The sequence below is a fragment of the Cupressus sempervirens genome, chromosome 10 (assembly GCF_028749045.1).
Source record: "Cupressus sempervirens isolate cs-2001-9-10 chromosome 10, ASM2874904v1, whole genome shotgun sequence".
Lineage (NCBI taxonomy): Eukaryota > Viridiplantae > Streptophyta > Pinopsida > Cupressales > Cupressaceae > Cupressus > Cupressus sempervirens.
In genome coordinates this window covers 371,208,875-371,280,963 of record NC_143127.1, presented here as the reverse complement: position 1 = coordinate 371,280,963, position 72,089 = coordinate 371,208,875, and the positions used below count along the sequence as shown (strand labels likewise).

Genomic DNA, 72,089 nt, shown 5'->3' with positions numbered 1-72,089 from the left:
TCTTTGATTCTAAAAAAATTTGATGATCTAGGAATAAAACCATGAGTGACTCATTTTCAATTTGCTAAGTTGGCAGTCAACCCAATCAAGTTTCTCCATGTAAGTTTTTCCATCCACTATTGGCAACTTATTCTAGACCCACTGGCGGTCATATACATGTGTCACACTCTAGCTATGTCACTATTTATAAATGTTTAGCAACTTTCGCATGTGACATAGCAACCATTGTTGATTCATCTTAATCTGATGTTGCATATTTTACAAGTGTTTTAATGAAATTATGGTGGGTCCTTAATTTCCTTTGGTCACCATGTCATGTGCATTAAAGATTAGGAAAGTTTCCATAGCGACATGGTGCCCACCGCCGATTTGAGAAAATCTGATGGCTCTAATCAACATGTATCCTTTTTAGAATGTAGACCTACATAGTATGTGACATCAAACCACCTTGACACACTAGCATAAAACTTATAACTATTAATCCTTTTTGAACTACCTTTTGAAAATAGGTCTCATCAAAATTTTAATTCACAAGAAGTCACCATGTCGCTACTTGCGAAAACCTTGCATTTTTGAGTGGTGACATAGTGACCACCATAGAATTCAAAATAATCCAGCCCCATGAAATCAGCACATTCTCATTATGTAACTTTATTTACTACACCTTTGACTCTCCATAATGATGACACAACTTATTAATGACAAACAAATTTTTGGCGCCTATCTTCATTGTTGGCCCTATCGTATTTTCATTTTTGTGGGAGGTCGCCATGTCGCATTTGAGGAAGTCCTTACAATTCTTGGTGGTGACATAGTCACCACCATGACTCCATGAAAATCTAGTGTCGTAAAACACAACACATTCTAACTAGTATCTTTTTATTGCACTTGAAATTTATGACATCCCATCATGCTACCAAAAATCACAAATAGTAAAAAAAATCCTGATGTCTGTCTTTTGGAATTGGGTCTGACCATGTTTTTATTTTGAATTGGTTGCCATGTCGCAAAGGGTAAAAACCTTACAATTTTTGGTGGCAACATAGCGACCACCATTAATTTGGGAAGATCTGATGGTGTGGGAAAAATACATTAAAGTTATGCTTACTTGGCTGGGTCCCAGTTGTAATATATGCTTGGTCAGTATGTTACATATGATAAAGTGAATGCAAGTTTCAATAGCGAGAAGACGACCACCATAGATCTTAGAAAGATCTAATGGTAAGAAACATTTTGGGGAAAATACAAAGCCAAATGAAAAAAACTTTAAAAGGTTCCTGAAATATATTTATTTTTTAAACATGACTTTTCCCACTTGTTTATCAAAAATGAAACATATGACCTAAAGGGCTCGCTTAAGGCATGAAAAGGGTTTAATTCAAGTTTTTTTTAGGGCTAATCATTTGAAAAGGAACCAAACCCTAATTTTCTCATAAAAACTAGGAAAAATCATAGAATGACAAATTCATAAAATATGAGGCAAAAACATAACCTAAAAGATCTTCATGCCCCTATTCTATTCTTGAGAGATTTGGCATTGGTTTTTAGATCTAAGTTTTCTCTTTCAGAGGGTTTCGATTTTCAAAAGTATTTTGTATTGGATCCAAGGCCCTAGTTTTGCAACACTTTGAGCCCAAATGGACATCATTGTTGAGCTCAAAGTGCTTGAAAATCCCCATTTCCATATAAAATACATCTAGTTTGGACATTGTTGAAATCTAAGACAAATTTTTTTGCACCTAGGTCATTTTGACCTAGGCACGCATCACAAGGAAACTTTATTTGGTGAGAGGATTTATGGTCATGTCAATTATTTGTGGCCTTTCTTTCCTCATGCCTTATTGGACTACTATCTTGGATTGCCCCAAGTTTTTTAAGGACATGTGGCTTGTTTGGAGCAAATTTGGAGGACCTCTTTTTTGGTGGTCAAATCTTGAGTTCCACCTATAGCATGTCTTGGTCCTCACACTAGTCTTTTTGAGGAGGTGCATAAAAAATCTAAGGAGGTGCTTCAATAACATTTGGAGTGCTATATTTATTGTTTGGAACTAATAATTTTTCCAAACACTTCACTTTTTCATGCATGATTTTTCTCCTTCATGCTCATTTTTTTGGCTCGCTTTGGATTTTGCATGATCCTCCACTCCCTTTATGTTGTCATCAAAGGTGTTATTTTACATTGGAGGTTGAGAGGCATGACTTCACTAACTTGAAAGTTGAGAGGCCACTTCAGCTTTGGCATTGATCACCCTTAAGAAGCCCAATTTTTTGTTGTCTGGGCTCCATCACCATGCCCCACGATCATCGTTGACCATACCAACTAGCTTTGCCCACCTTGGAGTTTGAAGCATGAATGAATAGATTTACTCTACTCATCCTTCCATCAGGTCTACTCTAGCTTGTTTCCATCCTACATGATTCACTGCTTTCAATGTATAGTGTTTGGTAGATTTATTGGCTATCGAAGACCCTACATGATGCAATGCATTCAATGGATTTTATTTTGGGAGCCTTCTTGTTTTCTCAACCCCTATGTAGGGTCTATAATTTTTTGGAGGCTTGTAGATTCTTTGGTGGCATCGGTGGTTAATGCACTAACATTATTATGAAAATATCTATGTTGGGCCAATTTTTATGGCTTGAGACCTTGTCCCAACTCCACCTTTGTGCATGCACTTCGGCCCTATATGGGTTTGGATAGTGGTTTGACAAAAGAATTTTGCATGCCACATCCATGAATTCACCACAATATTCATGGTCTTTTTCCTTCTCTTCAACACCTTTATGGGCTACGAGTTTGGTCTTGGCACCTTTGACTGCTCTCCCACCATTGCTCATGAGAGTTATTTGAAGTTGGATAGTGGTTTTGTGTTGTCTAATTACTACTCTCTCTTCTATGACAAGGAAGAATAATTAATGTATTTCTTATGAGAAGAGTATCTTCAAGTGGAAGCAAGTTTAATGTGTAGATGTCTTATTGTAATTTGCGGGCCATTTCTTGAGCCCATGAAACACTCCTCTAACACATGCAATTAATGCCATGGCATTTGGCATTTGAATAGTGGTTTGCCATTTCTTTTTGGCAATATTTTTTCCATCAAAGATATTATTTTTTTCAAATAGATGCCTTGTAATTTGGCCACTAGACTTTGTTTTCTAGCACCAACCTTATTGTTTCTAGTGTTCTGATATCTTTTTGGCATTTTTTTCCAACAAAGAGGACTTGTTTTAGGCATTTTTTTTCCCTCGATGATCATTTGACTATCAAATTTGCGCTCATCACTTGCTGACATTATTTCCATGTTAGCATTGCATTGAAACTTTTGTCACCTCTTTTGGCTTTTTTTGGACCTACCTTTACATTTTTTCTCATATCTTGAGCATACAGACTTCATTTTTCAAAAAGAAGATATTACCAAAAAGTTGGTTATGAGCCTATCATAGTGGTACAATTAGTTTTTAGTTTTGATGCTTTTTTGTGGCTTTTTCTATTGTCAAAGCCAAGGGTACATTTTTTCACTCTAAGAGACACATCTTGAGCATCTGATCTCTGATATGGGAATTCTTTATATCATTCAAAGGTCTTTCTAAGATCTTTCCAGTGATGTTGGTTGGTTTTCTAGATTTTTCTCTAAGAACCTTCTATTCAAACATTTGCAGTTTTGCATTCTAGTAGAGATCTTGGTTGTTTCAGGTCCCAAGATCGATTTCATTACTTCAGATGATTCTTTGTGACTTGTACTATCTATTGTATTACTCTTCTTTCTCTCCTAATCCATTTAGACATCATTTGTATGCATTCTTACAAACACACTAGGATAAAGTGTCATACTACATCTATATATTTTTTTGAATTATTTTACCTTGTTTTGCCTTCTAATTTGAGTAGTGTCATCTAAGGAAACTCATGTAGATTATTGTATTCTTGGGATTCATTATGTCTTGTGCCTTATTGTACATGCACTACTCTAATAAAGTGTCATGGGGGGTTAATGTTTTATCTTTTGTTTGTCATCTTCCTTTTTCCATTGACTGTTGCTTCCATGACATTAGCCTCATGATGTGTTTGAGATTGATAACCTCAATACACACATATGAACTCTTTTGTGCATCTTGATCATGGTTCCTTGACATGAAATTATTTTGGGTGACTTTTCTAGTTGCCTCTCATCTCACCCTTGTCTACATTAGGGGGGTTCTTTTGTTATTTCTCATGCTTCCTTGGTTTGGTTGATTAGCTCTTCAGACTTTAGTGTTTCATGCCATCTGTATCTTCGAGTTTAGTTGTTTGACTTTGTGTACCTCCTAATTTGATGCATATTAGAGTTTTCTCTACTTGGTTAGGTTCTATTTCATTGGAGGTTCTTCAGATCAACAATTACTTTTAATAGAGCTTTGTAGCTTCTACATATTTCAATGGTGTTCTTCTTGATCATCTTTTGTTCCTATCTTCTAGAACATTCCCTAGTTTCTTTTCAACATTATTTCCATCTCTTTTTGGAGTAGGGTTTTTTCCATATGGTTTTCTCTATTTCTCCTATTTGTAGATATTTGGTTGTGCTTGGGTTCCTCATTAGGCTTTATTGCTAGGACCTAGTTCTACTTTTAGTAGTAGTTTCTAGATTTTTAGCTACTCCTTATGTTTATCTTAAGGGGGAAAGGGTGTTAGAGTAATTAGATATTTCCTAATTAACTCTTGTTTTTATTAAGACAAACTTTAGGCATCTAATAATTTATTATAATTTTCTCAATATAATCCTTATAAGAAATTACTTAAATAAGTGTAGGACTCTTATTGTATATGGGAAAGTTTTAATCAATAAAGTATAGTGATGTCTAGTTTAATATACTAGAACTAATTTTAAGTTATTGAATTTGTCTCTTGATTTTGATTAAGGAAAGTTAGGATCAAACTCACATTAGAAATAAATATGTTGTCAAATGAAGAAAGTACAACTACTAATTTGGTTTAATTTATGCACCAATGTCCTACATGGATATCCTGAGTATATCAGCAATATCCTATTAATATTTCAAGATGTCAATTTTTTCTAGCTAATAGATCTAATGTTTTCTCTATGTTATATTTTTTGATTAGTAGTGTAGTAAGGAGATAACATCTCAGGCAAAATATCTTGGATGATGCATCTACTATGAGTTAAATCTCGGTTCGAACCATTCACCTTGATTAGAGGATTATGATTCATTGATAGAGGAGTGATCAAGGCTATATATTCAGAAGAGGACTCATGTCCTTCTCCTTGAAATAATATTACATTTTTTAAATGACAATTGGGGTAATGCCCCTTTTAATAATGTATTTATAAAGGACTACGGTCCTGGGCAAGACTAGAGGTTTTCTTCTCCATTCTTTCCTACTAGTGTCTATTTGAATGAAAATACTTTGTTGTCCTATTATTATTTATTAATATAATCAAGGCTTAGGCCATTTACTAATAAATAATAATAAATTATTTTATTAATTATTATGAAGCAACCTTGGTTAGACCTTTTTAGGGTTTCAATCTCCTTTTTAAGGACAGTTTCTCTTTGTAATTATTAATTAATTCACTTTTGATAATAGCAATATCATTTTTGCTCATAAGGAATGTCTCATCTATGGATCTAGAAATTCCATCCTCTATAGCTTTTGTTTCTCTCTTTTTGTGATAGGTGTTTGCATGCAGGTGACTCCTGGGATCTATGGAGTTGATTTTTCATCAATTTCAACAATCTTGTTTACAAAAATTGGAGTTTGAATGAGCAAGTTACGACCAAAAAACCATAGGTGGGTCAAAAAAGAGTCAAACAGGACAAAATAAAAATTATCACCTTGAGAAGCGTGTCTAATAGTACTAGAAATTACCTTGGAAAGTGTGCCAATTTAGAGAAGACACTATCTTGATATGTGTGCCAAAAAGTCTTGATTTTTACCATAAACCTCAATTTGCATGCCAAAAGTCTCAATTTTCATGCCAAAAAACCTCAATTTTCGTTCAAAAATCTTGATTGTTGAACTAAAAATCTCAATTTTTGTACCAAAAAATATGAATTTTTAAGTTGACAAATCTTAAAATCATCACCTCAAGAAATGTGCCCAATTTGAGAGCAATTATTTTTTAGCTCAAATTTCAGCTATGTCCAAATTGGAGAAATTTTAAATGAAAATAGGGGTTTTTGGGCACTATGAGCTCAAAGGTGAGGTTTGTTTTGGCTCCAAGTGCACCAAACAATGGTGACTCCCAAGATCCAATACAAAAATCTTTGAAAAATAAAACCCTCTAAAAGAAAAAAGCATAGATCTAAAAATCACGACAAGCTTCTCATAAATAGAATAGTGGCATGAAGATCGGGAGCTCTGATACCATGTTAAAGTTGATAAAATATCAACCCCACATCTCCCAAGAATCATGTGCATGCAAATACTTGTAACATAAAGAGAGCAAAAAAAGCTATGGAGGCTAGAATTTCTCGATCTACAGATGAGACATTCTTGATGAGTAAAAAAGAGATTGCTATTTTCAAAAGTAAATTACAAAGAGAGAACAATCCTTATAAAGGAGATCGAAACCCTACTAGGAATCTGGCCTAGGTTGCATGATAATAATTAATAAAAAATAAATTATTATATGCTTAAATTTTAACTTAAATAAAATAGAGATAATAAGTGACTTAGTAATTAAATTAATATGATTAAATTAATAAGAAAATACTTTATTACTCTAATAGTTAGTTGACCTAGGAAGCATGCTATTTATAAAAATTGCAATGTTCCTGTTTCTTTTGGCCTTCCATCAATGTACACAACAAGTCTTTTAATTTGATCATTTTCTTTTTCATTTTAGATAATTTGTTAACAATGCATACCTACACATACTTTTTTTATATTGAACTATCATCATCCAATTATTGTAATTGTAACAATGTCCTACATACTCCATCAATTCAATAACTTTTTTATAACTGACCTTTATCTCATCTATAGAAAATAGGCCCAAACCATGTAATCATGATGGAGCTATGTGATATATCCTCTTGTTAACATAAAAATCAGTGTTAATTGGAGGTAATTCCTTAGGTACCCATTCTTTCTGAAAATGTGTGTACCTTAAGGGAATCTTGATGTTGCCTTTTGTCTTATCATCATAAGAACATGACCCCCTTGAGCAAGGAAAAATTGCATGTGTTTGTTGAATTTTCTTTGAATTGTTTGACCTCTATTTTATCTCTCTTTTGTATACCTACTACATATCTCACTATCCTCTTCTATTCTCACATTTCCCTCACTCGAGGAAGACAAATCTGACAAATACATATTTGGTGGTACCTCCAGCCCATTAAATGAGAGATATAGTTGAAGGAGCAAAATATTTTGCTATAAAATGAGGCTAATATTGATGAAGTTAGTTTAAAGTTAATGTTAGAGTAATAAAGTATATTTTTATTACTTAAATCATATTGATTTAACTATTAAGTCACTTATTATCTCTAGTTTACTTAAGCTAAACTTTGGGCATTTAATAATTAATTCTTTAATTAATTATTATCATGCAACCTTGATTAGTTACCTATTAAGGTTTTAATCTCCTTTTATAAGGCTTTATTTCTTTGTAATTTATTCATTCACTTTTGACTATAGCAATATATTTTTTGTCATCAAGAATGTCTCATCTATGGATTTGGAAATTCTATCCTTCGTAGTTTTTGCTTCCCTCTTTTTGTGATAGGTATTTATATGTAAGCAATTCTTAGGAGCTGTAGGGTGGATCTTTCATCAACTTCAACATGGTATCAGAGCTCCAAATCTTCATGCCCCTATTCTATTTATGAGAGGTTTGGTTTGGCTTTCATATCTATACTTTTTCTTTTATAGGGTTTCATTTTACAAAGAATTTTTGTATTGGATCTAGGGCTCACTAATTTTTGGTGCACTTTGAGAAAAAAATAGGACATCATCATTCAACATAGAGTGACAAAAAAATCTTATTTTCATATAAAATTTGTCCAATTTAGACACAGTTGGAATTTGAGGCAAAATAATTGCTACCAAATTTGGCACATTTCTTGAGGTAGTGATTTTATAATTTTTGGATACAAAAATCAAGATTTTTTTGCAATAGAAATCAAGACAATTTCTGGTAAGGAACTTACATGTTTCCTGAGATAATTTTGTACAGATCGACACACATCCTAAGGCTATTTTGGCATGGAATTTGCATGCTTCCCAAGGTAGTTTAATGTATGAACTAACATGTTTCCTGAGGTATTTTCTAGTACTGGTAGGCACACTTCCCAAGGTAGTGATCTTTTATTTTGTCCTGCTAGCTATTTTTTGACCTACCTATGGTTTTGTGGTTGTATCTTGCTCATCCAAACTTTTTTTTTCACAAACGAGATATCATCAGAAAGCTTATCCCAAGCCCATCGTGATGGTGTAGGTTATTTGGATTTTTGATGCATTTTGGTTTCCATTTTATGCATTTAAAGTCAAAGGTTCTATTTTGCATTCCAAGAGACATATATTGAGACATTCTATTTTCTAGATTCTACTCCAGGCACATTCCATTCATTTTTTTCTTTTTTGCATTATGGTGGATATCTTGGTTGTTTCAGGTCTGGGGATCAATATATTTTCTTTAAATGATATGTAATGGGCTATCCTATCTCTTGTATCAGCCTTATGTCTCTTTTGATCTTTGTTGACATCTTTTTGTAGTATTTTTGCAAACATGCTGAGATAAAGTGCACTTTATTGCAATTCAGGAACTTGCACATCTTTGTATTTCATTTTAATAGTACTACATTATAAAGTTCCTTGGGGAGTTTCATTTTGGCCATATTCGCCTTCTTTCTTTGTTAAGTGAGTGTTCCTTCCATGACATTAGCCTCATGATGTGTCGATGACACATGCCATTATAGGTGTTTGTACTTCTTTTTCACTCTTGATGTTCTTGGTTCTTCTTTTTGCAAGGGATATTGCATTCAATTTTAGTGTTCATGTGTTACCTCTGACCATTATAGGGGGGTTATGTTGGTTCTATTATTTTCTTGGTTCAATAGAGTGAGCTATTTATTCAATATTTGATCCTATACACTAGGCAATTGCAGTGGTTGGATACCTATGCATTTCAATGAGATGGATCATTTACTGTATAGAAATTATTTCATTCATATTTTTGGAGACCATGAAGATACCTTCCATATTCGATTGATCATCTCTTCAGACTTAGTCTTCTCTACTTGGTCATGTTCTATGTAGTGGAGGTTCTTCAGATCAACAGTTTGATAGTGTTTGCAGCTTCATGCTTCAGTGGTGTTCTTCATGGTTATCTTTTTTTCCTACCTTATGGGGCATTCCATATTTTGGAGGCTTTTTTGGTCCTTCACTAGTTATTTTTAGCATTATTTCCATCTCTTTTTGGAGTAGGGTTTTTCCCATGTGGTTTTCTTTATTTCTCCTCTTTTTAGAGATTTGGTTGTGCTGGGGTACCTCATCAGGCCTTGTTGCCATGACCCAAATTCTGCTTTCAGTAGTAGTTTTTAAGTTTTTAGCTACTTTCTAAGTTTATCTTAAGTGGGGGTGTTAGAGTAATAAAGTATTTTCTTATTAATTAAATCATATTGATTTAAATATTGTGTCCCTTATTATCTCTAGTTTACTTAAGATAAACTTTGGGCATATAATAATTAATTTTTTATTAATTATTATCATGAAGCATAGGTTAGTTACCTATTAGGGTTTTAATCTCCTTTTATAAGGATTGATTTCTTTGTAATTTATTCATTCACTTTTGATTATAGCAATATCTTTTTTTCTCATCAAGAATGTCTCATCTATGGATCTCAAAATTTCAGCCTCTATAGCTTTTGCTTCTCTCTTTCTGTGATAGGTGTTTGCATGTAGGTGATTCTTGGAAGTTGTGGGGTTATCTTTTATCAACTTAAATAGTTAATGTTGAAGATAAAGAGAAAGAAAGCATGTAATAAACTTTACCTCTTAATCCATGTCACTATGTAGGATCCTCATCAAAGGGGTATAGCTTCATATATATGTAAATCATTTATCTTAAGTTAGTAAAAAAATTACATGATACTTATGCTACAAATTACATAGAACATAACATGAACAATATGCTTACATCATAATCATTGTATATTTTTAATATGTTACCTCTACAAAAAATATATTATAAGTAATCAGCACCAAGAATTGAGCATCATAACAGATATTTGCAACATGTGTATCATAAGTCATGTTATCATTAATCATGATAGTATGTTAATCATGATAATTTATAACAACTTAAACAAAATTTCAATGAATATATCAATACCTCTTATATTTTATTGATCATACCTAATACATTTCTGTTGATCATGTCATTGATAATATTCTTCATCCATTTCCTCATCATGAATATCATCATCATCATCATCATTATCACTATAACGATCATCATCATCAGTGTTATCATCATCATCATAACCATCACCATCACTATTAGCTTCACCACCATCATCATTATCATCATGATGATCTTCATCATCAATATCATCACCATCATCACCACCACCATCAACATCAATGCCATCACCATCATCATGAACATCTTCACCATCATCATCATCTACTTTTTCTTCCACTTCTTTTGTATATTCTTCTTCAATCACATTATACTTTACCGGTCTTCCTCTTGGATCGTGTCTAGTGGAAAATGACCAACCCATTTTATGTGGAATGCCAAATTAAAACACTTTTTCAGTGACAGTTCTATTAGGATTATTTTAATTTAGTTGTAGCCTGTAATATTTGACAACGAATAAAACTAGTTTGAAGGAATTAAAGTCACACTCAATTATATCATCCAAAATACCATAGTATTTGTTCTTAGATTGTTGAGGATGCATGTCATTTCTAGACAAAATATTGGTGACCTCAAAGACTGCAGTTATTCTAGAATCACAAGTTCTCTTTGTATTGTCCAACTTTTTTAATGCAAAATTTATAACCATTGCAGAACACTCCTTGTGGTGCTTGACCTATTATTTTTGAAACATGTCAAAACTATGCATCCATCTATGAGTTGATATTAAACATATGGGTCATGATAAATTAACTTATATGTACTTTTCTACCTCTTAAACCATTTTTTGATCAATCACCATTGGCATAACATTGGAATCTCCATTACGATGAGCATCTTTAACCAATGAAGCAACACCTTCCAATGTTAATGAGCGACCATTTTGTTGATATCATTCAATCCATGTCATCATCCAATCAATATTATTTACAATATACAAATAAAGTGCATCCCACTCATGAGCAACTGTATAAAATAAATAGACCAATTATAAACAACTTATATTGATGATGGATAAGAATTAATTAACTACAATAACATATTATAATTACCTCTCACTTTTCTCAATCTATCTTTCCCCATCAAGTACTCCCCTTTGAATCTGTTAATGGATTTGGGGTCCCAAATGAGATCTACAAGGATCTTTGTTACAAACTTGGGAAGATATTCACTAATGTACACTATGGTCTGGTATACCATATACCCCTCCACCAAACCTTTCAAAAATTTCAAGTGTCTCTCAACCATCTACATTCACCTAGTTGGTATCGGTCCACACAATTCAATCTCATCAAATAGATGTATGAGGTAGTGTTTTTATGCATTGAAAAAAGTTGAAGGTAGACACTTTTGCATCTCACACAAAAGCCGAGGAATTTTTACCTTCAAATATTTTATGTATTTTTATCAATTTCTATAGATGACAATCACCTAGAATATATTCATCACACAAAAACATATTAATGAGGCTCTAAAACAAAGTATAAAATAAATTATAGAAAAAGAAAAACAAGACACAAAAATAATATCTATACAACAAATCTAATGTAAATAACACTTCTAACTTCATGTATTTCCCAAGATCATACATAACTTGTTTGAAACTCATGTTGTCGAAGTTGTGTGCAAGAGATAGAGATAGAATGTATTGCAATAATAATAAAATGATTTTTTCAATATATTATAAAATAATACAATGAAAAATACATGATGTTTTATAAATTTATTGTAAATAGAGAAGAACATGACTTACCTTCATGAAGGTATGCCAATCATGTGTTTTCAACCCTAACCCAAAATTACCTTTCTTTGATATGAGAATGCTTATGTTTGCAACAAATCCTATGCAAAATTTAATTTTTTTATGGTTTTAAATATGGCATTAGTCTTTTAATACGTTAATAACCAAGGAATGTCACTTGTATTAATCTTGTTTCCATTCCTATGTAATTCAATAGAAAACTTCAATAAATGATTGGATTCATGAATGTCATTACAAATTTTGACTAGTTTTTTTGTACCATGCCTTCCATCTAATATTTTCCATAGTGTTTCTGCTACATTCTTTTCAATATGCATAGCATAAAATAAATGCATAATTGAGAGGTGCTTATAGTACGAAAACCTACTAAATTGTCTAGGATAACTTTTTAGTTCTTTTGGAAGTTGCTCATCAATGCTTTGACAACCTTCATGAACATCGATTATATCATTACTAAACAAAAGACAATATCTAAATTTAAATTTCATACAAAAACCTACATTAGATGGAATGACATTACCTCAACAATTCATTCTATTGTATTCCAACTTCCGTATGTGAGGTATCATTCTTCATGGCTTTGATGTTGTCTCTTCTTTCCCATTGAAAAGATGCATTTTGGTTATTCAATACTTATGATTTTTTTGGAGAAAGTGTCTACTGTCATTGAACACATACTATATTAAACTTTTTGAATGACAAGATTTCATCTTTGGACCACAAATTGGACATGCAAATGTTCCCTTTGTCCAAAGACCTAAAAGATTATGTATAATTGGATGACATGTGTAGAAGATTCATAGTTAAATTTATCATGCACAACTTAAACATACAACAAAAATGTGTTAGCACTATTACATACCAAAAATATGCATTAACAATTTTACATACCACAAAAATGTGTTAGCCCAAGGGCATCATGTATTGTCTGTACAAGCATTGCACAAAATTGAAATCATCTTTCACCTATTGGTTTAGAGATGTCATACATAGTGACTCCATTCTATAACTCCAACAACTCATCAATAAGGAGCTCAATGTATACATTCATATCTTTCACTTGGTACTTACCTAGTTGAATGGACATAAACAAAACATAATTATTATGGCCATTTTGATACGGTGCTTATAAATTAATTTAGATAATGATCAAATGGAAAAATAACTTGTATAATCATTTCAAAAATTATGTTCTCTCTCTTTATAGACATCCAAAGAGGAATTTTATTGTTAATAATAAAAATAGGCCAAACTGAGTAAACAAACCTCATCTCTCCAAATGGATAATTGACATCATCTACTGCCAATGAAAGCTTCACATTATGAAGTTCTTCTTTAAATAGTAGCCACCTATCTTCTATGTCCTTAAATGCATAACCATCTATAGGAATTCACATGATGTCATTTTGACTTCTATTGCATGCATGGTAATCCATAAATTGTGCCAAAGCTAGTGCACTTGAATTATTGTTGTAGACGTGGAATAATGAGAATGTGTCTAAGAACCTTGTGAGGCACCTTTTTTGTTATTTGATCTAATTGATATATAATAATGTGACAATTAAGGCACTTTTTTGCAAATTCATGTTGTTTATGAAATATAATATGATCATTGGGACATACATGTATTGTTTGATACTCCATTCCAATATCTTTAATAATGACTGATAATTCTTAATAAGAGAGAGATAGAATGTTTAATGGTGGTAAAAAATCCTCATCTATCAACCTATGGAAAAAAAATGATTAATATAAAGAATATTAATGGTACATGCTAACATAGAAGATGGCAAAAATGATACTATACCTTAGCATACGTGAGATTGCTACATTGGATATACCATTCATAACCTTGAAGTTCACCAACAACAATATAGTAGAGAGAAGTGTTGTTTGGGAGCCATAGTATAGGGGATTGTATGAATTTTAAATTACATTTATATCAATGTTCTCTTCATCATGATCATTGGATGTGATACTATCATTATCTTCATCATCTTGATCAATTGCCCCAGTAACATCTTCTTCAATCTTGTTCTTTGCACATGATCAATTGTGCCAATACCAACATATTTAATTGTGTTATCTACCTTAGGATCATCTTCTTCCATGGAAGCATTACCTTCTTCTTTGATATTCACACCTACATTTTCCCCCAGTTGGAAATCCACATTCACCAAAGGACAAAAGTCATTTCCCCCTTCAATGTGATGATGTTGCCTACAATGTCTTTGAGTTGTTGTGATTAGAATTCTTTGATTCTTTAAGCCCTTTCATTTTTTGCAAAGACAATAACATCTGGCATCACCTTTTCTTTTAAAATGAGACCATAATCTAGAACTTGTCTCCTTATTTTTTTTTGGGTTCATATTGTTAGGCATAGACTTTTTTTGCAGGCAAATAATTAGTCTATAAAATTATATCAAATATAAACATATAAGTATTAGTAGTATCCTGTATATAATAAAAAATAATAAAATAATAAAATATTACTATCTCTTCAGTAAGGATGGCATCTAAAAAACTTAAATGAATTATACAATTTAAATATATGTAACAATAAGAAAAGCTTTCATGTAAAAAATATTAATGTAGCGAGTTTAACAAGCCAACCTGGTTGCAATCTTATGTGCATGTCACTCTTCTAAGGTGCCTATGGTGCTTCCATTGATAAATAGAGAAGAAAGATAATATTTAGTGTTATTTTGTATGCTTTCCATGGGCTGCATTTGGCAAGATATGTCTAAGAGACACTTGTAAACTTGTTGGGAGATGGGGAGATAGTGAAGTAAAGTTGTGCAAAAAAATTAAGCAATTTGGTGGCACAAAAAGATGATGAGCCTCTAAAAGGCCATTATTTTGAGATCATTTTTATCTTGTTTTAAGAAAATTATCCCACAGAAACATTTATGACTCTATGGTTTAAGTTAATGAACTTATGTTTTTATGAATATGTTATCTATATGTTAAGACATGTAGATTGAAGTATAGATAGTTTAGATTTGTAAAGAGTGATATTTTGAATATTATACCTTTTCTAGCATTGATGATGAAATGAATATATGTATGTGGAAGTTGTATGAGTTCAATGTTTTGTAGGTACTTGTCACATGTATTCAAAGTTAGCAGTTCAACACTAAGTCAAAGCCAACCAAATTACTAAATCACCACAACAAGTAGATTATTGTGTAATTTCTGTTATGGTAGTGCATGAATATAACTCCCTTAACCTTCTACATTCTTGGAGGAGTTAATTCACATTTAATGATATTTTTTTTGTAAACTTTATGAATCTGTAATTGATCCTCCTTGATGGAGTGATCATAGAATTAGGAGGTTGTTGTAGTTTTTCTTTAAATAACACCCACTGTATCCTTGAAATAAGTTTTTCCAGAAGAAAGATAGAATAAATTTATTTTCATAATAGTGGTGTGTGATCTTTTTTTTAATCAAATATAATCTCTTACCATGAATGAATAGAATACACAGTTCAAGTCTACATCTTCTATCTTGATTGTCTTTTCTATTCACTCATTCAAGGGAGCCCACTTGGGGAGTGAACTTCTCTATTAGAATAGATTTCATTTCCTTGTTTGTTTCTTTGCAAGGTAGAATTAGGTTGTTCCTACAACCATTGATAAAAAAATTAGTGAATTGTTCTTACATCATAGGTGTATAGATAGATTTACTATTTGCAACATTACTTCAAGCTCTAAGATAGATGTCATTTTAGTTCCTAGTTTAAGTCTCCTTTAGCATTCCCTTTTGTTTTAGTTGTAATGACTTAAAGAGGAATTAGAGCATATACTTTGTAGCCACCCTCTCAAGCTTACGCTCCTGGGATGACAAAATAAAATGAACTCAATATATTATTCTTAGGAAAGCACATGATTTTGTCTAATCATGGAGTCACTATGAAAGGATGTCCAATCCTTTGTTACTGAGGTATTATGTTAACCGACCATTTTTTGCATCATTGTCAAGGAAGGTGTCAATATAATTTAACCTTGAAGTCATTATGTTAGTTTAGATTTTGCATTATTTTGCATGCATAGAAGAAGAGACCTCCTTGGGATATTTCTTCCTCGTAATATTTAGGAAGACATTTTTAATCCTAAACCTGAAGTACCTCATAGTGAGAATGAAGAAGAACCTTTTGAAAATCCATTCGCTATTGCTCAAAAATGAGTACCCTCATCTTATGATGAATACTTGCATTTGAATGATCTCTTTGTTGAACCTAACTACCAAGATAATCCACTTGCCATTGTTATATATCAATCACTGCCACTACTACCTCCTCCAGGAATGGCTCAACCTCAAGCTCAACCTACATTTCCTTTTCCTCTCCCTCCTTAACAGAGTAACCAAAATTTGAAGAACATACCTGTTGCTACACTTACCAAGTTTTATGGCCTAATCACTAAAGACCCTCAAACCTTTCTCTTTGAGTTCAACATACTTTGTAGAAGTTATGGCTATATAACTAATACCCACAAACTAAAGTCATTTCCTTCTACCCTCAAAGAAATTTCTTTTAGATGGTTCATGGGGTTGGGTGCCAACACTGTAGCAGATTGGCCTGCAATGAGCAACTTGTTTCTCACAAAGTATAAGTAATATTGTAGGGGTCGAGATTTGAAAAGGGATGACATTTTTAAAATATCCCAAAAGGATGATGAAACCTTGGAAGATTATGTTTCTTAGTTCATGTTCAACCTGTAGTGTAATACATGACATCGATTGAATGAGGAATCAAAGAAACATCTTTTCCTGAGAGGTGTAAATGATGGAAGAATTGAAGCTCTAGGTCTTATGGTAGGAGGAGATATCACTCAAAGAACTTGGACTGATATAAAAAATATATTTCTAAATTATTCTAGAGACACTATGAAGAAAGGTAGGGGGCTTAGAGATCTACCACATAAGTCTAGTGGCAGTTCAGGAGCGTCAAAGATGGAATTATCCAATTTGCTATTAGATTTCAAGCAAGACATCATTAATGATGTAACCACTCAGCTAGACACCATGAAAGTTAGAAGGAAGAAAGATGAAGATGATGCAATGTTGACTGAATATTGTCCACATTACAGGGAAAAGAAAAGGCACTGTAGATGTAAGTCTGTTGCAAGTGTGGAGACACAACTAGTGCCTATTGACTTCAAAGCCATTGATGAAAATGGAGAAGTATTTTATGTCACTCAATGAAGGCCATGTGATCAAAGATAAGGCATGCCACAAGATCATCTTCAAAGTTAAAATAATAATAATCAATGGAAATTTTTTTAGAATACTAATTTTAGTGGAAATAACAGTTCACAACAACCTCAGCAAGGTTGGCAAAAAACTCAGAATTTCAATACCCAACCTAGTTAGAAAACCCTATTGCCACCACCTCAGTAGCAAGCTTTAATGCCTCCTCCTATAGTCACTAATACTCCTCCCAAGAAGACCCAACTACTAGTTCAGCCTGATCTTAATTTGAACAATACTAAACAACAAGCTCAACAATAAAGCTATGCCATCTCATTGAATGATATTCACTTATGGTTAGGCACTGCTCTTCTTACACCCCAAAAGCCTATAATAACTAAAGTTGAAGATCTTCTGATTGAGCATACATATGAGTCAAATTAGTAGACCTCTCCTATAGCCAAAGAACCTCCATTTTCCCATAGGTTGATAAAACAAAGCTAGCCCATAAAGAACCACACAGTCATTTCTTTTCTTAATCAACTAAACAAAATGATAGTAAAAATACCATTATTGAATGCTATTAAGGAAGTCCCTACCTATACTAAAGCTATTAAGAAAGCATGCATTAAGTAACCAAGAAGGAAGAAGAAAGATCTACAAACCATTCATGTCCTAGGACAATTGTCTGACTTCATGTTGGAGAAATTAACTATACCTAAATACTTTGACCCTAGGAGTCTTGTAGTTCCAATCACTATCCATGGGATTAAATTACAAAATTCTTTAGTTGGTGTAGGAGCATCTATAAATGTCATGAAAAAGGAGGTATTGTCTTGACTACATATCAATGGCCTCAAAGAGACACCCACCATACTTCAGCTTGCTAACAACTCTACCATTAAGCCATATGAGATGATAGAAGATGTCATAGTCACCTTAAAATCTTGGGAGTATCCAGTTGATTTTGTTGTTCTCTCCCCAAAGGCTAATATGGGAGGATATCTTTTAATTTTAGGAAGACCATGGTTGGCCACTGCAGATGCCTATATAGTTCGTTGATATGGAAAGATGACAATATCCAATGGTATTCATACCAAGAACTTAACTTTATACTCCCTTTCTAAACCTTTGTTACTAGATGACGAAGTAATCTAGCCAAACTTGGGTGATGATGAACTAGAAGTCAATTCCACCCATTAGTTGATGATGATAGGTAGAGAATCATTTATAGCTTGTTGAAAAGAAGATGAAATAATTTTATCCATTATTCTAAATAAATATGGAATAGAATCTCAAGTAGGTCCTCAAGTTGAATGTATCTTAAAGACCATATTACCATCCTTGAATTCGCCACATCATTCTGAAGCTTCATAGTTTCTACACTCATTATTACCTCATGAGATGAATTCTTCTCCTATTTCCCAATTATTCATGCAAGATAAGGTTATTAAGATGGAAGTTGGTCTAAGCAAAGAGTTGAATGTAAATAATTCCTTATCACCCTCCCAATAGAAGATTATGTTGTAACTACTACAAGAGAATTAAAGAGCATTTTCTTTGGATTACATGGACACAAAAGGATTAGATCCTATGCTATGCACTAACAAGATTTACATCAGCCCTAACTTGAAACCTATTCGATAGCCTCATAGGAGAGTTAACCCTATTTTGAAATATATAGTTATGAATGAATTACAACAACTACTAAGTGATTGTTTTATATACCCTATCTCTAATAGCCAATGGGTGTCACCCCTGGTTATAGTACTTAAGAAGGGAGGAAAATGGCGAGCTTGTGTAGATTATAGGGAGTTCAATTCAACCACTAAGAAAGACCATTTCTGCTTGCCATTCATAGACCAAGTCCTTAACAACCTAGCTGGCAAAAAATATTTTTCTTTTCTAGATGGTTTTAGTAGTTACAATAAGATACAAATAGCCCCAGAGGATCAAGAAGAAACAACTTTTTCCTACCCATGGGGAACATTTACTTACTCAATTTTTCCTTTTAGATTGTGAAATGCCCTAGCCACATTTCAATGATCTGTCATTAATATCTTTTCACATATTTCTATTAACTATATGGAGATCTACATTGATGATTTTACTGTTTATGGTGCTACTTTTGAGGAAGAAAAATAAAATTTAGAAATGTTACTCAAAAGCTATTAGGACTATAACCTTTCCTTAAAAAGTGATAAATGTTTTATGATGATGGAGGAAGGGGTAGTACTAGGCCATTTCATCTCATCTAAGGGCATCCAAGTAGATCTAAAATAGATTGAAGTCATTAGAACCTTGCTTATGCCAGAGAAGCAGAAGGATGTACATAGTTTTTTGGGACATATTGGATATTATAGAAGATTCATTAAAAACTTTGGTCAATTTGCAACACCCCTTTACAACCTGCTCAAAAATGATTTTGAATTTGCTTCAAATTCTGATTGTGCTACATCTTCCCTGTAGCTTAAGGAAGTCTTACCACAATGCCTATTCTAAGAGGACCTGATTGGGAACTACCTTTTCATATTCATACAGATGCCTTAGACTATGCTATTGGTGTCATGCTAGGAAAAAAAGTAGACTTAGTTAAACATCCCATTTATTTCATTAGTAAGAATTTACAAGGTGTAGAATTTTATCATATAGTCATTGAAAAGGAATTACTTGCAGTCATCTATGTCCTCAATAAATTTAGACACTACATTACTGGATATGAAATATTTGTTCACACTGACCAGGGATTTTTTTAGTGGCTATTATTTGCCAATTGGCTAATATGTCCCGATTGGGCTATAGAAATTGGCTAAAAAAAACACCGTATACTAGTTGATCGGTTCGCCCAAATTTTATAAAATACTCATATAGTGGTCGGAACGTTCGCCACTATTATTACGTAATTTTAGTTTGGTAGTCAAGTTCTTCACCCATATTTCTCTTTAATGTTTACTCTTATTTTCCATGGAATTAATTGAGTGTCTCTTTCGATGATCATCATTCACCAAATTCCCATTTTCCTATGTGAATTTTTTTTTAATGAGTGACACTATACTCCATGGGCAACTTACCTTGATATGTGTCAACATTCTGGTGACTAGCTCAACAATTCTTCTTCCTTCAAGAAATGTTGGCCGAAATTAAACCTCAGCCATTGATCTTGGATCATCAAATAGTCCGAGTTCTCAAATAATACATTTAACATAATTACATTTCAAAACATAATTTGCCATCAATATTAATAATTTTATTAAAAACAAAAATGATAATCACCATTATTTTATAAAAATTGTCTAAACTATTAAAAAATTCACCACCAAATGTCCATCAATTGACACATAATTTGCCAACACTATTAATTTTTTTTAACCCAAATGACATGTGATTCGCCACAATTTTATAAATTTATGGAGGGAGGGGGGGGGGGGGGGGGGGGGGGGGGGGTGGGGGTTCCTTAAAGTTATCCCTGACACTGACCATTTTGCTATAAAATATTTGCTGAAAAAGCCTAGAATATCAGGATGATTGGTTCGCTAGTTGTTACTCATGCAAGAATTTGATATTACTATAGTTGATAAACCTAGCAAGGTCAATGTGGTAGCTGAATGTCTTTCTTAGCTACATGTCCCTAATGATCCTATAGCCATTGACGATAGATTTTAGATGAGCACCTTTTTCTATTATTAGCAGAGAATCCATGTTATGTAGACATTGCTAACTACCTCACTACAGGAAAAATACCACTTCCCGTCTCTATCAACAAAAGAAAGCTACTAGTAGAAAAGAGCTTTACCTATTCATGGATTGCTAGATTTATGTTTTATACTAGACTTGATCAAGTCATGCATCGGTGTCTAAGACAGGATGAAACATATGATGTCTTAAAGGCATGTCATGATGAGTCCTGTGGAGGTCACTTTGCAGCTAAAAGAACCATTTTCAAAATCTTGACAACTAGGTATTATTGGCCAAGTTTGCACAAGGATGTAGCTAGATATACAAAGAATTATGACAAGTGTCAATGAAGGGGAAGACCCACTAAATCAGATGAAATGCTCTTGTAACCTCAAGTAGTTTTTGCACCCTTTGGCAAATTGGGGTTTAACTTTGTAGGACCTATCGAACCTTCTTTGCAAGGAAAAACCTACATTTTGGTTTGCACTGACTATGTAACTAAATGGACAAAGGCTAAACCCATGAAACACCCAAGGGATGTAAATGTGACTAGGTTCTTGTATGAATCCATTTTTACATGGTTTGGAGTCCCTAGGGAATTGACATCTAATCAAGGGGCTCAGTTTACATCAAATTTGATAACTACTCTTATGAATGAGTATACTATCAGGCATGATAAATCATAACCTTATCATCCCCAAGCTAATGTTCAAGTAGAAGTCACAAATAGGGAGCTAGAATCCATCCTCACCAAGACAATAACACTCTATAGGAAGGATTGGGCAACATGCTAACTTGAAGCTCTTTGGGCTTATAAAACCACCTGGAAATCCTCAACTATTTTTCTCCCTTTGAGGTTGTGTATGGTAAGTAAAAAATAATTCTTATAGAATTTTAATATAAAACATTGAGGACTACCTTGAAGCTTGCTATGGAACTCACTATTTGACAACAAGACCACACCCTGAGTTTAAATGATCTTTGATGAATGGAAAAAATCTAAATTGAACAATATTGAACTCATTCAACACTAGAGAAAATAGTGGCATGATAGGTTTATCAAATGAAAAATATCCATTGTAGGAGATTGGGCACTCCTTTATGACTCAAATTTCTAGCATAATCTAGGAAAGTTTCAAACATGCTAGTTGGGACCATACGAGATTGTTGTCATATTTCTAAATGGTGCAGTTCAATTATCTACCCTTGATCCTATCCGCTTCAAGTTACTTGTCAATAGGAATCACCTCAAGCTTTATAAAAAACCAATTAGCCATGAGGAGTTCCTACAGTAATTCTAGCACAATGAGGATATTATCATTCTTGTAGCCAAAGAGTTTGGGTCTCCTACCTTAACTCTTGATACTTCTTGAGTCTATTCAAGGAATTCATAATAAGCACTTTCTTCACCATCCACTCTTCACCTTCTCTCTTTCCCATCTTACCATTCCATCCCATCACTCTGTCAAATCTGATGATCTTTTTTGGAACATCTTTCTTGCAATAGTTGACAAGTACATACTGCATAACTTAGCATGCATTTTATTTTATTTTACTAATTCTTTGTTAAGATTTGGTATTGTTTATGATTATTTACTCTTGCATATCCTATCCTAGTGGGACCCATACCTTTTCATAGTTGGGGGTAGGGAAAAATTTAAATATTTTTTTTTAAATCACACGTAACTTTAAAATTTCATTGAGATGAGTGAAAATAATTGAATGCTTAATGTCGCATGTTGATGACTTGTCCTTCTATGATTATGTCATTATGAAATTAAGGAAATTAAAAGAAGATACTTAAGTTTAATGATAATTTGCAATGTGTTTAGGTGACAGACCTGTACATGAGCAGAAATTATGAAACTTGATGCAAGAAGGATATTATTAGATATTGTACATTAAACTCTCCAAGTACACATCATTTTTTTGAATTAACTAGTGCCATAATATTGCACACTTTGATTCACCAAGCTCTAAAACATTACAATTTTTACCAAAATTTTGTTGAAACCAACAATGGGTGGAGGACTCTAGAGGAACAAGCTAGTTGATCATCGAGTTCTTTTGGGTGATACAGTCAATTGTGAAATGTTTGGAAGAAGGGGATGGTTGTATTATTGTCTTAGTTTAAAAGGATTTGATGAAGAGGTCTCTCTTCAATTCATGAGCACCTTAAAGGATGGCATTGCAGTAGTTATGGGCCTGAGAATTGAGTTCATAGAAGAGATGGTAGCCAAGGTCACTGGGTTACCCCAGAAAGGAAAAAATTGGGAAAAAGAGTTTGACCTACAGACAACTAGGGCACAATTTAGTGTACACTAGGACCCTCCATTGGACATTGATAAGAAACAAGGTACTTCTAGATTATCCTTGCCAATGGATTTTATTCAACCAATAATGTTTATCATCCAATACTTCACGTGTGAAGGATGTTACACATACTTGCATGCCCTACATTTCAATATTTTGGCTCACCTATGGCATGAATGAAAATAGGTAAACCTTTCAAATTTCTTTTATAACATTGTTAAGAAGTAAGCTTCGTTAGTGCAATTAGGAAATGATTGGTTTGTCTCTCACCATTGCTTGATAAATTAATCATAGAAAGGGAATTCAATAAGCAAGCAATTGTGTCATGTGAGGATTTTTTGTAATTAAAAGAGGTAGAGCCTAGGTTGGTTGGCCCTAGAGGCCAGGGCATTGAACATAGGGAAAGAACATCCACTAGTTTTTGTAAAGTTGTTCCTAGAGCTAAAAATATTCTTGAAGCCTCTCCCTTTAGTGCTGGATCAATTAAGAAGAGGATTTACAAAGTTAAACCCTCCATTTCTAGCAAAAAGAGAAGAAAAAATGTAGGAGTTTCTAGTGCCCATGAAACCCCATCATTTGCTAAGAATAGGTCTACCATTGAGAAAGGTAAAGATAAACCCAAGGTAGAAAGATTAGAACAACAACTAGATGAGGAGAGTAACATTAATGAAACCTTGCACTCGCAAGAGGAGGAAGATTCATAAAAACATCCTAAAGCATATGTGGTGGAAATACTTGTAAGCAAGAGGAAATGAAAGAATCATCCATGCTTGTCAACACCACCCACGAGGAAAAGTGTGAGACTTTTTGAGGCATGGGTCCTAAAACCTCTGTTCTAGTAGTTACCCTTGAGTTTTCTGAATGTGAAAATGAGTCCTATCTAGAGGAAAAATTGTAGAAAAATGAAGCTAGTAAAAAGGATTGCAAATTCTAGAACCTGCAACTTGGAATAGAAATAAATGAAACCCTAATCTCTTCCACATGGTAGATTCACACACCCTAACATCTTCTATATGGTGGATTTGCATGCCCTAACATCTTCTACATTATAAGATTGGGATCAAATATTCCTTTGCAACTATGAAAGTGCATAATATTTAACTAGAGCATAGAAAGACCATAGAAAAATCACTTTCTTACCTCTACAACTAATTAGCACACACAATTTTAGCCCAATCTCCCACCCACAATCTGCCCAAATAAAAATGAAGTGAGTTTCTTTTCTTTTTCTAGTTTATGTTCTCATGTTCATTGAAATTTTGTCAAGAAACTTAAGTTTGGTCAAAATTTATACCAGCAAGGGATCATAAAAAATAAAAATGGATTTACACAAGCTAATTGATTTAAACAAAAAAAATTGATTTAAGAATTGATCAAAAGGTTGACAATAGAAAATGGATTTAAATAAGTGCATTCATCAAAATTTCAACAATAACTCTAATTGATGTTAAAATTTTGACAAAAAACTTATATAAGGTCAAAATTTTGACCTTTTCCTGACATATAACAAAAAAATGAAAAACACAAGAAAAAATAACCTTTGGTCAAAAATGTTGGTAAAAAATCAAGGGCAAATGTACTAGTGAGGATTTGGAAGGATTGGAAAGATAAGAGAGAGTTGAAACAATCTCTAAAGAAAATGATAGAGTATATTCATGCCATACAACATCCATATTCCTTGTCCTTGACAAAAGTCCTACAAGTGTAGATGTCAAGTCCCATATGAACTAGAAACTTTTGGACCAAATCCAAAGAGATAGAGATGTATCTAATATATTTAGGGATTAGATAGACTTTTTTGCCAATAAAGGGGTAAGTTATATTGTTAACCTCATTGAGACTCACCACAGTGTTGATCCAGTTACTAATTAACTATAAATAGAGCTTAGTGGTTAGGATCTAGGGAGGAAAAAAAATTGGGAAAATGAATTTGTATGTATATAATAGGTTCAAGCCTAAGGCATAATGAATTTTTTGATAGAGAGACTAGTGCCAAGACCTAATGATAATATGTTGTATGTCTCCAGAACCAATTATGATAAGAGAAAAACTATCATAGAATAGGAGATGAAAGAATCAACATAACTCCTTAAGGAGTTGGATTGTATCAAAGGTATCATGAGTAATGACATTAGGTGTATTGGAATCAAGTTAATGGAAAATGAAGAAAGGCTCGACTGGAAAATAGAGCACATTATGTAAGAGGATAAATACATCTCAATAATAAAATTTTCAAGGGTATCTAGAGTGGATTCAATGTTAATTATTTGTAGGGATCACCTTAAAATGCATGAAAAGAAAGTGGAGAAGATTTGAAAAGAAAATGAAATATGGAGGCAGCATATAGAGCATATTGGAGTGCCAAATCAATAGGTATTGATAGAATTTGTGATAGCTTACAAGGAATGGAGAGAGGCACATAGAACCAAAACTATTTAAGGACAACCTACAGAATCCTTTGCTCTAGATATCAACTAAATCATAGCCCCAACTATTAGTTTGTGGTGACTGATCATAGAATTATTGTATATGCTCCATAATTCCTTAGAGGGGTTTAGGGCTATTTCATTGACATTTTCAAGCTAACATGTTGTAACTAATTTTAACCCTAAAGTGGTAAATATACTTGTATTAAATGGCTTCAGGTTAGGGATTTCATAAGTATGATGCAATATTTTTTTTCTTGCAATGGTATTGAGCTATAAGAGATTACAAATTGTAATTAGGTTGTAATCACTAGATAATCATAATATTGGACTTGTTGTTTGGTGGATATAGCCCAAGGATTGGGTGAACCACGCTAAATATTTGTGTCTTGCATTCTCTTCTGTGTGATTTATTATTTTTTGATATTGGTTATATTTGCATGTAATTGTTATTTATGTCCATGGTTAATCCTAACAAGTGGTATCAAAGAAAGGGTTTTTTTTTTAGTTATCCTCTCTAGGAAAGTCTCATGGTTGAGTGAGAGTCTCATAGTTGAGTGGGAGGAATGGCAGACAAGCGTAAGTTGAAGGATGAGAAGTTTAATGGGTGGAAATCTCAATTATTGTAAATGCAAATGGAGGCCTATCTATATCAAAAGGATTTATGGAAGCCATTGGAAGGAAAAACCAAGAAATAGGGAACTATGACAGATGAGGATTGAGCAATTTTGGATAGAAAGGCACTTGGAAGCATTTGATTATGCCTAGCACCATCGGTGACATTTAACATTACAAATGAGAAGATGACAAAAGAGTAGATGCAAACCCTAGAAAAATTGTATGAAAAGCCCTTTGCTTCAAATAAGGTATTTCTTATGAAGCATTTATTTAATATGAAGATGGCAGAAGGTGGATCTTTGGCAAATCATTTGAATGAGTTTAACACAATTACTACTTAGTTATTGTTGTGGTCTCCACAACACATGCCCCATTCCTAGTGAAGAATGGGGACCCCCTACTTTTTTCGACTCCCAGACTCACATTCGAGTTAGGAGAAGAATTTTTGTTTGAAAGTTGAGTCCAAAAATAAAAAATAAATAAAAAATTAAAAAATAAAATAAATAGATAAATAAATAAATCGAGTCACCGCACGCTCACATCGCCGCATGCACACGCATTGTAGTGCGCGTTCCATGTAGCGCACGTGCCATGCTGCGGTTCGTGCATGTGCGTGCACGCATGATCAAGGCGCCTTGTGCGCATTCACACTGTCATGCTCCCAAAGCACCATTTGCCCTTGCCAAGCTACCCTTTCACCTCCAGTTTTGTCTAAATATCCATAAGAGGGGTTTAAAATATATTGTTTAAGTATAATTTGATGTATATATGTCAACTTATACTTAAGATATATTTTAATATATGCGACGAATCTTTTGAGATAGGTTTCAAACCTCCCCAAGATAAGGTAAAGATTTTAGAAAATTTCAAGGCTTCAAAAATCCAGACTTAGCTAAATTTCAGGGCTTTAGGGATCCAAACTTAGCCAAATTTTAGGGCTTCAGGATTTCAGACTTAGCTAGAAGTCAGGATTCACCTCCAGTTTTGACTTGGGCCTTAGAATTCAGAACCACTTACACCGTTGGAAAGAAGAACTGAAGATCTAATTTCAGTCCCTAAAATAGTGAGCCTTCAACTGTCCAATTTTAGGGATCGACAAAGGTTTTGACTTGAAATTTTGAGCAAAAGACCTCCAAAAGGGTCATTTAAAAATGCCTAGAAAATTTGTGAAAAAATATAAAAAAGTTGCAAACATTTGATCGTCTTGGATAATCTGGATCACTTGGTTTCTTGCCGAGAAGGATTGTATAGGTGGAGAGAAGACAAAGGTCAAAGATATAGAGGTTTGACACATAAAGAAAATCAAGTTTCTCATCTTATGTAGCTATTGGGGACAAGATTCAATGTAGGTGCCTTGAGATTTTGGATTGAAGAAGCAGAGGGAGTGTAAGTTTATGAAAGTAATTGGCTATAAAGAGGGTGTAAATCATCAAAAAGGGGCATGGAGCATGTTCAAAAAGTGATCTAAAACCTCATTTGAGCAAAACCCAAAAACCATTTTCAAAATTAAGAACTTTGATTTTTTGGCAAATTGAGCTCCGCAGCTATGTAGGTACCTAGGTCCGCACATCCGCAGCTCCACATTTTCATGTAGCCCCACAATTTAGGGGTGCACTGACAGTTGACTACCAGTTCCAAAAATAGCATTTCCATGCATTGGGAGCACACTCTGATGGCAAGTTTAACCCTGACACACACCTGCTGAAGGAGCAACTTCTATTTTTGGTGTCTCCATGCACTTCCACTTCAACTGATGGCTTCTTCCTACTTTCTCTCTAATTATTTCATTTTTTTTGACATGTAAAGGGCTCATGCATCCAATTAATGAATAAAATATGGATGGAGTCCCTCTAAGCACTAGTTAGATGGTCAGTTTGTATATATTTAGTTTGTTTTAATGTTTTAAAAGCATTTTATTGCATTAAGATATCTCTCACTCTCAACACAAATTAAGGAGACAATTTCTTATAAATACCCCATTGTAAAATGTAAATAGGGTCGCCGTTATTATGCAATAAAGTTATGCTTTTGGTGCTAGCATTTAGAGTGTAGTTATTCTTGCCTAAATGTGTCATTACTTTGTGGATTTTATTCATGAGATCATGATTGAGCCAAAGGTTTATTGCGTTGTTTTTGGTTGTACGATATTTTAGTTTTGGTGTTTGCTACAGATATATGAATTCGATTGACGTAATGAACTTGAGAAGAGATCACCCGATTGTGTCTACATAGCTTTTTGTCTTGCATGAGCGCACTTTTCGTGGCCTTGCAATTTGATGAAGGGTGAAACATCATTCGATTTGTTAAAGATTCTCACCGATGATTGCATCAGTGGATTCTAGGAAGCGTTGCTCTTGTTTTCATTGGTTTTCTACCGATTTCTTAAAAGGTTTAACTCGCAGCGTGTTGTGTTCTATAGCTTATGTCCGTTTAGGAATTTCAATTTCAAGTTATTTGATTTCATGTTATTTGCTTCCAGTTTTGCTATTTTCTTTGCTAACCCCCTATTAGAATAGGACCTCATAGTAGTTGCATTGTTAGAATTGCATTCATTGAAAAAAATGGAAAATACAAAAATATTGTTCTTTTGGTGTGATATTTTGAGACAACAAATAGATTTTAGTTCGATTCCAAGACAAAAGAGTTTTTTAGAACCAGCAAAGGCCTCCTTGTGAACATTCACATTTATCTTCTATTGAGTGGATTTTGGTACGTCACAAGAAAAACACTGAACCTTGGAGTGGATCCTTAAAAAGATTTTCTTTTCAAGAGAGGAATTATGCAATGGATTTCTGCCATTGACCTCGTGCAAAATGAACGCCCAATAGTTATCTTTTATGAATATTAATTTTGATGAAGAAATTAGGGCTCTCTTGATTTTGTGTTCTTTGTTTCAGAGTTGGAATGGCTTGGTAACAACTGTGGGTAATTCTATTTCTGGATCTAATACCCTAAAATTTGATGATGTGATTGGTGTTATTCTGAGTGAAGAAAACCTCAGGTGGATCTACATTAGGAAGTTCTTTGAATGCACAAAGCAAAGACAAAATGAATGAGAGAGGAAGTAACTCTAAAAATCATGAGAAATCAAGAGGAAAGTCAAAGGGAAAGAGGTCTCAATCCAGAGGGCCCAAAGATTGCTGGTACCGTGGGAAAGAAAAGCATAAGAAGAAATATTTTTAGACTCAAAAGAATAATAAAGGAGATAAACCAAAAGGGAAAAATGAGGCAAATATGGTAAGTAAAAAATATAAAGAGGATGATTTGCTTCTTTCTTTAGAAAGTGTTGATGATTATTGGGTTTTAGATTATGGGGCTTCATTTCATGCTACACCCTATAGAGGTTATTTTATTGATTATGTCCAAGGGGGTTTTGGGCTTGTTTATTTGGGGAATAATGAACCCTATCAAACTGTTGGAAAGGGAAAAGTTATGATTAAGTTACAAAATGGGAATCATTAGTTACTATATAAGGTATGACTTGTTCCAAGGCTGAGTAGGAATTTAATTTTACCAAGAAAACTTAGTGATAAGGGTTGCATAGTTACTTTTAATGATATAGATTGGAAGGTTCTAAAAGGTTCCCTTGTACTAGAACAAGGTCTGAAAGTAGGCACCTTATATCTTTGTATAGGTCATACTATTCCTTCTACTTTAATTGCTTTAGAAAAAAATGAATGTTTAGGAATAGTTGCTACAATTAAGTAGGAAGAACAAACATTTCCTGTAGATTCTGATACAATGCTATGGTACAATAGACTTGGGCACATGAGTGAGAAATATATGAAATTATTTCATTCAAATAAATTTTTACTAGGTCTGAAATGTCTCAATATGGATTTCTATGAAAGTTGTGTTTATGAAAAAAGAGAGTGATTTTTGTGAAGAGTGGGAAGGAAAAGAAAAATGAGAAATTAGAGCTTGTCCATACAGATGTATGGGGACTAGCTCAGGTATCTTCCAACCTTGGTGGATCTCATTATTATGTTACATTCATTGATGATGCAACTAGAAAAATATGGGTTTATTTCCTTAGATAGAAATATGATGTATTTCAAACTATTAAGAAATGGAAATGCTTGGTTCAAAATGAGACTAGTGAGAGATTAAAATATCTCAAGTCTGATAATGGTGGTCAGTATTGTAATCATGAATTTGAAGATTATTTCTCCCCTAATGGTATTTGTAGATAGAAATTTTTTCTAATGACTCCAAATGAAAATGGAGTGTCTGAATGCATAAACATGACAATAATGGAGCGTGCAAGGAGCATGAGGTTGCATGTTGGGCTGCCCTTAAACATGTGGAAAAGTCTGTCAATATTATTGTGTATTTGATTAATAGAGTTCCCTCTACTCCTTTAGGTTGTGTTGCTCCGGAGGAAGCATGGACTAGTAAGAAGTTGAGTTATTCTAATACAATGGACAAGTGTGATGTGACCCAACCAAGTACACGAAGTAAAAATGTGGAAGGGAAAGGCTATGTTCCCCAAACCCACATACAAAAACTATTGAATCTACAACTCCTACACCCTCCCAATGGCTATGGTGGATGTATTTCACTTATCCAAGGTGGATTCAAGAGATTCCAAGTGGTTTTAGACCCCCAAAAAATCCCTCAAAAATTGCCTAGTAGGCCTAATTGCCCCCAACTAGGTCTACAACGAGAAAGATATGAAGTTTTCTCCAAAATTTTCCAAAGGAATCCAGAAAAATAAGGTTTTTAGATACCCATGTTTTCCTTCTTTAATATATGTCAAACTCAGTATAGGTTGTTTTGGACCAACAACCATATCCCCAAACTAGGCACCCTTTTTAGGCTTAAAATAGGGTGATGTTACAAAGAAAGTATATGCTTCCCATACTTCCAAAGATTCAAACTTTCAAGAGTCCTCTAAAATGATCCTAATAAAAGGAAAACCAATTCAATTTGACTCCCCAACCCTGCAAATAAGAAACCTCCAATTCGGCCTCTTACAAACCCTCAAATCTAGGGCTTTCTCAATGTGTGACCTCCCAAGCCAATATCAACCAAATGAAGCTTTATTCACCATTTCCAATGTATATGTAGATGATATCTACCACAAAATACCCCTCTCAATGGATAGATCTCTGACTACTACACTCCAGGCATGCATTTCATGCACCTACAACCACCAAAGACCCATTATAAGTCTCCATTCATGAAACCTCATGCCCAATAATTGTTAGAATATTTGTTTAAATCATAATACAAGTTCATTCCATTGGAATTAGATTCCTATATCCATGGAATGAAGAAATGCTCTCTAAATGTCCAAAACTTTCACAAATTGTTGCAAAAGTTACTTGCAATCAACACTTTTGGCTATATTATCTTCTACTTGCCTTAATGCACCATAAAAGGGTTAGATATCATTCCAATGGATTCAAAACATCAAAACAGTGATAAGAAACCAATCCAAACAAAAGATCCAATGCAAAATGCTCAAAAATGGAGTTTTTATTGCATTTAAACTGCCAAATCCATACAATGTTAATGGAATCCATACAATGCCTTCAATCTACTGATCCTATGCCTTTACTAGGATATATAAGATGAAATAAAAATTCCCAAACTATATTCCATTGGTTGGAATCATTTAAAATATAGTCATTAGGACTTTTAATTTGAATTTTAAACCTTATTAAAATGTTTTAACTCATACCTTATTGGTTTCTACCACTTAAGACTTATTCTAATACCCCCCTAGGACATATTGTACTCCTCTAACCAATCTAGATCCTTGTTGGCACTATTGGGCACCCTTACATCATTTTTGTGCCTAAATCCTTTATCAGGACCTTAAGGACTTTTCATGTTTACATTAAATTGATTATCAAATATTGTCATTATATGCTTCAATACATTCCAATCAACCTTCAAAGGTACCATAGATTCTTTTCTTTTTCTTGCATCCAAGGTGTGCCTAGATGTTTGCCTAGGTGCTCCTACACTATACACCCCACCTTGAAAAAGGCTCTTGCCATAAGATTGAAGGGGAGTTGTCTTCAAGCCACCCATTCTCCTAGATGGATGTTTGCAACTCTTCTTCAGCAATCCTCCACTTGTGCCACATGTACTTCCTGCATTCAAAATGTTAGAACAAAAACAAATCAGACTTAGGACATTTATCATTTCCCCTCCCAATCTTCCCTTTCTCTTTCATTTGAGGATCCAAAAGACCCTTATCTTTTCCCCTCATGCACATTTCATCATCACCCTTGCTTATTGTCACCAAAGGACACCAAAGAGAACCAATCAATATCCTCTTTTCACTCACCATTTGTTGCAAATCAAAACTTTTGTGATCAGCAACATGACTCTTCATCATTACCAAGGAAGTCTTGTGTTCTAGATCAGCACCACTTGTTGTTGGATCTTCTAAAGTGATATACCTCTTCTCACCAACACATACAATCCTTCCACCATCACCATTATCACTTGGAAAAGGGTTAAGGTGAAATTACAGACCATCCTTATGCACAAGATACACATTTTTGAATCCATGATGTATAGTATCCCTGGGGCTTTCCATGACCTTCCAAGAACAATATGACATGTCATAGGAATCACATCACAAAAAAATCTACTAGCATATGATCCTTTTGAAAAATCAACAAATGCTTGCTCTCTAACAACAATATTTTGCTCATCACTTACCCATGAAGCCTTGTATGGTCTTTCAATGGGATTTTTTTTTCAAATTTAGTTTGTTTACCATCTCATAAGAAACTAAATTTGTCTTAAAGATGGATAATGGAGCCTTCTTTTGCTATTGCATTCTTCTCACCATCAAAGATTCTCCTTCCTTGTATGGTCCAATTTCTATAGCTTTTCCTTTGTCTTCCCATTCTTCTTCCCCTCCTTGTGCCAAGTGAACTCTCTTCTCTACCTTCTTGTGATCAACCTCCTTCTTAGGACACCTAAAGGACTGATGCCTAATGACTCCACTATTAAAGAACTTACCATTGAATGCACCATTGCCTCTGCCATAACCAGATTTGTCACTTCATCTTTGTCTTGTATCAACATTCTTGCTTTTATCCTCATTAGATTTTTCCTTCTCATTAGTAGATTTTCATCCTCTACCTTTGTTTGCATTTCCTCTATCACCACTTATTTTCTCTTCTTCTCAACTTCTCTTCAACCCTTATGGCTAACTTGTAACATTCATCAATAGATCTAGGGGTTGTAAGACTTAATTCATATTGTATGTTGAATCTAATCCCCCTTAAGTATCTTTCCATTTTCTCTTCTACATCCTCATCATGACCCACTCTAATATCCAACTAATGGAATTATTCAGTGTGCGCTTGTACATCCAAGTCTCTTTGCCTAAGACTTTGCATTTTCTTGTATCTGCACCTTGTAATTACTAGGTAAAAATTTTGCCTTCATTTTGTCCATCATAGTATATTGAGAAGTAATGTTGGGTCTATTATTCTTCCACCTCTCTGCCTGTATACAAACCCACCAAAGCAAGGCATTACCTTTTAGTCTATTCCTAGAAATCCTTACTTTCTCTTTATCCTCTATGTTCTCAAACTCAATGTAGTTCTCCATAGCACTAAACCAATCAATGAGTTCTCCATCATCCATCTTACCTACATACAAAGGTAAGTTTAATATTCCTTTTGCATCTTCCCTCCTTATGACTTTAACAAACCTAGCCATCCTCTCCTCCTTAGGAACTAATTGCACCTCTTCTCTCAAAGGGACATCTTCTTCATCTCACTCTTCAAAGTCATCTTCCTCTTCTAATCTACTTTTTCCTCTTTTCCAATATGGTCAATCTACTAACCAAGGCTTTCATTTCCTTGTCCTTCTCAAGCTTTTCCCTTCTTTCTTGTTCAAGGGTTGCTCTTATCTGTATATTCTCTTCCATTTATTCCTTCACAAGATTTTCAAATTCAACATTAGTAACCCTCTAAGGGATCCCCTCAACTTCTCCTTCTAATATCTTCACAAGTACCAAGACCCACTAGGAATGCTCAAAAGGCAAGGGATGCTCAAAGGTTTCAACAAGGATCAAATACACAAATGACCCCAATTACTCTCTCTTCCTTTAGCCTAGGATTCTCTTAACCTTTGATACCAATTGATGCAATGGACAAGTGTGATGTGGCCCAACCAAGTGCACAAAGTGAAAATGTGCAAGGGAAAGGTTATGTACCCCAAACCCACAAATAACAACTATCCACTCTACAACTCCTACACCCTCCCAATAGATATGGTGAATGTATTTCACTTATCTAAGATAGATTCAAGTTTCAGACCCCCAACTCAATTCTAGCACTCAAATCCCTCAAAAATTGCCTAGTAGGCCTAATTGCCCCCAACTAGGGTTGCAACGAGAAAGATATGAAGTTTTCTCCAAAATTTTCCAAAGGACTCCTAAAAAAAAAGGTTTTTAGATACCCATTTTTGCCTTCTTCAACATATGTCAAACTCAGTAGAGGTTGTTTTGGACCAACAACCAGATCCCCAAACTAGGCACCCTTTTTAGGCATAAAATAGGGCAATTTTACAAAGCAAGTATATGATGCCCGTACTTCCAAAGTTTTAGGCTTTTATAAATCCTCTAAAATGATCCTAATAAAAGGAAAATAAAATCAATTTAACTCCCCAGCCTTTGCAAATAAGAAACCTCCAATTTGGCCTCTTATAAATCCTCAAATTTAGGGCTTTCTCAATGTGTGACCTCCCAAGGAAATATCAACCAAATGAAGGTTGATAAACCATTTTAAAGGTATATGTAGATGATATCTACCATAAAATATCCCTCTCCAATGGATAGATCTCTCACTGCTACACTCTAGGCATGCATTTCAAGCACCTACAACCACCAAAAACCCATTAGAAGCCTTCGCAAATGCAAAATCATGCCCAATAATTGTTAGAATGTTTATTTACATCATAATATAGGTTCATTCCATGAGAATCAGATTCCTACATCCATGGAATGAAGAAATAGTCTCTAAATGTCCAAAACTTGCACAAATTATTGCAAAAGTTGCTTGCAATCAACACTTTTGGCTAGATGATCTTCTACTTGCTTTAATGCACTAGAAAAGGGTTAGATATCTTTCCAATGGATTCAAAACATCAAAACAACAATGAGAAACCAATCTAAACAAAAGATCCAATGCAAAATGCTAAAAAATGGAGTTTTTATTGCATCCCAACTACCAAATCCGTACAATGTTGATAGAATTTGTACAATGCCTTCAATCTGCTGATCTTATGATTTTACCAAGCTATATAGGATGAAATAAAACTTCAAAAACTATATTCATTGGTTGGAATCATTAACAAGGTTTAAAACTTTCAAATACTAGTTTTCCCTCCTCATTCGAAATATAGTCATTAGGACTTTAAATTTGAATTTTTAACCTTATTAAAATGTTTTAACTCATACTTTATTGGTTTCTAACACTTAGGACTTATTCTAATACCACCCCCCTAGGACCTATTTGATCCCTCTAACCAACCTAGATCCCTTGTTGGCACTATTGGCCATCCTTACATCAATTTTGTGCCTAAATCCTTTATCAGGACCTTTAGAACTTTTCATGTTTACATTAAATTGATTATTACATATTGTCATTATAGGCTTCAATACATTCCAATCAATCTTTAAGGATACCATAGATCCTTTGCTTTTGCTTGCACCCAAGGTGTGCCTAGATGTTTGCCTGTGTGCCTAGATGTTTGCCTATGTGCTCCTACACCATATTCTTTTCTCAAAACCTTTAGTTGTGAAGCATTTGTGCACATGGATTATGAAAATAGAACCAAGTTGGAAGCTAAGTCACAAAAATGTGTATTTTTTGGATATGACATTCATGAATTTGGTTATAGACTTTTTTATTTTGAAAATCATAAAATTGTAAGAAGTAGGGATGTCATATTCAATGAGAAAGTGTTGTACAAAGATATGTTGCAACAACATGATAAGAAAGAAAATGATTATGTAGTGCTAGATGATACTCCAAATGATGATGTTCTAGAAGTTTCTCATGCTTTGCAACAATCACAACAACAAATAACACACACGCTAGTGAATGTTAGACAGTCAACATGGCTAAGTGGACCTCTAAAAAGATTTTCTCCCTCTTTGTACTCTAGTTTACTAATTGATGCTGGTGAACATGAATGTTATGATGAAGTTGTATAGGTGGGTACTAAGATTCAGTACGAGTTTGCGATAACAAAAGAAATGGACTCTTTGCTGAAAAATTGGACTTGAGATTTATGCTAGTTACCTATAGGTAAAAGAGTTTTACAAAATAAATGGGTTTACAGGTTGAAAGAAGAGGATGGAGGTAAAAAAAAGATTTAAAACCAGGTTGGTTGTAAAAGGATTTGCACAGAAAAGGGCATTGATTTTGATGAGATATTCCCTCCTATTATTAAAATGAATTCTATTCTCACTGTATTAAGTATTGTGGCTACTAAAGATTTGCATTTGCAGTAGCTTGATGTTAAAACAACCTTTCTTCATGGTGATTTGGATGAAGAGATATATATGGCACAACCACAAGGATTTGAGGTCAAATGTAAGGAGAACTTAGTGTGCAAATTGTAGAAAAGTTTATATGGCTTGAAGATAGCATCTCAGTAATGGTATCTAAAATTTGATAGTTTTATGCATGCACATGGATATAGTAGGTGTCATTCAGACCATTGTGTTTATTTTAAGAGGTTAGATGATGACAACTACATTATTTTACATTTATATGTTGATGGTATGCTTGTAGCTAGGTCTAACATTCATTTGCTATGAAGGATTTGAGGGCAACAAAACAAATCCTTGGTATGAAGATTTGTAGAGATAAAAAAAAGAAAGAATTGACTTTTATCTCAAGTTGATTATATTGAGAAGGTGTTGAAACATTTTTCTACAAAGAATGCTAAAGCTGTTAGCACACCTTTATCTGCTTATTTGAAATTGACTAAGGAGATGTGTCCAAAGACACAAGAAGAGGAGGATAAGATATCCAAGGTATCTTATGCTTCAATTGTAGGAAGTTTGATGTATACTATGGTATGTACGAGGCTAGATATTGCACATGCAGTGGGAGTTGTTAGTAGGTATATGATTCATCTAGAGCTTGAGCATTGGAATGCAATTAAATGGATTATTTGATATTTGATATGAACATCCAGTAAGTGTTTACACTTTGGGGGCTCTACTACTGACTTACAAGGTCATGTTGACTTAGATTTGGAAAGGAATATTAATATTAGATGAAGTACTAAAAATTATGTATTTACTATTGCTAGGGCAACAATGAGCTAGGTTTCTAGGTTACATAAGGTGAATGCTTTATTCACTATAGAGGCTAAGTATGTTGTTGCTACAAAGAAAGTGAAAGAGATGATATGGCTTTAGATCTTCTTGGAAGAATTGAGACACTCACAGAGGGATAATTATTTATTTACAGATAACCAAAGTGTCATTCATCTTATAAAGAAATATGCTCTACATTCAAAGGCAAAGCACATACAGTTGTAGTACCATCTCATTTGGTCAATTTTGGATAATGGACAGTTACATCTAGACAAGATACACACATATGACAATCCAATAGATATGTTCACAAAAGTAGTGACAAGGGAGAAGTTGAACTCCTCTTCATCTTCAGTTGGTCTTCTTGACTGAACAAAATAAAGGTACAACTGAGTCTAGGGTGGTTTGATCTAGTGGGAGTCTCATGGAGTAGCAACATTTCTATAAGATTAGTCTCCAAGTGGGAGATTGTTGTCTAGTGTGGAGCCCGATCAGTCCCCAAGAGGGAGATTGTTGTTTAGTGTAGAGCCTGATTAGTCCCCAAGTGGGAGGTTGTTGTCTGGTGTGGAGTCTGATCAGTCCCCAAGTGGGAGATTGTTAGTTTGTAGTGACTGATCAGTGAAGTACTGTACATACTCCATAATTCATCGATAGGGTTGGGGGCTATTTTATCAACATTTTTGGGCCAACATGTTGTAACTAATTGTAACCCTAAAGTGGAAAAATACTTGTATAAAATGGCTTAGGCTTAAGGATTTCATAAGTATGATGCAATAATTATTTCTTGCGGCAGTATTGAGTTGTAAGGGATTACAGATTGTAATCAGGTTGTAATCATTAGATAATAATAATATTGGACTTGGTGTTTGGTGGATGTAACCCAAGGATTGGGTGAACCATGTTAAATCTTTGTATCTTGTGTTTTCTTTTGTACGATTAATTTTTTTTTTTTCTAATATTGGTTATATTTGCATGTAATTGTTATTTCTGTCTGTGGATAATCCTAACACCAGAGATGCAGTAGCAAATAAAGGCTAATTTTGATATGATTTTTGTTGAGTTAACTAAAAAGAGTTTTATTTTGATAAGGACTTAAGTGTGAATTAATTTTGGAAACTAAATGAACCTTGTCTGGCTATAAATGTTTCAAAGACTCTGCGAGGGTCAATACCCTAGTTTTCAAAAAGACATATTTTAAGTTATTTTCAATACAATTTTTTTCATTGTTAAGGACTTAATAGCATAAATCTAGAACCTGTTGGTTTCGTATATCAAATTATTGTGGTTCTTAAATTAGTTGGTTTGTGAATGCATATATTTGATTTCAGTTGGAAATGAACTACATGTGGCAACAATCTATGCATTTCTTGTTAGTATTTTTAGTGTGATTTATATTTTAGAGAATCTTTGTGCTCGATCAAGTTACTACACTTTAATCAATAATAAGTTAGTTGGCTTGTTATTGATGCAATCAACTTATATCTATATCATTCCTTTTCATGTTTATGATGGAGTGCTGATGCCTTTTGGTACTTTCTGGTAACAAGAACTAATTCAAAATTATTCTTTTATAATAAGAGTTGAATGTATAATCATTTTAGAGGAAGTTGCACTTTTGAATGTAAAAAATTTAGTTGTGGGAAACTAACTCAATTGTTAGTGACAAATTTTCTTTTGTAAAGTGGGCCTAGAGTCATCATCAAGGAAATATGCTTACTAACAAGCAAGATTTGAGTTTTTAGATGCTTGCTTCCCTTGCTTTCCCTTCTATTACGCTTGGGTATTTCTTTCCATTGTTGTGCATTTTAGAATTTTCTTCTTCCTTTAGCTAGACTCCTATTTTGATTCTAAGCCTTTTTATACTCTTTGCTTGACAAACTTACCTTTCTTTAGAAGCCTTTATGTTCAATATATATATTTGTCTGCCACTTATGACATCTTATTGGAAAAAAAAAAAAATTAGTAATAAAAATTACTATTATTATTATATTTAAACATATAAAAAATCATGACTAATTAAATTTATTAACTTATTATTTTTCTAATAATTTATAGTTTTAAAATAATTAATAAAAATAATACATTGTTAACATTTATATAAATAATAAATATTAAATTTATAGTAAAACTCTTTAAATTAAAATATGAGATATGTCAATGGTCCCTTGGTGGTTAAGTTGAATGGCTCACAAAGAGGCTAACAGGGATCAAGGCTTGCTGAGTGCAAGGCTCTAACACCATAAGGGATGAGGTCAAGAGCGTGCCCTTAGTGTAAGGCTGTCTTATAGGTTTGAACCCTTCATCAAAAAACAAATGAGGTACTACTCAAGTATAGGGGAGAGGACCCAGTACTTGAACACGTTCCAATAGTTGTGAATGGAGTTGTTCACTTAATACCTACACTACTGACTTAATGTCCAATTTTTTTGACAAGATTGTACCAATACTCAGCGACTTTAAAGTTGTTAGTACAATGTTAACTGCCCAAAATTGAATAAAATGTACCCTTAGTTATAAAAGTTAACCAATGATGTGATGCCACATTAGCTGTTCAACTATGGGTACCCTTTATGCACAACCATTGGTCTCACCTTTTTTTTGGGCTGTTTTGGACAACTTGGCAAAAAGCATGCTGATGTGGCATCATAACGGGTGATGTGGACTTCAAACCTTAGTTATAAGTAGACGACTCGCCAAGTAAGCTGTTGTAAAAAACTAGGAGCGATTTGAAATTTTTACGTAAGGTTTTGATAAGTGTGAAGTTAGGGTACTCAGTCCTCTCCCCTTTGTGAGAAGACGATACAGAGGGCACAAAAAGATATTTTTTCACAAATAAAAAATTGGGGTTTTTTTCCGGGGTATTTTTGAGCACTCATTTCTTATTCCATTTGAAATTTTACTAGTGAGGAGAATATTATTTTGTCTTCAAATGCGAAGACTCCACACACTTCGAAAAACACGTTGTTGGACTTTAATTGCTCCCTATTCTGAGGATATGGCTCTGCAGAGCGATGGCCATAGTGATGACACAGGGAAGAGGATCATCCACCGCGCCATATGAAAATCCATGTCATATTCATAGCAGTTGCGGTCATCAGAGGCAACTCTTCAATGAAGGCTCTGGAAAGAGAAATTCATTTCATGGATCCAAGCATCGAAGATTTCAAGGTATGCTTTCTCTGTTCTGCACTGTGAATTGCAATAATACCGCTTTTGTTAGAACATGGAGAAAACCAAGACATGGCAACAAGGGCACACTAACACCCGATAACAAGAGCCCTGCCATATATAAAACCTTGCTCAAAGAATGTAAGGAAAACCCCTCGATTGGAGCAGAAGGCATTTCAGTGGATGCAGAGCAGAGCAGCATTGGGATAGATTCGTCTAGCTATGTTTCTTTCTTGCAAGAGATAATCAACAAGAGAGCCCTTGCAGAGGGAAAACAGGTCCATGCACATGTTCTCAAGAGTGGAGATACGGGTACTGGCTGGGTAGGAAATAAGCTTGTTGTTATGTACATTAAATGTGGAAATTTAGAAGACGCTCGTCGAGTGTTTGACAAATTGTCTCATCGAAATGCTTTCTTGTGGTCAATTTTGATTGGAGCGTATGCTCGCTGTAGACTCTGGGAGGACGTCTTTAAGCTTTTGAATTGGATGCAGATTTCGGGGATGAGGGCGGATAATATAATTGTCCCCAGTGTTCTCAAGGCATGTGGTGGTTTAACAGCTCTGGAGAAGGGGAAGGAGGTCCATGGCTATATCATTAGAAATGAGTTTGAGTTGGATACTGTTGTTGAGAATGCATTAGTAGACATGTATGCAAAATGTGGATGTGTGGTTTGTGCGCGCAAGGTGTTTGATAAAATGTCTAAGAAAGATGTGGTTTCATGGACTGCAATTATTGGGGGATATGCCCAGATTGGGGTTAGTGAGGAAGTCTTGAGACTTCATAGTGAAATGGAGTTGTCAGGGGTGAGTTCAGATGTAATTACTTGGAATGCAATGATGGCTGGATTTGCTCAAAATGGGCAGGGCGATGTAGCCTTGAAACTTTTAAATCAAATGCAGTTATCGGGTTTGAAACCAGACGTGAACTCATGGAACGCAATTGTTACAGGCTGTGCCCAAAATGGGTATGCTGTGGAAGCACTGGAAGCTTTTTATCAAATGTTGTTGACAGGCGTGAAACCCAACTCGGCAACCATTTCAGGTGTTGTCTCTGCTTGTGCCGACTTAGGAACTTGGTGGATGGGTGTACAAATTCATGGGTATGTGATTAAGAGTGGATTTCAGTCCAATGTTTTTGCTGGAAGTGCCCTAGTAAATATGTATTCGAAATGCTTGAATATAGATTATGCACGCAAAGTATTTGAACGAATATCTGAAAAAAATGCTGTACTGTGGAATGCCATGATTTCAGGATATGCATATAATGGTCATTCTGATCAAGCATTGGAACTCTTCCATGAAATGAATTTGGCTGGCATGACACCTGATGCGATCACATGGAATGCCATCATTACAAGCTATGCCAAAAAGGGGCAAGGTTATAAGGCTTTGGAACTCTTTTTTCAAATGCAGGTAGCAAATACAAAGCCAAATATTAGTTCATGGAATTCTTTGATTGCTGGATGTTTGCAATCTGGGAATGATGAGGAGGCGGTGAAACTTTTACATCAAATGCAATTGGGAAGCATACCACCTGACTCGGGGTCATGGAATAAAGAAACTTTGAAACAATTTCGTCAAAGGAAAATGGCACCCATAAAACCCAATCCAGCTACAATTGCCAGTGTTCTCTCGGCCTGTGCCAGTTTAATGGCTTTGCAACACGGGAAAGAAGTTCATGGTTATACTCTTCGGAATGGATTTGAGTCTAATGTGTTTGTGGGGAGTTCTTTAATTGATATGTATGCAAAATGCCATAGTGTAGAAGCCGCAAGGAGGGTGTTTGACATGCTAACTCAAAGAAATGTAGTTTCTTGGAATGTGATGATTGGAGCTTATGCTCAGATACAGCACACTGATGATGCTTTAAAACTATTTCATCAAATGCAAGAAACGGGCCTGAAACCTGACTTGACCACCATTACCACCATTTTACCAGTATTTAGCAACCTCATGGCTCTGCAAGAGGGTAAGCAGGTTCATAATTACCTTATCAGGCATGCCATGGATTCTGATCCATTTGTAAGGAGCGCCCTGATAGACATGTATGCCAAATGTGGAAGTATAACAGATTCACGTCGTATGTTTGACGAAACATATGAAAGGGATGTTGCTGTATGGAATTCAATGATTGCAGGGTATGCCATACATGGGCTTAGTGAGGAAGCCCTCACAATCTTCCAACAAATGCAATGGTCAGGTGTAAAGCCAGATCCTATAACCTTCACTGTGGTTCTTTCTGCATGTAGCCGTTCAGGCATGGTAAATGAGGGTTGGCAATATTTCAATTCCATGACTAAAGATTATGGAGTTAAACCAAGTATAGAGCACTACACGTGCATTGTTAATCTTCTTGGCCAGACTGGGAATCTTGATGATGCACACAAGCTAATTAACAGTATGCCTTTTGAACCTGATACTTGTATATGGGGAGTTTTGCTTCATGCCTGCAGACAGCATAGCAATGTGGAGTTAGGGGAATATGCAGCGAAACAACTCTTTGAGTTGGAACCTGAAAATGTCGGAAATTATGTGCTATTATCAAACATTTATGCTGTGGTTGGCAGGTGGGCTGATGTACGAAAGGTCAGGGATATGATTAAGGATAGGAGATTGAAGATAAGGCTGGAATGCAGCTGGATTAAAGTCAATAATAGGGTTCATACATTTCTTGTAGGAGACAATTTTCACCCAGAATTAGAGAAAATTTCTACAAAATTCGATGACTTAATGATCCAGATGGCAGAGGAAGGGTTTGTGCCTGAAATTCGCTTGAAGTCCACCCAGAAGGATTTTGATGGAGAGGATTACATTTTCTGTGGGCACACTGAGAAACAAGCCATTGCATTTGGGCTTCTTAATACAAACTCTCAAACACCTATCCGAGTGATAAAGAATCTTCGTATGTGTGTTGACTGTCATATAACAGCCAAGATCATCTCAAGGATTACAGAGAAAGAAATACACGTGAGGGATACATGCCATTTCCATTATTTCAAGGATGGAGCCTGTTCGTGTAGAGATTCCTGGTGACAAAAATGAGAGATCCTAGTAAGCGTTGGATTTTGCTATAACAGGGGTACAAATGCTTTTACACTTGAGGTGGTTGTCATGAACTAGATGATGCTTTTGATTTGCAAACAAGCTTACATGGCGACTACTACACAATTACCACCTCTGTCTCCATAATTGATGGGTGAAATATATAGCCAGTTCAATCATTGTTTAAATGGAACGAATGCTATGGGAAGCACTAAAGCAGCACAGATAATTCTTTTTCCTACTGAGCGTATGTCCAACTACTGTAATCATTTATTAATGGAACAGGGGCTATTGGGATTTGGTGGCATTGAGGCAACACTCATAATTCTGTCACCGGAGAAGGAAATTAACAGTATTTACTCAAATTACGAGAGCCGTGGGCTGGTTGGTGGATTCATAGGCCTTTGGTCCTTTCTTTGGGTGGGAGACCATTAGTCTTGGGTGACATTGAGCTCTATTCTTGTGCTAAGGGGATTTTATTGTCTCATTTTCTTCTTCTGAAGATCGTGATGTGGTTCAATACAAGTTGTGGGTTCAGGGGAATCACCCCCTTTCTGCCAAATAGTGGACAACTGCATTTAACCCTCTTATTGAACCACTTAATGTGCATTCAGTGTGGGTTTGCCTCTTGAATCTTCATCTCCATTTCTGGTAGATGTCTTGCTCGAGGTTGTTTGGAACTCCCTCATCTCCCAATTGCTTTTGGGGGTCACGGTTCTTATGCTTGGTGAAAGGCCATGGACTTGAGCACTGAATTATGAGTGCCTTCCCTTCTGCTGTCCATATTGCTTCTCTTTTGGACGCACAGCTGTTTACTGTGTTCTTCTGTACTGAAAAGGTGTTGTTACTTGGTGGAAGGCTGCAAGTTATGATCATTTTATAGTCTGTACTTCTGATTATTCCTCCAAGAATTCAGACTGCTCATGTGACGAAGTTGAAACCTATGATGAAAATCTTGATGATGCTACTGTTGCAATCGAGGTTAGGCTTCGGCAACTATTTTGAGTGTTGCTCCTGCTACATCTCTTATTGCTACCTCTAATTCTGCTGGTGCAACGCCCTCTAGCCATGAGGACCTTTCCACTCCCTTCACTTCCGCTACTGCACTATACCAAGATTTTGCTGATGCTACTCAACTTCTACAGTACTTTGGTCATTGTACTGACAACTGCCCTAGCGGAGTCTCCCTCAATGGGGAGCCTAAGGATAGTATCACCTGGAGAGTCGTCTGATGATGTAGAAAGAACTCTCACCCTCCTGTTAATGAGGTGTGAGTTTGGCCCTTTCTTGTGGGATAAAGCCTTTGCCCTTTGTGTTCTATCTTTGTTGTTTTCATTTTGTCTTTTTGATGGTTTGAATTTTCATCTTTAGGCCTGGAACTTGTAAGGGCCAGCCCCTTTGTTAGTCTAGTTAATTAATAAAAACCATTATTTACCCAAAGTATTAGGGGAAGATTAGGTAACAACCCTACATTGCATGCAAGTTACTGGGTTTTAAAACTCTAGTATAATTATCAAAGAATGAGAAGACAAGATTTTTACAATTTATTATTTGAATTTTAATGTAGTTTCAGAGTTTTTTTTATCACTATTTTGACTCTCTTTAAGTCACTGTTATCTTGATGATTGATTGTAGAGTGTGATCCAAAACAATGATAAAAACTTCATAAACAATCAAATACAAAAGCAACATAAAAATTCAGAGGACATTGACAAAACATCGACCAAATGTATAGAGGATGACTTCATTAAAATATGAAGTAGAAAGCTCGTCCTTGTAATCTTTTCAGGTAAATTCATCAACTCTTAATTGAAATTTGGGAAAAAAATCATGTCCATTTATAGAAATATATCATTAGAGGAAGAATTAGTCTTTCCTATTCTCTAATTACATGAGATTCAAATTATTTGATTAAAAGCTCTCATGTACTGTCTTTTCTTTGTGCATAATCAAACCTTCTCTTTTTCATTCTTGTTGCAGATTTATTTCAAGGCCTGGCTTGATCGAGATTGTTTATTACAATGAAGAATGATTTTAACGAGAAAGAAACTTCTCCATTCCTTGTTAATAGGATTGATAGAGTTTTTATGAATTTCTTGATTATTATAAAAAACTTTTGTCCAAATCATATGCAGTAACCTTAATTGAGTTCCAATCAAGGGATTATCTTTTCAATATTCAATATATGCTTGAGGGAAAGACCTGATTCAAGTGCCACAAAGCTTGTAACACTTTCAAAGAACAACACATACCAAATAAATCATATGAAATTTAAGTTTTGAATTAACCATTGTTACAACAATTAACTCTTTCATTCACGCAAACATGATAATTTCTAATAACTAATGTAATTGCATAATTACAAGTATTGTTGGGTAACTGAAATAATTACCTTTGCATGACATGGGTATAGCTAACAAAATAGTTTTTTAATGTTTCAAAAGGAAATAAATTGATATTTGAATTAACTAATCAAAGACATGAAAACACAAACCTTGATATTGAACTTAATGACAACTGAGGATAGGGAAAACATCATTAGAAGTTTTATCTCCCATCCATTCACCTTTCATTATCCTACACAACTTCCTTTCAAAAGTGGCTTGACCCTACACGAGGGGCAAAACCGACATCTAGATTATAATTTCCAACCAAGTTTTGGTATTTAGAACCCACTACACTTTTAGTCGTTCATATCTTATAAATATACACACATGAGAATGACCTTGTAGACTAGATGCATACTACTAGGTCATGTGATTGAAGGTTATCATATCATGCATAGCGCCATTAGGTCTTACAATTGCAAGCAATATACTTTGTGTTGTCAACATCACCGCCATATTTGTATAATTGATTCCATAGAATCTGCCAGTCTTTCTCAGCCTACATAGGACTTACAATCCAAAATAGTAAAAGTTGCATCTTATTGACCTATGGATATTACACATAGTTCTGAATACTCTAGGGTGTCCTTTCCCATGTTTTATCCTATTCACTTATGGTTTAAATAATACAATTCAAGAATGTTTACAAATATATACATATGGTAAGGAATTCCCAAGTAGTGTCATTCTTTCACATGCTTAACAAGCTTGGTTCGACACACTCTCAAGAATTCATTTAGTACTATAATATTTATTCTTTTAGGTTATAGTATTTTGTTGGCATTAATCATATGCAGTATCAAATGTTGTTGGAGACCCTCAATAATTGCATCAATTTAGCATTTTTAAAAATATTGTTGCTAGTGTTATAGGGTTTTCTCAACCTCATTGATTACAAGGACTCAATAGAAATGAATATATTTTTTATGATGCTTGGATGAATTACAAATCTGCAGGTGTAATCTAATCAAATTCTTCTACAAGGATTCATGATTGCAATGCATAAATGCATTGCATTTTGAGTATATTTGGCTCATGTAATAACTCTCAAATTTCCTAATAAATATAAAAATAGAGATATGTTGGGCAATAAGGTATAATCATGTTCCTTCTAATTATATCCTTGTAACTTTATATGTATATGCAATATTTTCATTAACTCATTATGCAACTACAATAGTTTCCAATGCCATATGATGCTAATAGAAAACAAAACTTAATTTCGGTGCATTACTTGAGATAACAAGATTGATTCTAGTATAATAAATAATCTACAATCTTTTGAATAGAATCTTATACATTCTAGGGGAAAGGACTTGAGTGCATTCCACTGATTATGATACCAATTGTTGATTTAGTACCCACACTTCTGATTTAATGTCCAATTATTTTGACAACATTGTACCAATAGTTGTGACTTTAAAGATGTTATTGCTACGATGACTATCCATTATTGAATGAAATGTACCCTTAGATGTAAAATGAAAGCAATCATTTGATGCCACATCAACTAAATTAATGGGTATATGTATCCCGTTTGCATAATTATTGGTCTCACCCCTTTTTTGGTCTATTTTGGACACCTTGGTGGCAAAAAGCACCTTGATGTTGCATCAAATTTGATGGTGTGACCCTATAACCTTAGTTATAAGCAATGACCTTTCCAAGCAAATTGTTATAAAAAAATGGGAGCAATTTCAAATTTTCAAATAGGGTTTTAAGCATGAAGTTAGGGTGCTCAACTATTGGGTCCTCTCCCTTATTAGTTATAGCTACGACTACTAATCAAGCTACTCCCTATTTTTTATAGAATAAGAACATATTCAAATAAAATATATCTGTCAATGATGATTAAAATTGTATCCATATAAAGATAATGAACCATCAAACCAAAAGAGCTATTTTCCTATTCTTGAAAATAAGTGAAAGAAGAATATAACTTGATCTTTGAAAAAGTGAGTTGATGAAATGAAGCTCTTAATAGTTTGATACAATGAATGCTATAGCTTAATGAGATGAAGCTCTTAACAACTTAATACAATGAAAGGTAATAGAGTGATTAAAGCTTAAAGATTTCAATTGTTGTTGTGATTTAGTATTCTTAATTTCAAGGATCGAAATGTGACACCACAATAAAGGATGCAAATCTTATTAAAAAATGAAACCGACTCTCTACAAACGAGTGACTCATGAAGCCAATAGGGGGAAAGAAGATCTTTTCACCTCAATGGGAAGCAACACATTTGTTGTGCATGAACATCCTTTGTTTCATGACAATCTTGCATCACCCAAAAATATTTCCTTTTCAGTTAGTTCATGTTATCCAGTCTGTATATTTTTTAACGTGTTCATTGGATTCAACTTGTTGAATCCAAAAAACCTTAGTATGTTTTGGACATCCTATTGTACCTTTGTCTAGGTTTGCACCATGATTGGATTCTTCATGGTGAAGGTATCTTTAATTCTTACTCAAACCTATGTGTTCTTCATGTTCTAATACTCAATTAGAGTTTTCCAATCATGCAAAGTAATTCCATGGTTTGCAAAGCTTTGCAGTGGATTGTTCGATGTGCCAAACTACTTGACCAACCTACATATAGGTGCACACTTTATTTAATGCAATGTTTGTTAAGATTCATCGAGATTGATCTCCTAACCTATATTCTTGGTACTACCTTTTCTAGTTCTTGGAGAATAGAATCTTCTTGGGTGACACATTTCTTACAAAATTTGTTCATTAATTAAAAGTAAGAAGTTCCTTATAGCTTAAGGCCTTGTTCATTATTAAAAGTAACAAGTTATTGGTAGCTTAAGACTTTAAGGATAAAAGGAAATATGTTTCTAATTATTGTTTGTAATTGACATGTAAGTCTGAAAGTTGTTGGCCATGTTGATGCAAATTAATGATTTTGTGATAATGTGAAGATCTATTATTGCATGTTTCCATTCATTTCTTGTTGATATTGTTGTTGATTCTATTGTGTGACTTGGGATACAAGGATTGGATTGTCCTCTTGAGGATCCTCCTACTATGACTGCATTACATGTTATCTAATAAAGAATACATTCTTGTGCTAATAGATTGGAGCTCCTAAGTCTGCAAAGTGCTGGATGAGCTAATTGTGGTATAGTAGGGAGCAGATTTGGCCTACAAGAAGATGAATTACACAAGATGGATAGGGAATTAAATTGTTGCAGATTGGGAACTTTGAGTGAGTGTTGAGGTAGCTTGAGGGTTTGTTCAATAGATCATCAACTAGTGAGAGGTAATTGAAACCTTGAGTTAGATTGCCAATGAGAGGCAATTGCACTAGAGGGAAGGGGGAGATACCACCGAGAGGGATGATTTCTAGGAGGATAGATCAAATTATGGAGGACTTTAGGAATGACATAAGGAATTCTTTGTTTGGTTTACAAAGGAATCCATAGCTAGAGGATGAGTTTGAGGAAGCTACAGAAGAACTTGAGATTGAAGGGACTAAAGTACCTACAAATGAGAGAGAAGATAGGTTACTAAGGGTAATGGCTCAAGTATGCAAGAGTGATACAATGGAGGTGTCTAACATTATTAGCTCATTGCATCAAGAGAATTTGACAAAATGCATAATAGAGTTAGATGAGTACTTTGAACTTGAAGACATTAGAGATCTATAGAGGGCAAGGTTAGCATAGACTAAGTTGAAGGGTCATGTTTTAGTATGGTATAAAGAGTTGTAGAAAGATAGTGATGAGAAAAGTGAAAAATAGATCAAACATTGGAGGCAAATGGGTGCAATATTGAAGGATAAATTCATTCCAAAGGATTATGAATTTGAATTGTTTTAGAAATTGCAAAGCCTAAAACAAAATGATATAAGTGTGAAAGAATACACTGAGGAGTTTTGGAACATGACAATAAAAACTTGACATTGAGATATGAATAGGAAGAAGGTGGCTAGATACATAAATGGTCCTAGATTCAACATTCATGATGAGATGAGTATGTTGAGGATTTCTATAATGCAGGATGCTTGTCAATATGTTCTTAAGACAAAAGAAAAGGAAAAGAAACAACAAAGTATCCCTAGATTAAAGGAGAAGTGATGCAAGGGATGTAAGGAGGAATAAGATGGAATGAACTCAACTTAAACCTACTAACACCGTTGTCAGAGTTACACACGAAAGTTTTACTCATATAGATCAATAGAGAACATAATTTTTTTTGCATCAAATCAGAAGTGTAATTATTTCACTTCACATGTAAAGAAACAACATGCCTGGCTATGAGGCCTTTTGGGTTGTGATAATATACATTATAAAATCAGAGTTTAGGTTTGCCTCTTCTATCTTCTTGTTAAAGCTACAATTGTTGAGAGCCTAATTGGAAAAATTGTTATATTGTCATCGATGTCAAATCTATTGGTAAGACAAGAGTCAAACCCATTGAAGAGACATTCACTAACAATGTAGAGTGCCATATCTATTGATTGATGAAGATGATTTGAAAAGAAGAAATCATGAGATGACCTATTGAAAGGTTGAATTGAGATGTATAAGTGAGATGGCATTACAATGGGCACTTGATAAGTTAGTAGTTGATAGGATAACATGTTGTTTATTCATTAAGACAAAATATTAGCTGAAGAGGAAAGGAGATTGATACTATAATTCATAAAGATAAACTTGACCAAGTATTAGTGTTGCATGGTCAATGAAGGAGTTGAAGCAAAATATTAAAGAACATAAGCATTGCCAAGCATAATAGTGTTGGATTAGTATATGTATTGGTCAAGTGACAGAGATTGCTGTTGACAATGATGACCGAGTTGAACAGTAATGACCAAGTGAGAAAATTCAGTGGTGACCAAGTGATCCAGTGACGATTGAGCAGAAGAACACAATGATGACTAAGTGTTAGCAAAATATTAGTGATGAAAGAATCAAGATTTGTGGCTGACATAGTTAAAATATTGGAATAAGAAATATGTGTTGACAATAATGATTCTTGAGCTATATTATTTAATGCAAGGAAAGGGTTGAGTGATCAAATGCTAAGATTCAAAAAGATGTTTCTAGAAGTGTTGAGAAGAGAAGAAGAACAAGAAGGTGGAAAGATTCATTGAATGTTTTGGATCTTATCATAAACTCTAAGACCTATGATTATGATTAAGTGACAAAAGATCAAAGGTACCTATTTAAGGAGGTATTTGATATGGTTTAGAGGATTGCTGGACTAGAAATTTGTGAAGACAAGTGATGGAGGAACTCTCAAGGAGAAGTGCAAAGTTTGTAAGGTGAAGGATTGATTGAAGAGTAGCCAAGAAAATCAAAGATGATGAGAATGATGGAGTCCAATCAATGAATTAGAGTTGAGAAGAACACATATTTGAACTTGCAAAGTGAGTTGTATGTTATCAGATCAAAAATTTTGCTATTTCTTTCTAACCATTACGACATATGTAAAAATCCTTTTGGTAAGGTTGACCTCATAGTCATTTATAAATTCTTTAATGAAGGTGACATCCTAATGGAATATTCTTAATTCCTCTATCAAGGGCACTCCTAATAGGGCAATTAAATCCTTTAATAGGGTCACACCTAAAAGTATGTTTTGTAACCTTTAACGGGGTTGGCTCCTAATAGAGCTCACTTCAAAAGAGTGAAAAGTGGTAGCATGTTACTAGTGGTTTTCCCCAAATTGGGTTTCCATGTTACGTCTTGGTGTCAAACAATGTGTGGATGTTTTGTGTGTGTTTATGCTACTTATTGTTTTGAAGTTTAAGTTTATTGTTGACTATGATAAGTTTTTGCAAGTCAGCACATACAAAACATAGAGCTAAATGGAATGAATAAGTTGGATTATAGTGAATAGTTTTAGTTAGTAAGTTATTAGGTTAAGTTTGTTGAAGTTTCAAGAGTTTTATTTGTGCATCTAGACTTGGGGATAACTGATTCACCCCACTCTAAGTTATTCCAAATATTCTAACAATTGGTATCAGAGCTCTTAGTGCTTGTGTGAAAGTTTGAAGGACTTAAAGCTAAAAATCACGATATACAAGAGAGAGGTACCCAAGATAAAAAAGTAGAACTTTTTAGCATGGAAAAGGATGATGAAACTGCATCTATCAACTAGTTGAGATTCTGCACTTTACTATCTTGAAAATTAGTACATTGAATTTCCTAGATCTATGACTATTGAGTAGATGAAAGAGAAGGAAGAACATAACCAAATGATGATTGAACTTGCATTTTACCTAAGCTATTCAAAATTTGATGAAGCAAAATATTGTGTAAATATAAGGCAAGTATGGGACAAGATGGCATTAATTTATAGAGGAGACACACATGTGATGAGAGCTAAGGAAGACAACCTAAGAGGAAATTTTGATGACATGAGAATGAATGAAGATGAGAACATAGCACACTATGTTGCACAAATTAAAGATGTGGTGAATGCTATCATAAGTGTTGAAGGTGAAATATCTAAGGAGATAGTGATCAACAAGGTACTGGGGACTTTATATCCTATATATGCTATTAGAGTGTCTGCAATACAATAGCTGAGATGTGTTAGGATAAAACCACGAACAAAAATAAAAATTACATGCAAATATAAAAAATATCAAAAAATAATAGATCACACATAAGAGAACACAAGACACCAAGATTTAATGTGGTTCACCAAATCCCTGGGCAATGTCCACCAAACAACAAGTCGAATATTATTACGATCCAATGATTACAACTTGATTACAATTTGTAATCCCTTATAGTTCAATACTGCCACAAGAAGAAATTTTTGCATCACACCTTATGAAACAATCCCTAACCCTAAGCCCTTTTATGCAAATATTTTTTCTACTTTAGGGTTAAAATTAGTTACAACATGTTGGCCATAAAATTGGTGAATAATCAACCATAAATTGGTGAATAATAGCCAATTTTTTTTTATGAACTATGTACAATACTTCCCTAATTAGTCACCACAAACTAACAATCTCCCATTTGGGGATTGATCAGACTCCACACTAGACAATAGTCTCCCACTTGGAGACTGATCCTGTAGCTATGTTGCTACTCCATGAGGCTCTCACAAAATTAAACCACCCTAGACCATGTTGTTCTTTTATTTTGTTCAATCTAGAAGACTAATTGAAGCTGAAGAGGAGTTCAGCTTCTCCCTTGTCACTACCTTTGTAGACATATCTGCTGGATTGTCATCTATATGTATCTTGTCCAGCTTTAATTTTCCATCATCCAAAACTGACTAAATGAAATGGTACCACAACTAAATGTGTTTTGTCTTTGAATGCAGAGCTAAATTCTTTGCAAGATGAATGGCACTTTGACTATCTATAAACAAATAATTATCCCTCTGAGGGTGTGCCAATTCTTCCAGGAAGAACTAAAGCCATATCATATCCTTGGCTGCCTTTGTAGCAGCAACATACTCTACTTCTTTAGTGGATAAAGAATTAACCTTTTGCAATCAAGAAACCTAGCTCATGCCTACCCCACCAATAGTAAATGCATAACCTATTGTACTTTGCTTGGTATCAATATCCCTTGCCAAATATAAGTCAACATAGCTCTATAAAGTAGTAGTAGAGCCCCCAAAGTGTAAACACTTACTGGATGCCCCTCTCAAATATTTGAGAATCTATTTAATCGCATTCCAATGCTCAATTCCTTGATGACTCAAACCTGCTAATGACTCCCACTACATGTGCAAGATCTGGCCTTGTACATACCATAACATACATCAAGCTTCCTAGAGCTGAAGCATAAGGTACCTTAAACATCTTATCCTCTTCTTCTTGTGTCTTGGGACACATCTCCTTAGTCAACTTTAGATGACCAGGTAAAGGTTGTTGGAATTACAATAGGAAAGGTAAATTTTGAAGGGCCGGGGGGGGGGGGGGGGGGGGGGCGCGGGGGGGGGGGGGGGGGGGGGGGGGGGTGGTTGTTGGGTGAATCAGTGCTTTACACTTTAACCCATAAAAACATTCACCACACATCCATCTTACAATTCAATAAGTAAAGCATATACATCTAAAGTATGTAAACAAGTAAGCATTCACACACATATATAACACAAGATATGATTACCCAAAAACCCTCCAATGAGAAGGTAAAACTGGGGTAGGGATGACACCCACAAATCTTCACTACTATAGTAATAAATTTTATCTAGTGAAGGTTATAATGTTTGATCATGAAACATGATCTACCCTATGGAAGGTCTGCCCTATTAAAATCTTAAAAAGACTGTTAGGTCTTACCTTGTTAAAGGATTTCAACACCCTATTAGAAGTGTGCTTGATTAAAGGACTTAAACTCACAATTAAGTAAGCACCTTGTTAGAGGATTTCAATACAACCTATTAAGGATGCTTTGTTAAGAGATTTAACTATTCACCTATTAGAATTGTTGGTGTAAATAAGTATTCACTATTTATACTTTACTTAAGTTTACTTAGGTTAATGCAGTATTTTATTATATTGCATTATTTTATTATTTCTTAGGTGAGACACTTAGGAGTTTGCATACTTTTATGAGTTGTCATGTTGACAACACAAAAGTAAGCAGCTCTAATTCAACACATGGTGTCTACAACATTCAAGTTTGCATAATTAACTGAATTGTCATGTAGACAACATAGTTATTCGCACTCCTATTTTAGCACATGATGTCTACACCATTATTTTGCATGCTACACCTTTGTAGGCTTATCCTCTCATCATCACACTTACTCCTGTGCTTAATGGAGGATAACTCATATCTGGAGAAATGTGCTTGGTTGTATGACCTATCATGATTCTGATTCCTATGCATTCTAGAAGCATTCTAGAGGCCTTTATATACAAGCACTCCTAGTGTACTTTCACATTGAATTGAATATATATCAATATCCTGATCATACTCTTTTTGGTCTACAGTTGTGCTTGTGCTTGAGTTCTTTGATCTTGGGTGAATTTTTTCCTCAGGCAAATTCTTACATGGTATTAGAGATTGGAGAATTTCTCTTCACATAGCTATTCGGGACCATTTTGTTGCTTCAACACCTCGACCCAGATCCATAGTATTGTAGTCATTTGGAGTGTCTAGAGCTAGAACAAACCTCACCATTACATCTAGAATGTCGAATCAATGAAAATCGGCTATAAATTCACTTACCCTAGGCCAAAGTCAATTTTGAGGTAAACTTTTTTTGCAAATCAGCACCAAAAGGTTTGATTTGCAAGTTTGGTATAATCATTTTTTAGATCTGCATTTAATTTCTCTATAATTTCCATTTCCATTTTATTGCAAATTTTTGGAATTTTTTTTTGCCCTTCAGGTGTATAGAGATTTTTTTTTTGTACAGGCATCGAGCATTGACACCTCGGGCCTGCACAGAATATTCTATGCATATTCCTTTAAATTCAACAGCTTAATTATTTCAGTGGGCTTCCTTAATATTCCCAACACATCACAATTCAAATTTTGGAGTGTGTTCAAATTCTGATGGGAGGCATTTAAACATGACAAATTTAACAAAAAATCTAGCTTGGCTTTGTTATTTTACAACCACTAGGCTTTTCTTTTAAAGCCTTTCGTATTGGTTGCAGGCTGAATGTGGGATAAAACCCACACCACCCCACTGCTTTTTGAATCCTAGTGGCCACTATTTTTTATTCTGCACCCAGTGTTACACATCAATTATGGCCTAACACTTCATATTCCATGATAGCCAGAAACTCTCATCCGATACTGTGACAAACTTCACAGCATCCTCCCAGCCCATGTAACCCTCGTCATGTGATAGAGTAGGCATCTTGCACATGTATCGTCGATAGTGCTAGCGAAGCAACCTCCACATCTACAAATCCCTGATGTTATTTCTCCTAGATAGTGCCCACCAACTCAGCGTACAATGCTCACTCCATCCCTGTTAGCTGCGGAGTCTAGTCACCTGACAAATGGCCTATCCACATCGCCTTTAGTACATGTTAGCTATGTTGGAAATAGAGATGGAGTAACTGAGAGGGGAGGGGTGAATCAGTTACCACAAAAATGAATCCTCAGATCCTTAGATGTCTTAAAATATAGTTGTTATTGACACTCGGTAACCACACAAATAAATGCAGAAACATGATAGATGTTCTGTTAACTTATTAAGCATTTAAAGTGATTAACATACATGCATAAAGGAAATAACATGAGCACAAGGGACACCAGATTTAACGTGGAAACCCAATATGGGAAAAACCACCAAGTAACTAGTCACCAATTTTCACTCTTCTAAAGCGAGCCCTATTAGGAGCCAACCCTGTTAAAGGTTACAAAACACACTGTTAGGTGTGACCCTATTAGAGGATTTAATCACCCTGTAAGGAGTGACCTGGTTGGAGGTCTTAAGAACAATTCAACTGAATTGTCACCTTGTTAGAGGATTTACAAAATGGCTGTTAAACCAACTCTATTAAGAGATTTTGAATCATTGTTACAATGATTAGAAAGCAACAAGAAAGTGATCTGAAATATATGCAACTTATCTTTGCTGAATACAGATCTCTGTTCTGCTTCACTAGATCCTCACTGATCGAATACAACTTTGCAGCTCCATAAGGTTATCTAATCCTTCCACAACATTCACTCATATATTCAATATTTGCTCATTCCATTTACATCCATACATTTGCTCATATGCATCCACACTCTTACATATACATGTATTCACAACTTCACCTTTCATATATACCTTACAAATTGTCAAGTCGGCTCAATTACAAGTTACAACAACTGAAAAATATTAAACCAGTCAGCTGCAAATATTGCACAAAACAATTAAACTTAATTCTTTAGAACAATAAAATTCTTCGCTGTCCGACCCAGCTCGGTGACTACTACTCTAGAATGGTTTCCCCAGTGTTAACTAAGTGAAGCTCAGTAAACACTGCAAACCTTGCAACTTCCTTCGGAGACCGAGTTAACTCAGTAAACACTGACCTTCCTTCGCTTACCGAGTGAGCTTGGTAAAAGCTAACTTTCTCTTTGATGACCGAGTGAACTTGGTAGACATTGACTTTCCCTTTGTTAACCTTGGGAGCTTGGTTAACATTAACTTTCTCCTACAAAATCCTTTGATGCTCGAGTGAGCTCGGTAAGAGCTAACTTACTATGTAATGTTCAAAAATGCTTGGTAGTCACTATAAATTGCTTTGCTAACCATCTGAGCTTGGTAGACTCTGTCTGATGGCCGATATGACATTTGTGTAATATCAAAGACAATACACAATTATCAATTATATCCAACAATCTCCCTCTTTGGCATTGATGGAAACACAATAGTCATAGCAGAATGAAATTTGAAAACAAGTCTTTCTCTTATATGGGAACACAACATGTCAACATAGCAATTCTCCTTCTAACATAGAAAACTCTCCCTCTTATAGTAATCTCCCTCTGTGAAGGAATTACATAGCAAACTCTTTATCTTAAACAAATTTCAGAGAGATATGACAGTAAAACTCTCCCTCTTTGACAACACATGCCAAAGATAATTCAACTCAAATAAATTTCAGTGTACCTTTAGTACTGATTCATATGCAATATTTCCTGATTATGCTGCATCAACTGATAGATCTTCAACCTAGTATGAGTTGATGCATCACTAAAACTTCATTTAAGTGAACTTTAGATAGGGGAGTGACCCCTAACTTACCTCTTAGATACAAGAATGCATCCTTAGGTAATGGTTTTGTGAATATGTCAGCAATTTGTTCCTTTGTATGAACATATTCCAATCTGATCTCCTTATCTTGCACCAATTCTCTGACAAAATGATATTTTATTGCAATGTGCTTGGTTTTGGAATGCATCACTGGATTCTTAGATAGGTTGATTGCACTTGTATTATCACAGAACATAACAACTAGTTCTTTGATTTCCACCTTCATGCCTTCCAACAACTGTTTAAACCAAACAATATTAGAATAGTTTACTACTGCAGCAACATACTCTGCCTTTGCTGTAGATTGGGACGTACAATTCTGCTTTTTGCTTGTCCAAGAAACCAACCTCTTTCCAAGAAAGAATGCACCTCCACTTGTACTTTTTCTGTCATCAAGGTTTCTTGCCCAATCAGCATCAGTAAACACTTTCAAATTCAGATTACCTCCAAATTTGTACCATAAACCATAATCCTAAGTTCCTTTCAAATATCTTATTATTCTTTTGATTTCCATTATGTGATTTTCTCTTGGTTTTGCTGAAAATATTGCTACAATACCAACTGCAAGGGCAATATCTAGCCTACTATGAACTACATATTGCAACTTTCCAATCATAGATCTATACAATGTTTGATCTACTTCTTTTGATTCATCTTCCTTGGTAAGTTTTAATCCAGTACACATATAAGTCCCAACTGGTTTACAATCTTCCATTCCAAACTTTTTCAATATCTCTTTGATGTATTTTGATTGAGTGATGTAGATACCATTTTTATTCTGCTGAATTTGAAGACCAACAAAGAATTTGATTTCACCAAACATAGACATTTCAAATTCCTTGTTCATTTGTTTTGAGAATTCTTTGCAAAGATCATCATTTCCTGTGAACACAGTGTCATCTACAAATATTTCTACTAAAACAATCTTATCATCTGATCCTTCCTTTATATACAAGCTATTGTTATCATTAGTTCTTTGAAAACCAATCTAAATAAGATAGTTATGCAATCTTTCATACCATGCTCTAGGGGCTTGTTTCAGACTATACAATGCCTTGTGTAATTTGTAGACCATGTTCTTCCTATCTGGATCAATAAAACCTTCAGGTTGTTCAATGTAAACCTCTTCATCTAGTATACCACTGAAGAATGCTGACTTGACATCCATCTGATAAAATTTGAATCCTTTGTGAGTAGCATATGCTAGTAAGGTTCTGACTCCTTCCAATCTTGCAATAGGAGTAAAAGTTTCTCCATAGTCTATTCCTTCTTCTTGAGCATATCCTTTGCATACTAGTCTAGCTTTGTTTCTTGATACCTTACCATCTTCATCCAACTTGTTTATGAATACCCACTTAGTTCCAATCAAATTTTTGTCTTTAGGTCTAGGTACAAGAGTCCATGTCTTATTTTTTTCTATCTGTTCTATCTCTTCATTCATAGCTTCAATCCAACTATCATTTCCCAATGCATCTTTGATATTTCTAGGTTCAAAATCAACAAGTAGACAAGTACCTTTCAATTTATTTCTTGTCATGGTTCCTTCAAATTTATCTCCAATGATCTGATCTGCTAAATGATGTCTCCTTACATACTTAGCTAATACAAGTTCCTTGCCTTTTGAATGAATTTTGTTATTATCGTCTTGCATTTCAACTTTAGGTTCTGTCTGTTCTGGCTTGGTAGATATTTGCACAGTAGATGTTGGCTCGGGTCCTTCAAACTCGGTAGACACTTGCTCAGTAGTCACTGAATTTAACTCAGTTTGCTATGGCTCGGTTTGAACTTCCTGTAACTCGGTTATAGATGACTCGAGAGTAGAAGATTCCTGATTCTCTAATGTAACTGGCACTGTATTAGGTTCAATGAAGACAAAATTTTTATAATCTTCTGGTTCCCTTTTGCTTTGTTCTCTAGTCCTTTCTGCAAACTCATAAACTTTCACATGTGCACTTCTATGACTTTGTGAGTAGACAAGTTCAAATATCTATATGCCTTACTTTTGCATGAGTATCCAAAGAATATACCTTCATCACCTTTCACATCAAATTTACCTTTTCTAGATTCTTTCAAAATGTAACATTTAATTTCAAATACTTTAAGGTAACTTACATTAGGTTTACAGCCATACCATAACTCATAGGGGGTTTTGAATGAGTCTTTCTTCAGCTGTACTCAGTTCAGGGTATGAACTACAGTGCTGATAGCTTCCTTCCAGTATTTTTTAGCAATGCTCTTTTCAATCATTAAAGTTCTTGCACAATCCATGATGGATCTGTTCCTTCTTTCAACTATTCCATTTTGCTGGGGTGTTCCAGGGGCTAATACCTGTCTTTTGATTCCTCTTTCAATGCAAAAGTTATTAAACTCATGTGAAATGAATTCTCCACCTTTGTCTGACCTCAAGCATTTTAATCTTTTTCCTATTTCATTTTCTACTCTGGCCAAATACCATTTGAACTTTTCTAATGCTTCTGATTTGTTTCTTAGATACATGACTATCATCATTCTTGAGTAATCATCAACAAAAAGAATGAAATTTTTTTCTCCAGTATAGCTTTCAATTCCAATGGGTCCACATAAATTAGTATGCACAATTTCTAATATATCTTCAGACTGATAGTTTTTACTTTTAAAACTAGTCTTTCCCATTTTACCAATCTGACAATTTTTGCATAGACCAACCTTAGGTTTCTTTATGTTAGGAATGCCTCTTACTTTCTTGAATTTTCTTATCTTTACCAAATTATCAAAATTTACATGATACAACCTTTTATGCCATAACCAACTTTCTTCAACTTGAGCAATGAAACATGAACATTCACCTAGTTCACGATAGAACAAGTTACCTTTAGTTTGAGTACATGATCCAATCAGCTTTCCTTTGCCATCTAGCAGTCTCACTTTACCATGCATGAATTCTACTTTGAATCCATTATTGAGTAGTTGTGCCACGCTTAAAAAATTATGCTTTAGTTCTTCTACCCAATAGGCATTATCACATATAAGTTCTTTGGTTAGAGAGATTCTCCCTCTTCCTTTTATACAACAAGGTTCATTGTTACCAAATCTTACACTACCACCATCGTAGTCTTCAAAATATTCAAACTTAGTTTTGTCGCCAGTCATGTGATGAGAACAACCACTATCTATGATCCATGTATCATTTTTTCTCATATGAGAAATGAGTGCCATTTCCTCATCATTATTAGACTCATCTTTCACAGCAATGTAGACAATTTCATCTTCTTCTTCATAATTAGAATCATTAGAATCTTTAGCCATAAAACATGTTTTCTTAACTTTATCCTTGAATGATCTGAAGTCTTTCTTGCCATTGAACTTGTATGCTTTCTTCTCATCTTTATTCTGCTTGTTTGGACACCTAGCAGCAATATGACCAACTTCTTCACATGAAAAATAGATTAGAGGTACTTTACCTTTGTATTTTCCTCTGCCTCTAGAATATTTCCTTGCTAGAAGGGCTTCTATTACTTCAAGATCACTATCTGAACTTTGGTCTGATTCATCTTCACTTTCTAACAAAGATTCCTTTTTTTTTTTTGCCTTTCTCCTTGAGTGAAAGCTTGGCTTCAAATGCTGATTCAATGTTCTTGGAAGCTAGAACATAGTTGTCAAAGTTGTCTAGTTCAAATGCAGTTAATCTTCCAACTATGGCCTCTAGCTTTATCTTATGATTTGCTTCACATATTCTTTCTTGAATTGCAGAAACTCTGATTGCATAAATGGGAAGTAGAGTTCTGAGAACTTACTTATAACTGTCTCTTCCTTGATATCTCCTCCAGATGCTCTGATTGCACTAACACATGTTTTGACTCTTTCAACATATTTTGCAATGTTTTCATCCTCTCTCATGCTCATTTGATCAAATTGTCCTCTCAAACTTTCTTCTTTGGCTCTTCTAAAATTATCATCTCCTCCATAGATCTCTTTCAGCTTTTCTCACATTTCAAAAGCATATTTGCTGCCCTTGATATCATCAAATTCTTCATAACTCAGAGCAGATGCTATATCTATCATCATAATGTTGTGGGTCTTCTTTTCAACAATATCATTGATAAATAGTGTACCAACTGGTTTTGCATATTTTTCATCAAGATATTTTAGTCTCGTGTCTCCAACAGAAGCTAGATGAAGTCTCATCAACCCTTGCCATGCTAAGAAGTTGTTCTTGTTAAGTCTTGGAATTTACCTTTTATAAGACATCCTGATCTTTGGCTTAGATCCTTGAAATCTTATCCTGCAAGCACCAAAAGCTCTAATACCAATTGTTGGAAATAGAGATGGAGTAACTGAGAGGGGAGGGGTGAATTAGTTACCACAAAAATGAATCCACAGATCCTTAGATGTCTTAAAATATAGTTGCTGCTGACACTCGATAACCACACAAATAAATGTAGAAACTTGATAGATGTTCTATTAAATTATTAAGCATTTAAAGTGATTAACATGCATGCATAAAGGAAATAACATGAGCATAAGAGACACCAGGTTTAACGTAGAAACCCAATATGGAAAAAGCCACCAAGTAACTAGTCACCAATTTTCACTCTTTTGAAGTGAGCCCTATTAGGAGCCAACCCTATTAAAGGTTACAAAACACACTGTTAGGTGTGACCCTATTAGAGGATTTAATCACCTTGTAAGGAGTGGCCTGGTTGGAGGTCTTAAGAACAATTCAACTGAATTGTCACCTTGTTAGAGGATTTACAAAATGACTGTTAAACCAACTCTGTTAAGAGATTTTGAATCACTATTACAATGATTAGAAAGCAACAATGAAGTGCTCTGAAATATACGCAACTTATCTTTACTGAATATAGATCTTTGTTCTGCTTCACTAGATCCTCACTGATTGAATACAACTTTGCAGCTCCATAAGGATATCTAATCCTTCCACAACATTCGCTCATATATTCAATAATCACTCATTCCATTTACATCCATACATTCACTCATATGCATCCACACTCTTACATATACATGAATTCACAACTTGACCTTTCATATATACCTTACAGATTGTCAAGTCAGCTCAATTACAAGTTACAACAACTGAAAAACATTAAATCAGTCAGTTGCAAACATTGCACAAAATAATTAAACTTAATTCTTTAAAACAATAAAATTCTTCGCTGCCCGACCTAGCTCGGTGACCACTGCTCTAGAAGAGTTTCCCTAATGTTAACCAAGTGAAGCTCGGTAAACACTGCAAACCTTGCAACTTCTGTCATGTCCCCTTTTCAAATAATTAAAAAATAATAAACTTTGCTAAGGTAGGCAGGCTCCAAAAAGGTGAAGTTTCGGAAAAAGGGGCTAATCTTTGGAAACCAATGGACTAATAAATAAAAATTATTATTAAATTATATTTTATTAACCCCTCTTGGATGTGAGTTAGGTTTATGCCCTCTTTTAAGGGGTTTGGAGGCATTTTGGGCTCATTCTACAACTTGATTCTTGCTAATTTTCTTGTTGTTCTTCAGAGGCTGCCAAACCTGTGGAGAAGGACACCCAAGAACGGGAGTTTGTAGGTTTCTAGGAAGGCTAAGGATGGGAGTTTGAAGCCATTCCATGTGCATGCTCATACAGAGTTTTCCTTTGTGCTGAATAGTGCCGATTTGGGTGTTTTCGGGGTTATTTTTGGTTTGAGTTTGGGTTTTCAGTTGAGTGTTTCATATCAGTTTGGTTTGCTGTTGTATTTCAGACTTTATGATGTTAAAATAGAGCTGAATATATGTATTGGGTCGTGATTAAACTTCTGAGATATTTTATGAGTGTTTTTGTGGTGTTTCCGAGCATTTTTGTGTTAATTTCGAGAGCCCGATTGAGCATAGTTTTGCCCTACATTTGTGAGCTGTTGTGTAAAGGCTATACAAATCTGGAAATGTCATTTTGTAGGCTGTTATGCTGCTGAAATTTTTGTAAAAATTTCCATTCTCAAATTTATTAAAAAATTGTGAAGTTGTGAAGTTTTTGGCACTAATTTGGACATATCCGATTTGGGTTTTATTGGGAAATTGGCAGATCTTTATAATATTGGTTGTTTGATTTTAAAGTTCTGATTTGAGGCTATAAATATCATATAAAATCAGTAAAGGGACATTTCAGTGGTATCAGAGCCATGATCTTGCCAGCCTGAGGGTTTGTAGAAGTTGCATGTCAGTTTTAACAACTACCCAGATCTTGCATGTCAAGTTTTGACAACTACCCAGATCTTGCATGTCATATTTTATGGTTGCATGTTGCTTCTAATTAGCTGCATGTCAAAATTTATGATTTCATGCAACTAAGTGAAAGAGAAAAAAGAAGCTTGCAACTTGAAACTTGTGTGCCTATGAAATCAATCACTAATAAAAAACCCCCAAATCTTTGGCAACATAAGGGAAATTTTCAGAAAAAGACTTTCCCAACACTACCACCAAAAGATGTGACAAATGTGAAAAAAGAGAAGGTAGATGAAGAGACTAGGAGTGAATTACAAAGGAAAAAGCTTTGTTTTACTTGTAGAGAGCCATGGGTTCCAGGACACAGATGTTTGGGGAAAGGTCAAGTGCACTATATTGAAGTTGCTTCAGAATCTGATTCAGATGAGCATGAGGAATTTCATGATACTAAGGAGGAGGTAGAAGAAGAGAAAGTAAAAGAATTCAGCAAGGATGGCACTTTAGCAGCATTATCAGGAGTCCCAAGATACCATCCCTTCCGAATTCGAGGGGTACTAGCAGGGCAAAGGTTGACTATTCTTCTTGATAGTGGGGCAACTCACAATTTTATTGATGAGGGATTTGTCATGAAAAGAGGGCTTAAAGCAGAAGATTTTGAGGGATTCAATGTTATTGTAGCTGATGGATTCACTATGCCTTGCACACGGGTGGTGAAACAACTCAAGATGACCTTAGGAGATTATGAGTTATGTGATGACTTCTATGTGGTTGGTATTGGGGAGACAGATCTTGTATTGGGTGTTCAATGGTTGCACTCTATCGGAGGCTATTACATGAACCATCAAACTATGGAGTTTAAATTTCATTCCAATGGGAAAGAAGTCATATTGAGAGGGTTATCGAATGGAGCACCTAAGGCGATCTCTGCAAAGAGGATGGAGAGGACTTTTCGAAGAGGACAAGTAACATGGGCAGCAGGAGTCATAATCCAACCAACAAGCTCTCCAAAGAATCAAGGTAATTTCCATTTTGAAATTCAAAATATTCTTGATAAGCATAGTATAGTTTTCAATGATTTGCCTCCAGGATTACCACCAAATAGAGGTTTTGAGCATGTTATAGAGTTAGAACAAGGTGCCAAACTAGTTATAACAACCCCATACCGCCATCCAAGAGGTTATAAGGAAGAAATTGAAAAAACTATTAAAGAACTCCTAGACATGGGATTCATAAGGCCTAGCTCTAGTCCATTTGCATCATCTATGGTACTTGTCAAGAAAAAGGATGGTACAATGAGAATGTGTATAGACTACAGGGCTCTAAACAAGAAGACCATAAAAAATAGGTATCCCATACCACACATAGATGAACTCATTGATGAGTTACATGGTGCTGCATACTTCTCAAAAATTGACTTAAAATTAGGCTACCATCAAATCAGAATGAGGAGTGAAGATGTGGAAAAGACTGCTTTCAGATGTCACTATGGGCACTTTGAATTTTTTGTTATGCCATTCGGACTCACTAATGCACCTGCAACATTCCAATCTTGTATGAATAAGGTATTCAGTCAGCATCTTCAAAAATTTGTTTTGGTATTTTTTGATGATATCTTGATATACAGTAAAACATGGGAAGAGCATCTAAAGCACATAGACACTATTTTGGGAATCTTGGAGCAGCAATCCTTCTATGCTAAGCTATCTAAATGTGAATTTGGTTTGACATAGATCCTATATTTGAGACATATTATAAGTTCTAAAGAAGTACAGGTTGATCAACAAAAAATCCAGGCAATTTTGGATTGGCCTCCACCCACTAATCTTACACAGTTGAGAGGTTTCTTCGGGTTGTGTAGCTACTATAGGAGATTTGCCAAGGGATTTTCTCAGCTTTCTGCCCCCTTGACTGATTTGACAAAGAAAGGAGCTTTTGTTTGGACAGAAGAGGCACAAGAAACATTTGATAAGCTTAAGGAGGTAATGAGTTCATGCCCTGTGCTTGCAATTCCAGATTTCTCTTTACCTTTTGTTGTTGAATGTGATGCTTCTGGAGAAGGTATAGGGGCTGTCCTAACTCAAAAGGGACATCCAATAGCATTTGAGAGTAGAAAATTAAATCAATCAGAGAAAGGTTACTCCATCTATGATAAGGAAATGTTGGCAATCATGCACACACTTCATAAGTTTAGACAATATTTGGTATGTGGGAGATTCATTGTAAAGACATACCATAATAGCCTTAGGTTCTTCTTGAACCAAAGGGATTTGAATGATCACCAACAAAAATGGGTAAGAAAATTGCAAGCTTATGATTTTGATATTGAATACATGAAAGGAAAGAATAATGTGGTTGCTGATGCTCTCTCAAGAAAGCCCACTTTGTGCTCCTTATCATCTATCTCTGCTGATTGGAAAGTCTCCATAATTTTAGAGTATGCTAAAGATTCATTTGCCACCAAGATTTTGGATAAGTTAGTGGATGATAATAGGTACAAGGTTGTTGATGAATTTATTTATTACAAGAACAGGATCTTCTTAGTGCCAGGGTCAAAAACTAAGGAGAGGATATTGAGGGCCTTTCATGACACACCTTTGGCTGGTCATCAGGGATACTTCAAGACATACAGGCAAATTCGAGAGCGGTTTTCATGGAAGGGTATGAAGGAGGATGTCCTTAAACACATTAAGGAATGTATGGTATGCCAACAAAGCAAGAGTGAGCAAAATTTTCCTGCAGGGTTGTTGCAGCCACTTCCTATTCCCGAACAAAAATGGGAAAGTATTTCCATGGATTTCATCACTGGGTTGCCCAAGGTTCAAGGTAAGGATTGCATATATGTGGTGGTAGATAGACTAACTAAGTATGCACATTTCTTTCCTATCACATCTGATTTTAAGGCATCACAAGTGGCCGAATTGTTCTTCAAGGAAATTTTTAGATTACATGGTTTGCCTAGAAACATTGTTAGTGACCGGGACAGTAGATTCCTCAGCTCTTTTTGGAAGGAGGTCTTTCATTTGGCAGGAACTGAACTCACTCCCAGTACTAGCTATCACCCTCAAACAGATGGACAAACAGAGATAGTTAATAAATGGATAGAGGGATATTTGAGGAACTATGTTTCAAATCAACAACATGCTTGGGTGAAATGGTTACACCTAGGGGAGTATTGTTACAATACATCTCATCACATGTCTATTGGTATGCCTCCTTTTTGTGCTCTTTATGGTTATGATGCCCTTTCCTTTGTTGATCTAATACTTTTCGATAGCAGAGTACCCGCAGCAAGTGATTTTATCAAGCAAAGCCAAGACATAATAAGGTCCCTCAAGGATAATCTTCAACATGCACAGAACCAACAAAAGATATATGCTGACAGGAAAAGGATTGAAAGATCTTTTGAGGTGGGAGATTTGGTATTTGTTAGGTTGCAGCCATATAAGCAAAGCACCTTGAAGAGGAGTGGGGCAGAGAAACTCAAGCCAAGGTTCTATGGGCCTTATAAAATCATCAAGAAGGTAGGAGAGGTAGCTTATGAATTGGAGCTCCCACCAAACAACAAAATACATAATATTTTTCATGTATCTTGCTTAAAGAAGGTTCTAGGCCAGCAAACCATAGTATCTACAGAATTACCACCTCTTGATGATGAAGAGAAATTAGTTTTGATACCAGAAGAGATTTTGGATACAAGAGAGAAAAGGTTGAGAAATAGGAGCATCATAGAGCATTTGGTCAAATGGAAAGGATTACCACTAGAGGATGCAACTTGGGAAGGAGCACATATTCTTGAGAATTCCAACCTTCATTGCTTGAGGACAAGCAATATTTGGGAGGGGAGGACTTGTCATGTCCCCTTTTCAAATAATTAAAAAATAATAAACTTTGCTAAGGCAGGCAGGCTCCAAAAAGGTGAAGTTTCAGAAAAAGGGGCTAATCTTTGGAAACCAATGGACTAATAAATAAAAATTATTATTAAATTATATTTTATTAACCCCTCTTGGACGTGAGTTAGGGTTATGCCCTCTTTTAAGGGGTTTGGAGGCATTTTGGGCTCATTCTACAACTTGATTCTTGCTAATTTTCTTGTTGTTCTTCAGAGGCTGCCAAACCTGTGGAGAAGGAGACCCAAGAATGGGAGTTTGTAGGTTTCCAAGAAGGTTAAGGATGGGAGTTTGAAGCCAGTCCATGTGCATGCTCATACAGAGTTTGCCTTTGTGCTGAATAGTGCCGATTTGGGTGTTTTCGGGGTTATTTTTGGTTTGAGTTTGGGTTTTCAGTTGAGTGTTTCATATCAGTTTGGTTTTCTACTGTATTTCAGACTTTATGATGTTAAAATAGAGCTGAATATATGTATTGGGTCGTGATTAAACTTCTGAGATATTTTATTAGTGTTTTTGTGGTGTTTTTGGGCATTTTTGTGTTAATTTCGGGAGCCCGATTGAGCATAGTTTTGCCCTACATTTGTGAGCTGTTGTGTAAAGGCTATACAAATCTGGAAATGTCATTTTGTAGGCTGTTATGCTACTGAAATTTCTGTAAAAATGTCCATTCTCAGATTCATTAAAAAATTGTGAAGTTGTGAAGTTTTTGGCACTAATTTGGACATACCCGATTTGGGTTTTATTGGGAAATTGGCAGATCTTTATAATATTGGTTGTTTGATTTTAAAGTTCTGATTTGAGGCTGCAAATATCATAAAAAATCAGTAAAGGGACATTTCAACTTCCTTCAAAGACTGAGTTAACTCGATAAACACTGACCTTCCTTCGCTTACCGAGTGAGCTTGGTAAAAGCTAACTTTCTCTTCGATGATTGAGTGAACTTGGTAGAAATTGACTTTCCCTTTGTTAACCTTGGGAGCTCGGTTAACATTAACTTTCTACTACAAAGTCCTTTGATGCTCGGTAAGAGCTAACTTACTGTGTAATGTTCAGGAATGCTCGGTAGTCACTATAAATTGCTTTGCTAACCATCTGAGCTCGGTAGACTCTGTCTGATGGCTGATATGACATTTGTGTAATATCAAAGACAATACAAAATTATCAATTTTATCCAACAAGCTACCCTTTATTGCAACTGTACAATGCCACCTCGCATTCTGTACTCTGACAAGTGTCAGCTGTATGCCCCATCAGCAGGGGACCCAATTTTTTCTGTCAACATTTCATGATGTTAAAATTGACGGTTGTATGACCATCATTCTTAGGCATTTTAAAACTATTTCAATAACCATTTGACCATCAAATTTAAGCTTGCAATTATCTACCTAGACCCCACTCCAGATGTAGTTTTGATTTGATAGTCTAACTTTGGGAAGCCATAACTCAGTCATCCAGACTCCAAATCAAGTGCAATTTTTTTGATTATGGGTAGAATTTCTTATACTTTTTAGTGGTGTTGTTCTTTTCTAGTTTTGGCACAAGAATTTGTTAGAAATTATATTTTTTGATGACTATACTTGTCAAATCCTATATTTTGCAACTTGAAACGCTCCATACGGGGCTTATCTAGACACATTTTTAGGTTCCATTTTTTTGAAAGTTCTTAATTTTTCATCTACTTTCTTGATCTACATTCAGATTCTAGAGTTGTGTAGAAAAAAATATCACTTTCAAACTTAGGGCTTTTCTACATTGTATTGCTTTGATTACTTTTCAGAATTGTTGTACATCTGAGCTACAATGCTTAGTGAAAGATTTGGGCCTCAAAAGGCAGTTTTAAACAACAAAATCGAAAGTCCACTTTGTATGTTTTGACAAGTGGCCTATTGTACACACACTGCATATAAAGTGCCAAAAGCATCTTTTTTGGGGGGATCTTTTGATTGAGTGGAAAGGTGGTGTGTGTATTGTGTTCTTGTGTCTCTCTTTTGTACTCTTTTAATTTTCTACATCATGGGTTCTAAAAGTACACTTCTAACTTCACACAATTATTCTACATGGAAAGATATTGTATGGAGTAGATTAATGACAATCTTTATGTTGATGGTATGGTTTCCAAACCCACTGATGCTACATCACTCTCTGATTGGAAAATTAAAGACCAACAGGCTTTAGGAATTATCAGGACTTGTGTACATATAGATCTCTTCTTCCGCATTTCTAGTTTCAAGGAAGCCAAACATGCTTGTGACAAACTTGAATATTGTATGGTAAGGTGGATGAGGAAAAAGGATACTAGATTAAGGATGACCTACTTCTCTTGGATCCAATTTTTTTTTGACACAATTCAAGATTATATCAATAAAGCCAATGAATTTAGAGCACTACTTAAAGATTGTGGTAATCCCATGAAGGATGACAGGTTGATTCATCACATCTTGAAGAGGCTACCTATAGAGTCTGCTTCCTTTTTTTCAAGTTATAATACTCACAGGTTGACCATGGGAAGTGCTTTCCAAAAGCCTACATTTGATGCATTTGTAGAAATGTTGATTTTTGAACAATCCCACTTGATAGATATGGAACTTCTCACATCATCAAAGACCAAAGCATTGGTGGCTAGTGATGAGAACCACTCAAGTCAATGAGAAAAAAGTTCTAACAATAGAAAGAAAAAGCAATGGAAGAAAAAATCAAAATCTGAGAAAACAATAATCCTCCTCATAGCAAGGCAATTCTTCTTCCAACAAGAAGGAAAATAATGAAAAGGACAAACCTTTTTTTTGCATATTTCAAGAAACTGAATCATGATGAGCATCATTGCAAGACTAAGAGAATTGATGAGTTAGAAAACTTACTCAAGAAGAACAAAATCAATGTGCCAAATGCTTCCAAGGATTCAACTCCAACCACTTCAAAGGGAAAAGGGAAAACATTTATGGATGGTTCAAGTTCTTCATTAGAATGGATTCTTGACTCAGTTGCCTCATATCATATGGGTTCTCCAAAGGGAGACTTTTCTTCATTGAAGTAGTCATAGGTATTGCACATCTTTGTGGGAGATGATACCAAAATGGAATTTGAAGGGAAAGGACATGTGGAGATGGAAAATGGGAAATTCAAAGATGTTCTCTATGTTCCAAACCTTAGCTCTAATCTCCTCTCAATTTACCAATTCACTCACCTTGGAGATGGCAACAAAGTTGAGTTCCTTCCAGATTCAGTAATGGTGCATAGTTTCAAAGATGATTCATTGGTTGCAGTGAGAAAAGTCAATCATGACAAGAGGCTTTATTCCTTCTCCCACTTTGTGCCTAAGTCTCCTTCACATTCCTTGTTAACTCAATTTAATTCACAAGCCAAATTATGACATGAGTGGTATGGTCATCTTTCCTTCTGCTATCTTCAACAACTTTGCTCCAAAAACATGGTCAAAGGTCTACCTACAATCAACTTTTCTAAGGGTGAATATTCAACATGTTTAGTGGATATGCATCTAGAGGAGAAGTTTGATAAAGGGAAGTCTTCAAGAGCACCACTTATTCTTTAGTTGATTCACATCATTTTAGGAGGTCCTTTTGTAGTGACATTAGTTAGCCAAGGCCACTACATACTTACTTTCATTGATGACTTTTCAAGCTACACATGGGTCTACTTTCTTCATCACAAGAATGAAGTGTTTGATAAGATTCAAGCCTTCAAGAGTCATGTTGAACAACAATCAAGGAAAGCTATCAAGTTTCTTTGGATGGAAATTGAAAGCAGATATGTGAACACAAGACTTAAAGACTTTTGTAAACTTGAGAGTATTGATCTTTATAATCTACCAACATTTAGTCTGCATAATATAGATGTTGCAGCATTGAGGATATGAACTCTAAAGTCCATGGAAAGTTGCATGATACAAGCCAAGTCTCTTGATCCAACACTTGAAGTCAAAGCTATAAGCAGTGCCACTCGCATACTTAATAGATCTCCTCATAATACCTTAGATGATAAGACTCCTTTTGAAGCATGGTGCGGTAGAAAACCAATTGTGAAACACTTTAGAGTCTTCA

General features: G+C 34.8%; 1 pseudogene across 1 annotated transcript; it reads left to right on the top strand.

The window, feature by feature from the left end:
- The first annotated feature begins 40,584 nt into the window (after positions 1–40,584).
- On the top strand, positions 40,585–45,329 carry LOC149534208 (putative pentatricopeptide repeat-containing protein At3g13770, mitochondrial pseudogene; annotated as a pseudogene). The gene has a single exon (XR_016357170.1). The product of XR_016357170.1 is annotated as a putative pentatricopeptide repeat-containing protein At3g13770, mitochondrial pseudogene (transcript).
- The last annotated feature ends 26,760 nt before the right edge of the window (positions 45,330–72,089 follow it).